Source organism: Ascaphus truei, chromosome 4 (genome assembly GCF_040206685.1).
Source record: "Ascaphus truei isolate aAscTru1 chromosome 4, aAscTru1.hap1, whole genome shotgun sequence".
Classification (NCBI taxonomy): Eukaryota; Metazoa; Chordata; class Amphibia; order Anura; family Ascaphidae; genus Ascaphus; species Ascaphus truei.
In genome coordinates, this window is record NC_134486.1 from 407,682,291 (window position 1) to 407,754,379 (window position 72,089).

The 72,089-nt window shown below is 46.5% G+C and overlaps 1 protein-coding gene across 1 annotated transcript; it reads left to right on the forward strand.

The window, feature by feature from the left end:
• Nucleotides 1-30,677: 30,677 nt before the first annotated feature.
• LOC142492465 (taste receptor type 2 member 40-like) lies at nucleotides 30,678-31,424 on the forward strand. The gene has a single exon (XM_075595102.1). It carries the CDS (start codon nucleotides 30,678-30,680, stop codon nucleotides 31,422-31,424), a length of 747 nt encoding a protein of 248 aa, XP_075451217.1.
• The last annotated feature ends 40,665 nt before the right edge of the window (nucleotides 31,425-72,089 follow it).

The following is a 72,089-nucleotide window of genomic DNA, read 5'->3' on the forward strand; positions in this document are numbered from 1 at the left end:
GTCCCTTGTGGTCTTTCCTGTTTTGTAGATGCCCGTAAGTCCGAAAACCGGAAGTGACACGGTGCATGCAGTGAGCACACCGTCCACAGTCACCCTATAAGAGATCTGTCTGTATACCTAATATGGCTGCCGACAGGAAGTGACCTTTCACCCTCACTGAAGCTACCATCGCCATCTTGCTTCCTGGCAATTCCTGCTCCTCACTTCCTGATAGGAAGTCAGCTTTTCTCTGGCCCTCATTGTCAGCAGTTGCTTCTGGCCTTTAAATAGCAGGCAGTTGCTCCGTGCAGTGCTCGTGCAAAGTTCTCTGTATCTTGTTTTGCTTGAGCCCTGTCTTTGTCTCTGTATTTATGGAAAATAGCTGAAGCGCTCAAATGCAGGTATATCTCAAAATGATAATAAGCCAGACCACTGTACCAGGGTACTAACAATTGATATAGTACCTATTGTGTCATATAATGGGTACTATCCTCCTGAAGACAGGTGGTGTGTGGTGCAACCCACTCACCATCAGTCTCATTGGCAGGTTCCCCTGAAAAATATACAAATACTCACATCCTGGTAGGGCAGGCAGGCAGGCTGTGCAGCTACTCAATGCAATACAGGGAAAAAGGAGACCAAAAAGCGCACCACCACAAATGTAGCAGGAAGAACCCAGGACAAAAAATGATTAAAAGGGCACTTTAATGTGACAAAAGACCCATCCAACGCGTTTTGAACGTCACAGCGTTCTTTTTCAAGGATAAAACACAATGTGATAACATCCATTATATACCCTCTTACCTATGGGCCGTTTCACGCCAAAAATCGGAACCTGATGACGTCATGACGCTGTGCGCGTCATCGCGCATGCGCAGAGCGACGCAGTGCCGATCTAAGGGCAAAAGGAAGTACCAAAGGCAGTGTGGCCATGGATTTTTTTTGTGATTATTGTGTTCCTATGTTTGCCCACATCCAAGATGGCCACACTGGCTTTGGTACTTCCTTTTGCCCTTAGATCGGCACTGAGTCGCTCTGCGCATGCGCTATGACGCGCGCAGCGTCATGACGTCATCAGGTTCCGATTTTTAGCGCGAAACGGCCCACAGGTAAGAGGGTATATAATGGATGTTATCACATTGTGTTTTATCCTTGAAAAAGAACGCTGTGACGTTCGAAACGCGTTGGATGGGTCTTTTGTCACATTAAAGTGCCCTTTTAATCATTTTTTGTCCTGGGTTCTTCCTGCTCCGTTTGAGCTGGTGCGCTTTTTGGTCTCCTTTTTCTCTGTATTTACCTGATCGTGCTTGACCTCTGCCTGGACCTGACAACCCCTTCCTGCAGCTTGCCTCGACACCGGAATTGGACCTGACTATCCCTGCTTCCCGTCCCAAATGGAGTGAGCATCCAGGATACATTCAGGATAGGTATAGGTCTCCCTATAGACAAGAGATGTTAAGAAAGGAGGTCCCCTGATAGATATAATAGATCTAGAAATATTGGGAATATCAGAGTTATAATAAAAGATTTCAACGAAAGGGAGGTTTTACATCTAGAGACCAAGGATATTACTTTAGAAGAGAAGATAAGGAAGAGAGGCCTAAACCTGAAGTCCCTAAAAAAGAGAAACGCCCAAAGCAGGATGAAACAAACAGGTATTGCGCTCATAAGTGATAAATAAGGAATAAGTGATATTGTGATCTGGATATATAACCTTATTGGAGGGAGGTTTTGTGCTGCTGTTCTTTGAGGATGGCTCAGCAATCCAACTAGTACAGAAAAAAGAAGAAAAAAACAGCGCAAAAAAACCTCATAGTGTAGTATTTAAAATCAATTTATAGGATAAAAGGTGATTATTGCACGTACATCAATAAAAGCATATATCAGCAAGACATGTTATGGACATGTTACCACTCGCGGGAACAGATGGGCGCGGGCTGATGGATATCTGGAACGTCCTTCGGTCTCAGGTGTGCAGCTTAGCGGGAAGTTCAAACCTCCTTGAGGAATCTCCCCGCAGCAGCCGTCTGCTTGGAAGTGATGTTCTCCGGTCTCTGGTAAACAGCTCGGCGGGAAGTTCAAACTTCCTTGAGGGATCTCCCTGCAGCAGCCGTCAGCTCCGACGTGATGATCTCCCGATCAGTTCCGGATTCGTCCGCGACAACTCTGACGTCATCAGATGGCGCCCTTCTATCGCTCGCGTCTCTCCGCATTCAATAGTATAACGAGTGGAAGTCCCAAACACCGTATAAAAGATATATGCAGTAAATATAGCCGCAATGGGATAAAAGAAAATAAAGGAACGCGCCCTCTCCTACGCGTTTCGTAAAAATACTTCTTCAGGGAAAAACAGAGGAAGTTCCGGGGGCGGTTCATATATTCTCAAAACTAATTTGATTGGCCACAATAAATGAGCATAACTTTCTCCACCTGGGAAGGCAGGGCAGCGTCTCAAATCGGAATATAGGAGATACATAAACATTTAACAAAATACAAATACATTCAATTTTAATAACCAATTTGCGGGATAATAATATTTAGATGCGGGAGGATGAGTGCATATAGCATCACTATCTGGCATTAAATGTTTAAGAATGGATAAAAAGGATATAGAAAATGATAAGGTCTAACCTTAAACACACAGACAGTTGTAATTTCGAGAAAGGGAATATGGATAATGTATATACTTAAAATATATATATTTAAAAAATCTACTGGTATTAGTAACACTAAGAATGATTTAAAAAGACAGATTAAAACAGAGACCAGATATCAATCTCTTCATTAAGACCTAGTGGAGATAGAGTTTGGAGTTTATAGATCCACAAACTCTCTTGTTTAGATAATTTTTTATCTCTATCTCCACCACGTCTCCCTGCTTGAACATAACTTTCTCCACCTGGGAAGGCAGGGCAGCGTCTCAAATCGGAATATACTGCACCGACACACTTTATTCGAGCAAATACCCAGTATGTACCTGGCAGATACCTGGAATGCGCCGCTCCTCACCTCTGACAAGCCCCGTTGCGTTTGCCTTCCCAGCCTGGGTTCATGCCTGGCTGACGGGCGGCTGATCTGTTAAATGATAATGATTAGGATTTAATAGGCTGCAATGCTTCGCGTCTCTACCAGATGGCATAAATTCATGAATTGTAATGCAGTATTGCAGCCAGCGGGAATAAAATGCTTCAATCCCTGCTTGGAAAATACCTCAATGCACTCGGGCAGAAAACAGTCACAAACCTCAATACACCCGGGTATACCCGAATTCGTGGGACTAGCCGAGCTCGAATAAAGTGTGTCGCCAGTGTAGGAGATACATAAACATTTAACAAAATACAAATACATTCAATTTTAATAACCAATTTGCGGTAGTAGGTCTTAATGAAGAGATTGATATCTGGTCTCTGTTTTAATCTGTCTTTTTAAATCATTCTTAGTGTTACTAATACCAGTAGATTTTTTAAATATATATTTTTTAAGTATATACATTATCCATATTCCCTTTCTCGAAATTACAACTGTCTGTGTGTTTAAGGTTAGACCTTATCATTTTCTATATCCTTTTTATCCATTCTTAAACATTTAATGCCAGATAGTGATGCTATATGCACTCATCCTGTTTTTAAAACATGACTAACATCTGTTTCTTTATTTTTAGAAGTCTTATTTTTAGAATTCCTACTACCGCAAATTGGTTATTAAAATTGAATGTATTTGTATTTTGTTAAATGTTTATGTATCTCCTATATTCCGATTTGAGACGCTGCCCTGCCTTCCCAGGTGGAGAAAGTTATGCTCATTTATTGTGGCCAATCAAATTAGTTTTGAGAATATATGAACCGCCCCCGGAACTTCCTCTGTTTTTCCCTGAAGAAGTATTTTTACGAAACGCGTAGGAGAGGGCGCGTTCCTTTATTTTCTTTTATCCCATTGCGGCTATATTTACTGCATATATCTTTTATACGGTGTTTGGGACTTCCACTCGTTATACTATTGAATGCGGAGAGACGCGAGCGATAGAAGGGCACCATCTGATGACGTCAGAGTTGTCGCGGACGAATCCGGAACTGATCGGGAGATCATCACGTCGGAGCTGACGGCTGCTGCAGGGAGATCCCTCAAGGAAGTTTGAACTTCCCGCCGAGCTGTTTACCAGAGACCGGAGCTGACGGCTGCTGCAGGGAGATCCCTCAAGGAGGTTTGAACTTCCCGCCGAGCTGTTTACCAGAGACCAGAGAACATCACTTCCAAGCAGACAGCTGCGCGGGGAGATTCCTCAAGGAGGTTTGAACTTCCCGCTAAGCTGCACACCTGAGACCAAAGGACGTTCCAGATATCCATCAGCCCGCGCCCAGCTGTTCCCGCGAGTGGTAACATGTCCATAACATGTCTTGCTGATATATGCTTTTATTGATGTACGTGCAATAATCACCTTTTATCCTATAAATTGATTTTAAATACTACACTATGAGGTTTTTTTTTGCGCTGTTTTTTTCTTCTTTTTTCTGCCCAAAGCAGGAAGCTGAGTCATCAACCAAAACTGGGAATGTTTTTTTTAGAGAAGGCCAAGTCTCCGAGTCAGAGGGAGACCAACAGATTCTCAGCTCTGAGAGAGGTGGAACAAATGGTAACAAACAAAAAAAGAGAGAGAAGCACAGAGGAAAACCGGGAAGAAGAGCGAGAAAACCCAGGGAAAAAGTTAGCCAGATAGAGAATAAAAGTATTTTTAATTTGAGTTAAAAAAATATTGACATCGAGTTATCTCGAGAGGTTTAGCGTTTTCTCCAACGAGTGGTCCTAACAATTTTGGGTTATTTATTGACGCAAGTTGCCACAGTACGTAAGAAAACTAACAGAGAAAATATTTTTTATTAATAAAAATGCCGAACTCAGGAATTGGGGCCCTCCCACCCCCGATCCATCTAATGTGACACAGAGTGTGGATCCATCTGCACACACAGATTTAAAGAAAAATCCACCTTTTACCCCAGAGGAAGTAAAGGTAACTTTTTAGACGTGTTTGAAAATTTGATCATAAATGATCTAGAAAAATTATCTCTAAGTAAGAATAAATATAGACATAATTTGACAGAATTAGAGCGTGAGGCAGTCAAGACACTATCAGATGATGCAACAATAGTCATAAAACAAGCGGATAAAGGGGGCAGAATTGTAATAATGAACAGGAGTGACTATGTGAAAGAAGCAGACAGACTCTTTGGTGATGGTAACACATGTTAAACTTAGGAATGATCCTATTATAGCGTATCAAAAAGAACTGTCTGCACTATTAAACAAGGGGAAAGAAATGGGGGTTTTGAATAAGAAAGAATTTGAATTCCTCATGGTTGAGAATCCAAGATTACCAATCTTTTACTTTTTACCAAAAGTGCACAAGCCCTTAACCCACCCCCCTGGCCGACCAATAAATTCGGGCTTTGGCTCTGCCATCCAAAATTTATCAGATGAAAAAGTATCTAAGGCGCTCCCCTATCACACTTGAAATCACACTGATGTTAATTAAACAGACATATGTGAGAGCCTAAAAACAAACAAAATTGTATACTGGCCCTTTAGAACTGCTGCTCAACCCTTAAGACAGGGGTGGGGAACCTTTTTTCTTCCAAGGGCCATTTTGATATTTATAAAATCATTCGAGGGCCATCCAAAATTATCAACTTAAAAATTAGCCTGCTATATTTGTCAAACATTTAATGAACTCACCACTAATGTGATGGCTGGAACTGCTTCTCTTTGGGTGACTGACTGACTCTTGGGTGGTGGGTGACTATGACTGACTGCGGGTTGGTGTCTGTGCGCTTGCAAATGTGCACACGCAAATGCACACGCACACATGCACACACACATAGAAATCGGGCAGGGGGTAGGGAAATCAGACTCTCAGACAGACTCTCTCTCTCAGGCTCTCAGACCCACTCCCTCTCTCAGGCCCACTCCCTCTCTCAGGCCCACTCCTTCTCTCAGGCCCACTCCCTCTCTCAGGCCCACTCCCTCTCTCAGGCCCACTCCCTCTCTCAGGCCCACTAACTCTCTCAGGCCCACTCCCTCTCTCAGACCCACTCCCTCTCTCAGACCCACTCTCTCTCTCAGGCTCTCAGACCCACTCCCTCTCTCTGACCCACTCCCTCTTTCAGACCCACTCCCTCTCTCAGACCCACTCCCTCTCTCAGACCCACTCTCTCTCTCAATCCCACTCTCTCTCAGACCCACTCTCTCTCTCAGGCCCACTCCCTCTCTCAGGCCCACTCCCTCTCTCAGGCCCACTCCCTCTCTCAGGCCCACTCCCTCTCTTAGGCCCACTCCCTCTCTCAGGCCCACTCCCTCTCTCAGGCCCACTCCCTCTCTCAGACCCACTCCCTCTCTCAGACACGCACACTTTCTCTCTCTCTCAGACACGCACACTTTCTCTCTCTCTCATACACGCATACTTTCTCTCTCTCTCAGACACGCACGCACTCTCTCTCTCAGACACGTATGCACACTCTCTCTCAGACATGCACACTCTGTCTCAGACACGCACACTCTCTCTCAGACACGCACGCACACTCTCTCTCAGACACGCACGCACACTCTCTCTCAGACACGCACGCACACTCTCTCTCAGACACGCACGCACACTCTCTCTCAGACACGCACGCACACTCTCTCTCAGACACGCACACACTCTCTCTCAGACACGCACACACTCTCTCTCAGACATGCACGCACACTCTCTCAGACAAGCACGCACACTCTCAGACACGCACCCACACTCTCTCTCAGACACACACGCACACTCTCTCTCAGACACGCACACTCTCTCTCAGACACGCACACTCTCTCTCAGACACGCACACACAATCTCTCAGACAAGCACACACACTCTCTCTCAGACACGCACACACACTCTCTCTCAGACACGCACACACACTCTCTCTCAGACACGCACACTCTCTCTCAGACACGCACGCACACTCTCTCTCAGACACGCACACTCTCTCTCAGACACGCACACTCTCTTTCAGACACGCACACTCTCTCTCAGACACGCACACTCTCTCAGACACGCACACACGCTCTCAGACACACGCACACACTGACACACACAAACTCTCTCTCTCTCAGACACACACAGGTGAAGGGAAATCTGATCGAGGGGGGGGGGGAAATCAGAGCAGGTGCCCTCCACAACTGCTGCCCAGTGTGAGGAGGAGGAGGGGGAGAGGCGGTAGTGCGGTGTCTCTCCCACCGCAGACTCGTTCTTCTATCCCCCAAGCCTCTTATACCCCCTCCCCCCCATCCGCCACTCCTCTTATACCCTCTCCCCCCTGGAGCGCTGCTTACCCGCGCCGCTTTGGTGATACTCAGGTCCTTAATCACCTCAAGCGGCTGCTGCCACACACAGACAGTGACACACAAACACAGTGACCGTGACACAGAGACACACACACACAGACAGTGACAGTGACACACAGTGACAGTGACACACACACACACAGCGACAGTGAGACACACAGAGAGAGACAGTGAGACACACAGAGAGAGACAGTGAGACACACAGAGAGAGACAGTGAGACACACAGAGATAGACAGTGAGACACACAGATAGAGACAGTGAGACACACACAGACAGTGAGACACACACAGACAGTGAGACACACATAGACAGTGAGACACACAGAGACAGTAAGACACACACAGACAGTGAGACACACACAGACAGTGAGACACACACAGAGACAGTGACACACACACACACACACACACACACACACAGTGACACACACACACAGTGACAGTGACACACACACAGAGTGACAGTGCCAGACACACACACACACACACACACACACACACACACACACACACACACACACACACACACACACACACACACACACACACACACAGACACACACACAGTGACACACACAATAAGCCCACCTCTGCAAACACACACAAAAATAAGGCCTCTCCCCTTTGGGGTGGGTAAGGTGCCTGGGAGGGGGTATAAGGGGCATGTGGGTTACCTGGGGCCCGTGGATGGGCTGCTGGAGCAGCATAGGTAGCCAGTGCAGCTGAGAGACTGGAAGGCCCGCGGAGCCTAAAGAGAGGGACAGAGGGGCGGAGCCTAAGGAGCCCGGCATTACTGGAGGAGAGAAGGGAGGGGGGCAGTGCTGAGGGAAGGGGAGGGCCCGGCATTACTGGAGGAGAGAAGGGAGGGGCAGTGCTGAGGGAAGGGGAGGGCCGGCATTACTGGAGGAGAGAAGGGAGGGGGGCAGTGCTGAGGGAAGGGGAGGCCCGGCATTACTGGAGGAGAGAAGAGAGGGGGGCAGTGCTGAGGGAAGGGGAGGGCCGGCATTACTGGAGGAGAGAAGGGAGGGGGGCAGTGCTGAGGGAAGGGGAGGGCCAGCCTTACTGGAGGAGAGAAGGGAGAGGGGCAGTGCTGAGGGAAGAGGAAGCCCGGCATTACTGGAGGAGAGAAGGGAGGGGGGCAGTGCTGAGGGAAGGGGAGGGCCTGGCATTACTGGAGGAGAGAAGGGGGGGGCGGTGCTGAGGGAAGGGGAGGCCCGGCATTACTGGAGGAGAGAAGGGAGGGGGGCATTGCTGAGGGAAGGGGAGGGCCTGGCATTAATGGAGGAGAGAAGGGAGGGGGGCAGTGCTGAAGGAAGGGGAGGGCCCGGCATTACTGGAGGAGAGAAGGGAGGGGGCAGTGCTGAGGGAAGGCGAGGGCCCGGCATTACTGGGGGACAGAAGGGGGGGGGCAGTGATGAGGGAAGGGGAGGGCCGGCATTACTGGAGGAGAGAAGGGAGGGGGCAGTGCTGAGGGAAGGAAAGGGCCCGGCATTACTGGAGGAGAGAAGGGAGGGGGCAGTACTGAGGGAAGGGGAGGCCCGGCATTAACGGAGGAGAGAAGGGAGGGGGGCAGTGCTGAGGGAAGGGGAGGGCCGGCATTACTGGAGGAGAGAAGGGGGGGCAGTGCTGAGGGAAGAGGCGGGCCCGGCATTACTGGAGGAGAGAAGGGAGGGGGGCAGTGCTGAGGGAAGGGGAGGGCCCAGCATTACTGGAGGAGAGAAGGGAGGGGGGCAGTGCTGAGGGAAGGGGAGGCCCGGCATTACTGGGGGAGAGAAGGGAGGGGGCAGTGCTGAGGGAAGAGGAGGCCCAGCATTACTGGAGGAGAGAAGGGAGGGGGGCGGTGCTGAGGGAAGGGGAGGCCCGGCATTACTGGAGGAGAGAAGGAAGGGGGCGGTGCTAAGGGAAGGGGAGGCCCAGCATTTCTGGAGGAGAGAAGGGAGGGGGGCAGTGCTGAGGGAAGGGGAGGCCCGGCATTACTGGAGGAGAGAAGGGAGGGGGGCAGTGCTGAGGGAAGGGGAGGCCTGGCATTACTGGAGGAGAGAAGGGAGGGGGGCAGTGCTGAGGGAAGGGGAGGCCCGGCATTACTGGAGGAGAGAAGGGAGGGGGGCAGTGCTGAGGAAGGGGAGGCCCGGCATTACTGGAGGAGAGAAGGGAGGGGGGCAGTGCTGAGGGAAGGGGAGGCCTGGCATTACTTGAGGAGAGAAGGGAGGGGGGCAGTGCTGAGGGAAGGGGAGGCCCGGCATTACTGGAGGAGAGAAGGGATGGGGGCAGTGCTGAGGAAGGGGAGGCCCAGCATTACTGGAGGAGAGAAGGGAGGGGGGCAGTGCTGAGGGAAGGGGAGGCCCGGCATTACTGGAGGAGAGAAGGGAGGGGGGCAGTGCTGAGGGAAGGGGAGTGTCAGGGTCTCCTAGACCTCCTGCCTTGCCATAGTTCTTCTTTGTCCACTGGTGTGCTACTGTCTTCTGTTTCCTCTGGGTTCCTCTGTCTGCCTGTCTGTCTTCTTGTTGATCCTGTCTCTGTCCTTTATAGCTTCTGCTTCCTGGTTGGTTCAATTGCCTTTGCTTCAAGTCAGACTCCTATGCACATGCCTCTGTCTTTGATTCCTGATCTGTTCCTTTACCTGTACCTGTATTTGAGTCTGTAAAGGCCCTTGCTGGTAATCTGGCTTGTCCCTGTTTGGTCCCTGCTCCCCGGTCTCAGTCCCTGCTCCTGGACCTGTCCTGCCCCGCCTGTCCTGTTCCAGTCTCCTCGTTGCCGACCTCTGCTTGTTACCTGACTTCGATACCTGCCGCCTGCCTCGGACCCTTGCTTGTTACCTGACTTCACTACCTGCCGCCTGCCTCGGACCCCTGCTTGTGACCCCTACTTTGCTTCCTGCTGTTCCGTCCACCGAGATCCTACCCGCCACAGGAGTCTCCCGTGACAGGGAGGCCGGCATTACTGGAGGAGAGAAGGGAGGGGGGCAGTGCTGAGGGAAGGGGAGGCCCGGCATTACTGGAGGAGAGAAGGGAGGGGGGCAGTGCTGAGGGAAGGGGAGGCCGGCATTACTGGAGGAGAGAAGGGAGGGGGGGCAGTGCTGAGGGAAGGGGAGGGCCCGGCATTACTGGAGGAGAGAAGGGAGGGGGGGCAGTGCTGAGGGAAGGGGAGGGCCCGGCATTACTGGAGGAGAGAAGGGAGGGGGGCAGTGCTGAGGGAAGGGGAGGGCCCGGCATTACTGGAGGAGAGAAGGGAGGGGGGGGCAGTGCTGAGGGAAGGGGAGGACCCGGCATTACTGGAGGAGAGAAGGGAGGGGGCAGTGCTGAGGGAAGCAGAAGCTATAAAGGACAGAGACAGGCATTACTGGAGGAGAGAAGGGAGTGGGGGCAGTGCTGAGGGAAGGGGAGGGCCCGGCATTACTGGAGGAGAGAAGGGAGGGGGGCTGTGCTGAGGGAAGGGGAGGGCCCGGCATTACTGGAGGAGAGAAGGGAGGGGGGCAGTGCTGAGGGAAGAGGCGGGCAAAAAAATAAAAAATCTTGGCAGAGTGACAGCACAGGCAGCCAATCAGGAAAGGGGGAGGTTTTTTTTTTTTTTTTTTTTTTTTTTAAACCATTCTTGCAGGCTTGCTTCTCGGGGGCCGGACCAAATGACTTCGCGGGCCTTACATGGCTAGCGGGCCTTAAATGGCCCACGGGCCGGACGTTCCCCACCCCTGCATTAAGAGATCCTTCCTTGATCCCCACATATACAGATTTCTTGACGAGTTGGTGAGCGCATAGAAAAGAAGAAAAGATATAATAAATGCTTTGTATTAACACTGAGTGGAACAAGTAGGGAAAGGGATAAGTGGATCAAAAGTTGGCTAAGCCAAATTCTTACTCACACGGACAAGTGTAAGTCAATCCTGTCAGGGTATCTTTTATGGGGTTCCACTTCAGGGGATACTGCCCGAGACTGATGCATGGATTCTTGATAAAGCAGTTCCTTCCCTCTTGTACATGTACAATACAGCACTTCCGGCATCCGTCTCCGTTGTATCAGCTCATGCGGGGACTCCCTTGCTGCCGCGTCCGGTCACAGGGGCTGCAAATGAGTTCTTCCTCGGGAGATATGGTGGCCTTCAGTGGTCACGAACAAATCACAATGCCGACACAGGACATTACAGAGTTGCACAGACTCAGTGGAGAGTAGCGGCAGCCATTACACATCATGCACACGGCCCCAATGTTAAAGAGGGCCATGGAGTACTACAGCACCCAGAATGCTGAGAGGCAGACAGGCCACCTGATGCCAGGGAGCCAATAGGGCTGCATGATTTCTGGAAGGGGAGGATATGTTAACAGGTTTATAGGAAGGAACTCACTCAGGGATGGGAGGCAGACAGGGGAGGTAGGTGTGCAGGGGTCAGTGACCAATGCACTAGGCCAGAGTACCTCCCCAGATAGTCCTGAGTCACCAGAGAGTTGATGCAGCTAAGGACAGACCCCAGATAGGGATGCTGCCACCTTAGCTGAGCAGGATAGCTAGTTGCAACAGTGTTGTTTTGCAGTGCAGCCAGAGTAGTTACCTTTGGCTGCTTCAAGAGAGGCCCCTTCAAGGCAAAGAGGGGGTTGCTTACTATAGTACACCCAGTGTTATGTGATATCAACGGTGCCAGTTGCACGCGGTGATCGCGGCCTGCGTCTGGGCTCATACAGGCTCTACAGCAAGAGGCATTCTGTGGGTGAGACGCTCCACGAGGGAGACACCGCGAGGCAGACACCGCGGAGGCAGATTCCTATTCCTGCGTCCGACCCTTTTCGAAGATCTTTACACCCGGGCGCGGACGTATGCCCGGGCAAGTATCTATAAGTGCACCAACCATACACATGTGAGCAGCGCTGCCACACATTTGGGGTGGGGAACGGTCCAGGACACTGAGACACTGGTGCCGAGCACCAAGTTATTGTGGGCACTGTGTGGTTAGGTTACTTTGGGGGTGGAAAGGCCAAGGGCCTGTATAAGGTATGTGTTATGTTATTTGCCCATATAGTAAACCTGTTTTATATATACCCTGATGTATTGGTTCTTATATGTGGGTCCTGTGAAAGGGGTCATTCTACACCTAGAATCCTACATAGGTGGGTGGAGGCGCTGTAAGTAAGATCGTTCCAGAGGATTCACCCCAGGCTCTCACTGGCGGAGGCTCAGGCCTCCTGTGAGCCTGACAGGTCTATTGCACCACACCTGGTAACATACAGTATAGGTTCCCCCTCACATGCACTCTATCTGCGATTGGGACGGGGGAATACCCGTTACATATACTTGCTGCCGCAACCACATTAAAGCATATAAACAATGAAATTGGTGTTACAGTACATGTCATTAAATATTTAATTTGATGAGTTATTTTTGGATAATGACATTTCCCTTTCTTCATCGGTGCTGCAAATCGACACATATTACAGTTGTCGCAGGATTTGAAGCCCTTCAGAATGGAGCGAGATTTCACCTGTTTGTCTGAATGAAACAGACTGGGTGATAAATAATGTCCCAGAGTTTTGGCCTTGCGAAATACCAACTTGGGTTTGTTAATCATATAAAGGTCAAAAGGATACCCATGGGTTTTAGGATTAAAAAACCCTCCATCTTTTGGGTTCCAGTCAAAGGAGTTTTAAGATAACTGGACAAAAATCCTAGACGATTGCTGCACCAAGCTCATTGAGCTGATTATACAGTCTAAAATAAAAGAGAAAAACACTCCAGAAGAGAACATTAAAACTCTACAATCCAATCTAGACAGGTTCCAAAAGGCAGAACATTTTGACACATTTGATAAAAATGTATCCAAACACATTCATGCAATGGAAAAAGAAGTTACTGTATGCAAAAGAAGCAGAACAAATTTGAAAGAGACCACCTAGATTATGAACGTAATCAAATCTATGTGTGGCAGAAACCTGCCAATACAAAGAGTACCAGTTGCCATGAAAATTTAGTGAGGAGAGGACCATCCAGAGGAACAGATCAAGCTAAGAGATTTACACCACGCAAATCCATATTAAAGGCCAAGTATTCAGATGTCTTTCTCGAGGAGTGATGATTTTCTCATTGATACGAGTCCATTTAAGATGATCAAAGAAGATCTGATTCTACGAGATAATCTAAGCAACCCCCTGCTCTTTAATCACCAAAAAACGTAGGACAACGTCTAAACGTTCAAACAAGAGGGGGCATGGCAACAAAAAGGAAAAAGAATTTCTGATCATTGAGAATAATCGGGCGTTCTTCTGACCGATAATTTTTAACTCTTTGACACAATCATAGATCTTCAAAAATGTGTCAGAAATATATCTTTAAAAAAAAAACATTCACATAAAACTAGTGCAAATGTATCTGATCTTCCTCCTGATACCCCAGGCTCTTCCTTGTCCAATTTGGTAGTGTCTGAGGAAAATACAGAATAAAATCTTTTAACATTTGGGAACATGCTACCCTTCAGGACATTAATGATTTGCTGACTGAGCATAGTGATTTGTATGGAGATGGCATCAGTCCCTCTGACCACTCTGCTTTTCTCACAGGCATCAAATATTCATCTTTTAATTAAAAAAAAAGGAAATTTTCTGTCCAACATATACTAAGGGTCCACATCTTTGGACAATTGAAAAACTTGTAGAGAGGGACCTCAAACTACTGGCACAGGGGTTCACTTGTTCATCTTTTAGACAAGCCAACTTATCTAGTGATGAAAAACTTAAACAAATTGCGCTTAAAAAAAACCAAAAATATTATCTTTAAACAAAAAAAAGATAAGGGAGGCGCAATTGTCATATTACATCCCACTAAATCGTATCTCTTAGAACTTATTGATCTTGGGAAGGAGTCGCGGGTTCTTAATGATCATGAGTCCTCATTTCCTTACACATCACACCACATCGTACCTATATTTCACCATCTCCCAAAGACCCATAAGTCTATAGTCTGCCCACCTGGCAGACCTATTATATCGAGCATTGGATCTTTGGGAGATGGTCTATCTAGGTACGTGGATTCATATTTATAACCACTAATACAGTAATTACCGTCTTACTTAAGAGACTCTTCAGATTTGCTCACAGCAGTACAACCATTCACTTGGTCTAATAAATTATTATGCGTTACACTCAATGTCAAGTTCCTTTACACCATTATTGACCACAAATTAGGTGTTCAGGCTGTTCATAGGCTATGTGGTAAATTGGTGCATCACCACAGTAAGCTCACAACAAGCATAAGTCCTTTCAAAAGGAATCCAATATCCAGGAACAATTGTATTATAACAGGAGTGATCTTCCCAGGGTAGAATGGGGACCTAGTGGTGCCCACACAGCTACCACAACGAATGGTCCCTAGTATGAAATCACTGACCCATGGGCTATAATATATGAACAATCCAGCACTAGAAAAGTAATAACAGAGGGGCTACTGCTCTTTACCTGACTGTATGTTCCAGATGAGTTGAATTCTTCAAAGTGAGAGTCCAGGTAAGTAGACGAGAGAAGGAGCACAGCTATCTCCTTCCAGGATGCAAAAAGTGAATAAGGGCAACTCCAAACGAAAATAAAAATATTTTCCTTTATTTGATCAGCTTTGCAATGGAATAGGACAATGCACCAACGCGTTTCATCCCGCAGGACTTTCTCAAGGTGTAGGGAAACATGTAACAGCATACATTTTAACATAAAAAAATTCGCGCCAAAATCGGCCCATAGTGACGTCATCACTGCGCGACCCGGGACTGAGTCGCTTTGTTAATGCGCGTGCCCAACCTGAGTCGCATCAGTGAGAAACAGAACACATAGGGCAGTATGATTGGCTACAATACAATAACATTGAATACAAAAACTTTAATCAAATAGACATGAACAAAATGATAAAAACCATGTAAGATGGACAGTTAAAACACTAAATATGAACAAAACGGATATATACTACCACTATAAACCTAGGGCACCTATAAAACAATAATAAAGATGAAACAATATAGAAATATACATAACATGCATCAGATGTCACAGACCCCTAAATAAGGATACAAAAATGAGGAATAAAATTAGTCCTCTCAGTTATATTAGGTGTGTGTAAGCTCCGATGCATAGAATATACATTTATATATATATATAAGTCCACTTAAGGTATAGTAACCCTCTATCCTACATAAACATGGGAAATAAATGTGTGTCTATAATCTGTACACCTGGATCAGATTTTAAAGATCATAAATTATCCAGTGAAATATATAACAGTATTCAGACACACATAAAATAACCCATACAGAAACTGCACAAAAAGTTCATAATAAGGTAAATCAAAAGATTTATTTAAAAAGGATTTTTTGAATAGAGATAAATCACAACAGACTCATGAACCAAATCATTGGTCTTAGTAGGGAATATCCCATTCAAAATATACAATACTCTAAAAAGGTCTTTAGATATAAAGAAATAAATCATATATCCTGTGGAATGCATGAAGGGCCTGTGAGAATTAATCTACATGATCATATTAAATCAATCATGACGGATCTAACTATATATGATATTTATAAAAATACATAAATCTATAGTCCAACAATCAACAAAAGATCATAGTCTATCACAAAAAATGGGTGAGATCCCAATCGATTTTCATCCCGTGAGACACCCTGGTCCTCAAAGTGAAGATCCAGAATGCATCACGTCGATCCAACTGAAGGGTCCTATTGCCACCTCTTGCTAGGGGTGCAATAATTTCAATGCCCTGAAAAGAAAAATTATTAGGACCTCCATTCACACAGTTGGAAAAATGTTTCGAAACAGGATGATTGAGATCTCCACTTGATATAAGTCTAAAGTGTTCCATCATTCTTATTTTCAAACATCTGGTAGTCCGACCAACGTATTGACATCCACATCCACATGTAATCAGGTAAATAACGAATGAAGAATTACAATTAATAAACGTCAGGATTCTATGTATTGTCCTGTTTACAGTGGAGGTGAATGTGCTATGTTGATCCATTTTATGGCAAATTTTACATTTGTTACATTTAAATGAACCTTTGGGGAAATTCGATTTATCATTAGTGGGTGTTCTGAATAAACTAGGTGAGAGTGTACTCGTGACTGTCCTAGCTTTCCTGAACCCTACTCTAGGACCCACAGAGACTATAGATTTAAGAACAGGATCCAGGGATTGAATGGACCAATGTTTTCTTAGTATCTGTTTGATCTGTTCTCCTTGATTACTGTAGGATGTAATGAATAAAGGGCAATCATCCAGTGAGGGTTTTTTGAGGGACCGTTTAAGAAGCTCCCTTCAATCCATGGTAGAGACCTCCTGAATAGATCTAATGAGGTTATCATGATCATAACCTCGCTCACTGAATTGATCATAAAGGTCTTTGACTTGAGTATTGTATATCTCTTCTGTGGAGCAATTGCGCCTCAGGCGTATCAATTGCCCCTTTGGTATACCTTTAATTAGGGGTTTAGGGTGGCAGCTGTTCGCACGTAATAAAGCATTCTGTGAATTTGGCTTATGAAAGACATCAGTATGAATATTAAGTAAATTATCAATATATAAGTGTAGCCAGGTCCCCCTCGCGCACTCGCCCCCTCCCTTGTCCCCCTCGCGCACTCACCCCTTCTTCCCCGTTGCGCGCGTGGTTGCGGCCGGTTGTCGGGGACGCGAGCGGCGAGCAGGCCGGTTGCCGGGGACGCGATCGGGCCGTCGCTAAGGCCGCGATCGCGTTGCCACCGGCCCGGCGGCTAGCAGAGCAGGGCGCCGCCATGACAGTGAGCTCGCGCATGCGCAGGAGGCCGCTAGCGCGGGAGGCCCCAGATAGCTCGCGCATGCGCGAGAATAGGCTGCCAGCCCCCAGGGTGCTTAGGGGCAGAGACACCTGACGCCAGGGAGCCAATCAGAAGGCCAGATTCCCCTGCTAGAAGGGGATACATTTTCGCGGGGTTTTGCAGCTAGGCAGGACTCATGATCCGGACCAGCTAGGGGTAAGAGGTGGGTGCAGGGGTCAGTGACCCTCTGCATAGGCCAGCAGCCCCCAAGGTCCCAGTTAGGTCCTGAGCCACCTAATAGCTTGTGGAGCTTAGGGACAGGCCCTAGATAGGGACACTGCCCCATTATTTGATCAAGTAGTCAGGGACACAGAGCGGAAGCCGTGCGGCCCTGCGAGGTGGGTTCTGGGCTCAGGACACCACCAAAGACTCTAACACAAGGAGAGACATTGTTCGCGCTGGACTTTCAACCCACGCGGTGTGGAGCACGGCGTCGGATCGTGCGGATTGATATCGCGGTACCCGTGGCTGGAGCCCGGGCAGGTAACCGGCAACTCACGTGCACCAACCAGGCCTATCACCAAACATAGTGGCTGCGCAGTCACACACACACATGTACAGTGGTATTTGACTCTGGGAGCACGAGATATTTGGGTGGGGGTTACTGGACACAGGGTGGGGTCACATTGTGGGTGGTAGCGTCCGCCGTGATGCCTAGAGGTGGTAGCGTCCGCCGTGACGCCTAGAGGTGGTAGCGTCCGCCGTGACGCCTAGAGGTGGTAGCGTCCGCCGTGACGCCTAGAGGTGGTAGCGTCCGCCGTGACGCCTGGTGTGGTTAGTGTCCGCCGTGACACCCAGTGTGGTTAGCGTCCGCCGTGGCGCATGTTGATTTGTGTTGATATATGTTGCTATGCAGTAAAGTCAGTCCTGTGTTACATTCATTCGCTTTGTGTGGTTGTTTCCTGTGAGGGCCTCCTCCCACTCCGTTGGGATCCCTCCCAGGTGGAGGCGTTGCACCTAGAGATGTATGAGATGTATGTACCCCAGGTTCCCCAAGGCGGAAGCTCAGCCCTCCTGTGAGCCAACAGGTAATGCACCACACCTGAGTAACTTTGCATGTTCCTACACTTCCACAGTATTATCTGCGAGTGGGTGGGGGAACACCCGTTACATTTGGAGGCGCTGCTGAGATCGAGTCCTGGGGTGCCCTGTTCCAATTTTTTTTCTAAATTGCCCGATTCATATTTTTATCATGTCCGTGCCGTCACCGCAGGATGTCCATGTCTGGGCCTTAGCGCACCAAGTATCCCCAAGACGTGCGGTTGCAGTGACCGGGGTAGCAATGGATACAGAATTATCTACAGTGCGCACACAAGTAAGAAGTTGCCCGGGGTTGGCCACCGCCCGGGTGATAGACTATAAACTGGATATTGCTGCCCAAGGGATCACCTGTCTCCTGTACACCATGAGTGACATATGCTTAGAAACGGCCCCCCAGGTATTAAACCTACCCGAGCCCTCCGCAGAGGACTGCCGCATGACCTACGCTGACTCTCAATCTCCTGAAGAAGCGTCCACTAGTACTGGATTACACCCGAGCCAACGAGTGACCAGTACGCCTCACCGAGTGGACCCCCCTAGGGTCTCTTTCACCCCAAGCGGATTAGGAGGTACCGCCAGCTGGGCACGGAGCCCGCTCATCCCACCCAACCCTGATCAACGGTCTGGCGGGACCCCAACCATGCCTAGCATAGGAACGGGGAGCTGTAGTCAGGCCCTTAGTGGGAATCTTGACGTGAACACGATAGTCTCCCAACTAGCCGAAGCTGTAACCATTTCGACGCAAGCACAGAACTACCGGAAACTCAAGGCCTTCTCTGGGATTCTGCCGACGCCCACCGGAGAAGAGGGGATCGAGGCATGGAGGGACCATACGCTTCAAATCATAGAGGAGTGGTCGTGTTCTGAAGCCAGCAAGAGACAAAGACTGGTCGAGTGCCTCCGAGGCCCCGCCGCTCGGTTAGTGCGAGCGCACCGGAGCGTGGAAGGAGAAGTTACTGCCCAGGAACTAGTGGAAATGCTAATTAAATCCTTTGCCAGAAAAGACGACGAAGATGAGCTACTGGCTCAATTCAAAGCCCTCCGACAATGTGAAGGACAAGATTTATCTGCCTTCGTTTGTGACCTACAGCTGTCCCTGGGCACCCTCCTGGACAAGCATATCATTTCCGCGGCCGAAGCAGACCGATACCGGTTCAGACAGCTACTCAAGGGGTCGTTGCCTGATCACAACATAGCTATAATGATGCGGGCCGCCCCGATCGCAGCAGTATCCCCTAAGTACGGGGAACTAATGGACTACATAAGAGACCATGAAGTGCAGCGCCATTTCCATGAATCAAAGAAATCCAAAACTACCCCCAAGAATGACCCTGTGGCCCCCTCGGCCCCAAAGAGTAAGAAACCTTCCACACCAGAGGAGGAAACGACCCCCAAGTCGTCTGTTCGGGAAAGTCGTAGTTCTGAGCGGTCCTCATCCACGTATAAGAGTCGTCCGGACCGCCGTGAGGTATCTTGCTACAACTGCGGGAAGAAGGGCCACATCTCGTACTATTGTCCGGAGAAGGAGGACCAACCGGAAGAAAAACCTCCCGACCGAAGAAGCACAGCCCGATCGATGGTATGCCGAGCCCAGACCGTCGGGCCTGAGGTGAACAACCCCCAGGGAACCACGGATTCTCCGGCTGGCGCTGGCCCCAGTGAGGACGCCTCCCCCGGTGAAGCTTGCAGTCAAGTGGGCCCCGCGGCCATCGTGCCCGTGGTAATAGAAGGGATATACGCCTCGGCCCTATTGGACACCGGGTCACAAGTGACCATAATATATCGCAAGTTCTATGACCAGCACCTTCAACACTGCCCGCTGAGGCCGGCCGAACATATGAAGGTTAGGGGCTTGAGTAATGAAGACTACCCCATCGATGGGATTGCAAGGGTCCAGCTGGACATACTCCAACTGAACACCGGCAAGAAGCACCCTATGCAGGTAGCGGCCATGGTATGCCCGGAGCCCCACGACCATTGTAAATACCCCATCATCTTGGGAACCAATGCGGACATAGTGCAAGCTATAATTCGAGCTTACTTGAAAGAGACCAACGAGCTGCCGCTGGCCGATTCGCTCCTAGACCCCGTCTTACGAGAGGAGTGCCATCGGGTGTATGCCTTGGAGCGTCATGGGGACCTCTACAATCGTCAACGAGGACTGACGACCATATTACCAGGGGGAGTGCAAAAGATGGCCGTCTGGTGTTGTTATCCTGACCGAGACCAGAACGACCAACTGTTCTCGCTGGAGAGTGAGCCTGAAGAAGAAGAGGTTCAGCGAGGTTATAGAGTACTACCCGAGGTAAGGGAATGGACAGCTAAGATCCCTATTCGAAGCCACGTGTATGTGCAGAATCTCTCCCCTTTTCCGATGGAGTTTGATGTCGACCAGAAGTTGGGATGCATATATCCGGTCAGCCGGGTGGGAGCCACGCCTCAGGTGAAGGCGGCGACCGCGCAGGAGCGGATACTCGATCTGGACTTCAATTTCGGTGAGTCGACGCTGTCCACAGAGTGGAAGGAGCGGTTGACCACCCAGTTGCTGCAACGACGACATGTGTTCTCCACGAGCGAGATGGATGTGGGGTGCAGCCGCAGTGCCCAACATACCATTCGGATGAGTGATGCCACTCCATTCCGGGAACGTTCTCGTCGCCTTGCCCCTCGGGATGTGGACGATGTGAGGAACGCCATACAAGACATGGAAACCGCTGGGATTGTGACGGAATCACGAGGACCTTACGCGTCGCCCATAGTGGTGGTGCGGAAAAAGAACGGGTCCGTACGACTGTGTATCGACTACCGAACCCTGAACAATCGCACGATTCCGGATCAGTACAACCTTCCGCGCATTGAAGAGATCCTGAATGCGCTGAATGGGAGTCACTGGTTTAGCGTTCTTGATCTCCGATCAGGATACTATCAGGTGCCCATGACACCGGAAGACCAGGAAAAAACAGCTTTCGTCTGCCCCCTGGGATTCTATCAATTCACCCGTATGCCCCAAGGTATATGTGGGGCGCCTGCTACGTTCCAAAGACTGATGGAAAAGACTATCGGAGACATGATTCCCCGGGAGTGTCTGGTTTACCTGGATGACATTATTGTATTCGGGAGGACCTTAGAAGAACACGAGGAGAGGCTGCTGAAGGTGATAGATCGTCTTGGTCAAGAAGGGTTGAAGCTATCACTCGATAAGTGTAGGTTTTGTCACACCTCGGTGACCTACGTGGGACACATCGTGTCTGCCCAGGGGATTGCTACTGATCCAGCCAAGGTAGAAGCTGTGGTGAACTGGCCACGTCCCGATAATGTCACGGAACTGCGGTCCTTCCTCGGTTTCTGCGGGTACTACCGTCGGTTCGTGGAGGGGTACTCTAGTCGAGCTAAACCCCTGAACAATTTGCTAAAGATATACCCTGAAGATACTGGGAGAAAGGCCACGTCGGCCCGGCAACCGTTTGGCGATAAGTGGACGCCTGAGTGTGAACGGGCCTTCCTGAACTTGAAGAAAAGTCTGACGGAAGCACCAGTGCTGGCCTATGCTGATCCAGAACAACCGTATGTCCTGCATGTGGATGCCAGCCTCAATGGGCTGGGTGCTGTCCTGCATCAGAAACACCCCGAAGGTCTTCGGCCTGTAGCCTACGTCAGCCGCAGTCTGACACCCAGTGAGCAGAGATACCCCGTCCACAAGTTGGAGTTTCTGGCTCTCAAGTGGGCGATCACCGAGAAGCTCCACGACTACTTGTACGGTGTCACCTTCGAGGTAAGGACGGATAACAATCCCCTCACGTACATCAATACGTCGGCCAAATTAGATGCAGCCGGCCACAGATGGCAGGCCGCCCTCAGTAACTACCGCTTCTCCTTGAAGTATAAGCCGGGGCCATTGAATATTGGGGCGGACGCCCTCTCCCGAAGGCCAGGACTACTCTCTACCCCCGATGACGAGGAATGGGAAGAACTTCCCGGCCCCGGAGTGCGGGCTATGTGTAAAACTGCAGCCATAGTTAATGACCAAGTGGCCTTCTCCGAGTTACGAGTGGCCGACTCCTTGGGATGCCAGTCGCAGGCTGTCCCCGCCGCCTACTGCGACCCAAAAGGGATGCACCTCACGCATGACAAGGTGTTCCGGTGGAAAGATCTGGTAGACTATCAAATTCGAGATCCGGTTGCTAGCATCATCAGGCACGCCGTTGAAAAGAGGAACTCAGCCCTTCTGAAACGTGCGCCCAATGACTTGGTGGCCTTGCTCATGCGAGAATGGGACAAATTTGAAATCGACAATGACTTGCTCTATCGGGTGGTGCAATACCACAACCACCCGGATAGGAGACAACTAGTCCTACCTAAGAACTTACAATACCTGGTGTTGAAGTCCCTACACGATGAACACGGGCATCTCGGTGTAGAGAAGACTTTTGGGCTAGTCCGAGACCGGTTCTTCTGGCCCAAGATGCGGGAAGCGGTGGAACAACACTGCCGCCGTTGTGTCCGGTGTGTTCAACGCAAGACGTTGCCTACCAGAGCAGCTCCTATGGCCCATCTGAAGAGTTCTGGTCCAATGGACTTGGTGTGTATGGACTTTTTATGTATCGAACCTGATAGCCGAGGTATCGGTAACGTGCTGGTCATCACGGACCATTACACCCGATATGCCCAGGCCTTCCCCACAAAAGACCAGAAGGCTATCACGGTCGCGAAAGTGCTATGGGAAAAGTTCTTCGTCCATTACGGTCTTCCAAACCGACTCCACTCTGACCAAGGGCGAGATTTTGAGAGTACTCTAATCCGAGAATTACTTAAAATGCTGAATGTCGCCAAATCCCGGACGACGCCGTACCACCCCGAAGGAGATGCCTTGCCCGAACGATTCAACAGAACCCTGCTGGACATGCTTGGAACTCTGAAGGGAACGCAGAAAACAGAATGGAGTCGTCACGTAGAAACGTTGGTACACGCGTACAACTGTACTCGCCATGAGTCCACTGGGTTCTCCCCGTACTTCCTCATGTTTGGGCGGGAGGCAAGACTTCCCGTGGATGTGCGTCTTCGAGTCTCAACGGATGGGATACACAATGCTACCCATTTCAAGTATGTGCAAAGGCTAAAGGACAGTTTGCAGCGAGCTTACCAACAGGCTGAGAAGTCTACAGCTAAACTGAATGCTGGCAATAAGAGACGATACGACAACAAAGTCAAGTATCGAGAGTTACGTCCTGGGGACGCTGTGTTACTTCGTAATTTGGGAGTCCCCGGAAAACATAAACTGGCAGACCGATGGAGAGATGGCGTATATGAGGTAGAGTCACAGATGCCCGGCCTCCCGGTCTATCGCATTAAAGACACAGACGGCCGGGTAAAGGTTTGGCATCGTAATCACCTCCTCCCTATCCCCCAAGTGGGAGACGAAGAAGAAGAAATACTGGCCACACCGCTCAACGGTGAGTCCGATCTATCAGAGGTGGGTCAAGAGACTGTAAATAACGAGACCCACTCTGAAACTCCTGAAGACCCTATGGAGGGACCCTCTCAAAGGGACTATTCCACAGAAGGGGCATCTCCCGGAGGAGCTACGGGTAAGGGGCCCCGTAGGCCAATGCCTACTAAGGTGGCACCAACAGGCCAGCCTTTGGATCCACAGAGCCCGTGCTTTGTGCCTAACAGAGACTGTTCAGAGACATTTCTCCCCTCAAGGGAAGAGGCTGAGCCTCAGGACTGTACTTATTACTCACCAGAGGGAGTTGCTGAAGAACAACTCCGTAGGAGCCAAAGGGCCAGGTACCCTCCAACTCGGGTAACCTATGATCAAATAGGGGCACCCCATTATGAGGCTCAGCAGTGGTCTCGGAGCAAAATCCAATCCGTGATTGTGATGCTCACAGAATTGTGTAACCTTGTTTAAAATTAATGCAATGTGCTAAGTTGTATTCGTACCAGATGCATTTTTATTATATAACGTTGTGTATAGTAGTAAGTTATGTGGTCCAAGCGGGGACGTTGGAGTTTCACCAGGGGGAGGATGTAGCCAGGTCCCCCTCGCGCACTCGCCCCCTCCCTTGTCCCCCTCGCGCACTCACCCCTTCTTCCCCGTTGCGCGCGTGGTTGCGGCCGGTTGTCGGGGACGCGAGCGGCGAGCAGGCCGGTTGCCGGGGACGCGATCGGGCCGTCGCTAAGGCCGCGATCGCGTTGCCACCGGCCCGGCGGCTAGCAGAGCAGGGCGCCGCCATGACAGTGAGCTCGCGCATGCGCAGGAGGCCGCTAGCGCGGGAGGCCCCAGATAGCTCGCGCATGCGCGAGAATAGGCTGCCAGCCCCCAGGGTGCTTAGGGGCAGAGACACCTGACGCCAGGGAGCCAATCAGAAGGCCAGATTCCCCTGCTAGAAGGGGATACATTTTCGCGGGGTTTTGCAGCTAGGCAGGACTCATGATCCGGACCAGCTAGGGGTAAGAGGTGGGTGCAGGGGTCAGTGACCCTCTGCATAGGCCAGCAGCCCCCAAGGTCCCAGTTAGGTCCTGAGCCACCTAATAGCTTGTGGAGCTTAGGGACAGGCCCTAGATAGGGACACTGCCCCATTATTTGATCAAGTAGTCAGGGACACAGAGCGGAAGCCGTGCGGCCCTGCGAGGTGGGTTCTGGGCTCAGGACACCACCAAAGACTCTAACACAAGGAGAGACATTGTTCGCGCTGGACTTTCAACCCACGCGGTGTGGAGCACGGCGTCGGATCGTGCGGATTGATATCGCGGTACCCGTGGCTGGAGCCCGGGCAGGTAACCGGCAACTCACGTGCACCAACCAGGCCTATCACCAAACATAGTGGCTGCGCAGTCACACACACACATGTACAGTGGTATTTGACTCTGGGAGCACGAGACATTTGGGTGGGGGTTACTGGACACAGGGTGGGGTCACATTGTGGGTGGTAGCGTCCGCCGTGACGCCTAGAGGTGGTAGCGTCCGCCGTGACGCCTAGAGGTGGTAGCGTCCGCCGTGACGCCTAGAGGTGGTAGCGTCCGCCGTGACGCCTAGAGGTGGTAGCGTCCGCCGTGACGCCTGGTGTGGTTAGTGTCCGCCGTGACACCCAGTGTGGTTAGCGTCCGCCGTGGCGCATGTTGATTTGTGTTGATATATGTTGCTATGCAGTAAAGTCAGTCCTGTGTTACATTCATTCGCTTTGTGTGGTTGTTTCCTGTGAGGGCCTCCTCCCACTCCGTTGGGATCCCTCCCAGGTGGAGGCGTTGCACCTAGAGATGTATGAGATGTATGTACCCCAGGTTCCCCAAGGCGGAAGCTCAGCCCTCCTGTGAGCCAACAGGTAATGCACCACACCTGAGTAACTTTGCATGTTCCTACACTTCCACAGTATTATCTGCGAGTGGGTGGGGGAACACCCGTTACATAAGTATAAGTCCAAATAGTGTATATGGTGATAATTGAAAGTATAAGTGAAGTGAAGATTAAAGTCATTAGTATGAGTGTGTTTATAAAAGATAATAATGTGGAAACATCACCCTCCCAAATAAATGGCAAGTCATCAATAAAACGTCTATAAAATAAAATGTGCTCCCTATAAATGATCATATCTCCAAACATGTGGAAATACTCCCACCACCCCATAATGTTCAGCATTTTTTATATAATTCCAATATTTTGGATATAAATTAGCAGTGGATGTAAAAGTACAAAGAACATGTTTGTAGGGATATAATATAACCACCAAATATCTGTGACATAGAGGAAGCCAAAATAATTTTGCAAATGAAGAAGGCATGAAAACTAGGTCATGTTTGCAATTCTGATGATTTTAATTATCCAGACATACACTGGGTCAATGAGATTAGCATTGCAACTAAAGGAAACAGGTTTTTGCGAGTACTTAAAGATAATTACATGACCCAAATAATTGAGGAACCTACTATGAGAGGGGTCAAACTTTGGTAATTTCAAACAATCTTGAAGTGATAACAAATATTAATGCCCGGACCCATTTAGGAAACAGTAATCATAACATGGTTTTATTTGAAATAAATTAACAAAACCATATTACTTGGGTTCAACAAAGACTTTAAACATTGGAGAGGCAGATAAACTGAAGACTAATCTACAAGGAATAAATTGGGATGATGTTTTTGCAGGGAAAAATATGGAATATAAATACAAAGTCTTTAAAACATTGTTAGAAAAGCACACTTATCAGTATATACTCGAGTAATAAATATAAAAGAAACAGGTCTAAACCAATGTGGCTAAATAAACAGGTAGGGGAGGAAATTATAAAGAAGAGGCAGACATTTAGATTTTTAAAGTCAGAAGGGACGGAGGCATCAGAACAAAATTATAATGTAACAAAAGTTGTACAAGGGCAATCAAATTAGCAAAACTGGTTAATGAAAAGGATTGCAATAAATAGTAAGATCAACCCTAAAAAGTACCTTACAACTTTAAAAAGGTAGCTAGATCACAACCAGGGAATTACAGACCTGTAAGCCTGAAATAAATAGTGGGGAAGCTACTAAGGGTTTAGTATGGAATAATATTCATGAATGCCTAATGGAAAACAAAATTATTAATAATAGTCAGCATGAATTTACTGTATGAAGGATCGGTTGTGCCAAACTAACCTTGTTAGTTTCTTTGAGGCGGTACAGAATGTAGGAATTTAGACCAGGGTAATGCAGTTGATGAGGTCTATTTAGATTTTACAAAGGCTTTTGATACGGTTCCACTCAAGATTAGTGTACAAAATAAAGCAAATTGGATTCAGTAAAAATATTTCAAATTATTAAATCAAAACTAGATAAAGGATACAAAACAGAGAGTTATCATAAATTGAACTTTTTTAGGTTGGGGTAAAGTTGTGAGTGGAGTACCTCAAGGAGCAGTACTGGGACCCCTGCTTTTTAACTTATTTTATAATGACTTGAGGTTGGCATAGAGAGAAAAGTCTCCATCTTTGCAGATGACACTAAATTGTGTAAGGTTGTAGAATCAGAGCAGAATGTAATTTCTCTCCAGAAAATGTTGGATAGACTGGAAACTTGGGCAGGTAAATTGAAGATGAGGTTTAATACAAAAGTTTATACATTTGGGCAACAAGAATAAGCAGGCAGCTTACAAATTAAATGGGGAAAAATTAAGAGAATCCTTGAGGGAGAAGGACTTAGGAGTACTTGTAGACAGCAGGTGTAGCAATAGTGCCCAAAGTCATGCCGTAGCTACAAAGGCAAACAAGATCTTGCATTAAATGGACAATGGATGGAAGGGGAGTAAACATAATTATGCCCCTTTATAAAGCATTAGTAAGACCACACCTTGAATATGGAGTACAATTTTGGGCACCACTCCATAGAAAATACATTAAGGAACAAGAGAAAGTGCAGAGAAAAGTCAACAAATTAATAAAGTGGATGGATAATCTGATTTATGATGAGAGAATAGCTAGATTAGATTTGTTTACATTAGAAAAGAGGCATCTAAAAGGGAATTTGATAACAATATACAAATATATTCAGGGACAATACAGAGCTATCAAAAGAACTATTGTCATCATAACTCTGTGCACAGGACATACTGTACTTGAAAACGAGGGGTAACTGTCAATGTATTACTTCCTGGAAAAACATTTTATAAATAATTATAGGCTAAAGCAGTAAAATTACGAGCATTATTGAAAACCCTGCTCCCAAATTGGATAATGCCCGGAATTTTAACCAATCAGTAATGCCCGGAATTTAAGCAGCTTGCAATGTGTAGTTTTCAATGTGTTTTTTTCCAGCCAATCAGCTTTCAGAACAGCTGAGCCAGGGCAGGGGATTTGTCTGAATGAAGTAACCGCTCTGAGACAGGGTAGGGGATTGTTCAGGGCGTATCAGCCACGGGTTGACTCCTCCCCCTCCCAAGCTGACAGATTTTCTGAGCAGATTCAGTTAAATTGGGGGGGAGAGAGTCTGCAAAGTTTAGTAAGTGGCTGCATTTTTGATTGTGTGTGTGTGTGTGTGTGTGTGTGTGTGTGTGTGTGTGTGTGTGTCAGTAGCAGTGTTTATGGCTATAGCAGCAGTGTGTGTTGTGTTGTGCTGTTGTGTTGTATGTGTGTGTAGAGATGCTGTGTTGTGTGTGTAGAGCTGGTGTGTGTGTGTGTGTGTGTGTGTGTGTGTGTGTGTGTGTGTGTGTGTGTGTGTGTGTGTGTGTGTGTGTGTGTGTGTATATATATATATATAGAGAGAGCTTTTGTGTATGTGTATAGAGCTCCAGTGTGTGTGTGTTAGTGTCAGCAGCTGTGTTTATGGGTGTAGCATGTGTGTGTAGCATGTGTGTGTAGCAGCAGAGTTTGTGTGTGTAGAGCTGCTGTGTTGTGTGTGTTTGTGTAGAACTGCTGTGTTGTGTGTGTGTGTGTGTGTGTGTGTGTGTGTGTGTGTATATATATAGAGCTTTTGTGTGTGTGTATAGAGCTCCAGTGTGTGTGTGTCAGTGTCAGCAGCTGTGTTTATGGGTGTAGCATGTGTGTGTAGCAGCAGAGTTTGTGTGTGTAGAGCTGCTGTGTTGTGTGTGTAGAGCTGCTGTGTTGTGTGTGTTTATGTAGAACTGCTGTGGTGTGTGTGTGTGTGTGTGTGTGTGTGTGTGTGTGTGTGTGTGTGTGTGTGTGTGTGTGTGTGTGTGTGTGTGTGTGTGTGTGTGTGTGTGTGTGTGTGTGTGTGTGTGTGTGTGTGTGTGTGTGTGTGTAGAGCTGCTGTGGTGTGTGTGTGTGTGTGTGTGTGTGTGTGTGTGTGTGTGTGTGTGTGTGTGTGTGTGTGTGTGTGTGTGTGTGTGTGTGTGTGTGTGTGTGTGTGTGTGTGTGTGTAGAACTGCTGTGGTGTGTGTGTGTGTGTGTGTGTGTGTGTGTGTGTGTGTGTGTGTGTGTGTGTGTGTGTGTGTGTGTGTGTGTGTGTGTGTGTGTGTGTGTGTGTGTGTGTGTGTGTGTGTGTGTGTGTAGAGCTGCTGTGTTGTGTGTGTGCGTGTGTGCTTGTGCGTGTGCGTGTATGTGTGTGTGTGTGTGTGTGTAGAAGTGCTGTGTTGTGTGTGTGGTGTGCTTTTGTGTGTAGCAGCAGTTTGTGTGTGTAGAGGTGCTGTGTTGTGTGTGTGTGTGTGTGTGGTGTACTTTTGTGTGTAGCAGCAGTTTGTGTGTGTAGAGCTGCTGTGTTGTGTGTGGTATGCTGTTTGTGTGTGTGTAGTAGCAGTTTGTGTGTAGATCTGCTGTGTTGTGTGTTGAGCTGCTGTGTGTGGATATAGATATCTGCAGTGTAAGAGTATATAGAGGTGGTTTCATGTATTTACCATTTTATTTTAATTAAAAAAATTAGATAACTATACAAAAGTGGCTATTATTTATGAAAAAAGTCTACATTTAGCTTCGCCTTGGGCCTTCAACTCTTCCAGCCAGGGCATTATTGGCCAGTAATGTCCTGTTCTGAGGGGATTATTACTTAAATAATTCATCCCAATGCCAGTACCAACGACACAGGTTCATCCCTTAAGGTGGGAGGAAATTACTTTTCACCAGCAACAAAGCAAAGGGTTTGTTACGATAAGGGCAGTTAAAATGTGGAATTCATTACCCATGGAGACTGTGATGGCAAATACACTAGATATCTTCAAAAAAAGGTTGGACATCTTTTTGAAAGGAAAGGTATATAGGGACATAACAAAAAAGTTTTTCAAACACATCTACTATAACTATGTAATATAATGATTGAGCAATTGCTCAGTGGAGCTTAACATTTAAACAGAGAAGGTGTGCGTTGACAGAGGAGTGATGGAGGTTATTGGGTGGAGAATCAAGAGATGGCCTAACTTTTTGACATGAACCAAGGATGTATCTTTTGTATTTCTCTGAATGAAAAAAATATGCGGAGCCAGTGAAGATATTTACTTGAAAGCAAACGAATACAGAATGATGACTGTGGTTGTAATAAATCTTTAAAAATACCTTATGCAAACTCAAGTGTAACATACACCTCATGCAAAACCTCCAATGCACAATTGATTGAATCGTAGATTTGCATCATAATCAAACTAACTCCCAGAATGTGCGTGGGTAATGTAAATAGCAAAGCTTGGTAGCTCTATATAACCGTGAGGGCAGTTTAAGTGGGAACCAAAGTCTGTCTGTCTCAGCCACTGACGGTATCTCGTGTCAGAGTATCAGAATTAGTGATTTGTGAAGAACAATCAAGGTCAAAGGCAAGACAATGGATTTCCCTCTGCGTATGTGCTTCTTTGTCCTGCTGTGGATTGAGTTAATCTTGGGGATTACACTAAATTCATTTATCGTGGCAACAACTTGCATGGAATGGATGACATTTAAGCGCCTGCGTACCAGTGACAAAATCTTGGTGTCTCTGGGGTTGTCCAGATTTCTTTACCAATGGGGTATTATGTTGCATAGTATATTTAATTTATATTTACCAGAGTTATATTCGCAGATGTACTTTTATGCCATTTTTGTGGTTGTAAGGATGTTTCTGGACTTCTCCAGTCTCTGGTTTGCCACTGTGCTCTGTGTATACTACTGCGTTAAAATCACAAACTACAACCATTCCTTATTCATCTATGTGAAAGTCCGGATCAACAAAATAGTCCCATGGTTACTTCTGGCATCTCTGCTAACTTCTCTGGCTTCCAGTCTTCCATTCGGCTGGTATGCTTTTACCTTGAACGGCAATAATTCAACAAACAACCTCTTGAAAAACAGCACTGTGCAAGATATTATTGTGGTGCAAAATAATACCAACCAGCACATTATGTACGGCTTAGGAGCTTCACTGCCATTCATCATATTTTGTGTTGCTACTTTCCTTTTAATTAAATCGCTTTGGATGCACACCAGACAGATGAGAAAAAGCGGCATCAGCATTAGAAACCCCAGCTTGGAAACTCACTTCAGAGTAGTAAAAAGTATGGTCTTCTTCCTTTTCCTAAATATAATTTTTTTCACCAGCATGAATGTGATATTTTCCCGGGTGCTGACAGTAGGAAACCTTTGGCAGGTGTTCCACTATATTTTGACTTCTGCCTATCCGTTTCTGCACTCTGCGGTTCTGATCTTCTACAATAAGAAGCTGAAACAGGCACTTCTAGATATATGCCACAGAGCTGTGAAGTTTACTCAAAAACAGAGAATTTCTGCCAAATCCAGCACAGATTTCACAACTGGAACGTACACATGGTAAATATCTAGATTGTTAAACAATATGGCAATTTTACTGACCAAAACAAGGATGACAGTCTAATCAGATGAAAGAAATAATGGGTATTTTCCAGATAACATTCAATTCAAATGGACACAAAGAAACTAGAAATAGATTTTCTATTTTTCACACACTGGGTGTTAAATCTTTCTTACATTGATATGTTGTTTTAAAAAAAAAAAAAACTATGTTCTTAGCACTGCTTAGGGGCGATGAAAAACAAGAAAGAAAGAAGAGAGGCACAGTTACAATGGCAAAGCAGACACAAACATACTGTACATTTAAAGAAGGTGAATATATAATCCCCAACCCCTTTACTGCCAGATGGGTCATCAATTGATTGGGGTTATTTCAATAAGGGCAAAATAATGGCACTATCACATGGAAGTTTCTGTACTATACTGCCCTGATCAGCACTATTGCAGTTTAATGAATAGGCCCCATTGTCTTTTTCATAGAGATCACTCACTTAATAATATACTATTAAGCTTTTTCTTCTGATTTTATAAATTCTGAGTATTAATATGCAATATGTTCTGCCCTTACACATAGAAAATATATTGCAGAGGTGAACAATGTTATTGTTTTGCATTGCAGATATGTGTTGCTAATTGGATTTTCAATGGTAAAATACCAAACTAGCCCGTACCACACGGCAGAATAAATACTCCCTCATTATTTGGTCACTTTTTGATTTACAAACACAATAAATAAGTGGTAAGGTCATACAATGCATTCAAAGGGTCACTCTATCCTGGGAATAACAGTGCTTATGGGCTTAATTGATTAAATGGAGGTGATTTGACATCTTTAAAAAAAAGAAAACAGGCAACTGTGTGTATTGTTAAAAAAATACTTAAGCATCCAGTGTAGCCACAGTAAACAAATGCGTTGGAGGGCTTTAATCATCTTTATCTCCTTTAGGTAGGAAAAAATACCCCATTCATGAGATATTCAACATAATAATAATATTTGCACATAAATACATGGTTTAAACACAGTAAGAAAAAATGTTGAATGGAATAAGAATGGATAACAATAAGCTGTATTGCACATACATATTTATGAAACCATGTGAATGGTAGACGTGGATAAGGGAACCAATTGGACCCTTAAATAGTATGTGAGTAACTACCACAATAAGGTTGTAACTGCATACACATTAAATAACCTCAATGAGATTATTGACTCCTAACGCAGCACTTAATTTCTATCACATATACTGTATAAAAATGTATTCTTGAAAAATCACAGCCCATATAAAACGTGCATCGGGTCGTTGTGTGAATGGAGTCAGATTAAGAACTTGCTTTTGGAAGACATTTATGAAACATACTGATGGGATAGAACACAGAGTTAAAAGGACTATTACAACCATGATAGTTGGGACAGTCCTATCCAATCATTTGTGTTTATATCTTTCTCTGTACTATTATATGTGTCTTGTATACATAGAATTTTATACAGTGTATGGGATGGGAATTAAGCGCTGTATTAGGGGTCAATATATCAGTGTGGTATTTATCAAGTAAAAATAAAAATCCTATAAAGTATACACACAAAGTGAGTCTTGTTCAGTTGAGTGTAAATTCATGAATTGTAATGCAGTATATATATATATATATATATATATATATATATATATATATATATATATATATATATATATATATATATATATATATACTGTATAACAACAACCCCTATAACCCCTAACATACACATACAGTACTGTATATGCACATCAATGATACTATAGGCCATCCCCTGGCGAGATGTGTTTGCAGCAGAGAGAGATCCGCTGCTCTCTCTGCGCAAACATCAGCACATTAAAAATTATTTTAAATACATTTTTATTCATAGTGTAGATGTGCAGAGATACAGCCCCCTTTATGAGGTGCCGGTATAACTCTGCATTTAAAGGTCCCGATCACGTGACCGCGGAATGTAAACAAAGCAGAGGGATACCGGCACCCCATAAAGGGGCCTGTATCTCAGGAAGCAGGGGGTCCCCGGACCTAAAACCAAAGCGGGTCAGCTCCGGAGACCCTCTGCACATCTACAGTATGAATAAAACACTTATATAAATAAACACTCATTCCTTACCTTTGCGGCTATGTGCTATGGTAACGAAGCAGCATGAATGTATTTTTAATAATATTGTACAGTGAGCAGGGGGTTCCCTGAGCCACAAATCCAAACACAGGGGACCCCCTGCTCCTGCACAATATTATTAAAATACAGAAATGCTGCTTCATTACCATAGCTGATAGCCGCTAGGGCAATGAAGGGGTTAACCCACTGTGCCCGCTTTATTGTGGGTAGCGGGGGTGGGTGAAGGGGGTATTTGGCCCTTGGTGTGAGTTTAGGACTTGCGGGGGGGTTGCGGGTGCACTTAACCCCTTCACGACCATAGCAGTTAATACCGCTACGGTCATGAAGGGGTTAACCCCTCCCGCTACCCCCCGCAAGCCCTAAACAACCACCGTTGGGGCTAATACCCCCTTCACCCACCCCGCTACCCACAATAAAAAAAGCTGTGTGTGCTGTGCACGCACATAGTAAGTGAAACTTCTTTGATTTTTGTCACAGAAATTGACTTATAACGCGCATGCTCGGCACACGTGTCAGTCAGTGTATGTGTCAGTCAGTGAGTATGTATGTGTGTCAGTCAAAGAGTATGTATGTGTGTTTGTTTGTGTGTGTGTCAGTCAGTGTATGTATCTGTGCCGGTCAGTGTGTGTATGTGTGTCAGTCAGTGTGTGCATGTGTGTCAGTGTGTGCATGTGTGTCAGTCAATGTGTATGTGTGTGTGTGTGTGTGTGTGTGTGTGTGTGTGTGTGTGTGTGTGTGTGTGTGTGTGTGTGTGTGTGTGTGTGTGTGTGTGTGTGTGTGTGTGTGTGTTTCTCTGTCTTATATACTGTTACAGGATTCAGTACCAACTTTAGCAGAGTATTAGGAATCTTCAAATAATTGGGGGGGGCGGGGGGTGTCAGTCAGTGTGCGTGCGTATGTGTGTCAGTCAGTGTGCATGCGTATGTGTGACAGTCAGTGTTCGTGCGCGTACGTCAAAGTGCGCGTGCGTCAAAGTGTGCATGCGTCAGTGTGTGTGTGTGTGTGTGTGTATGTGTTTATTGGCAGCAGTACCAGCATCATGAATGTTGAGCGGGTGGGGGAGCTCACAGGGGGGGGAAGGAATAGGCACATCATTCAGGGGCGGTGTTCGGTACATCACTGGGGTGTGCGTGCGTGCGTCAGTGTGTGTCAGAGTGTGTGCATGTCAAAGTGTGGGCGTGCGTGCGTCAGAGTGTGTGTGCATGCGTCAGAGTGTGTGTGCGTGCCTCAGAGTGTGTGCGTGCGTCAGAGTGTGTGTGCGTGCGTCAGAGTGTGCGTGCGTCAGAGTGTGTGCGTGCGTCAGTGTGTGTGTGCGTGCGTCAGAGTGTGTGCGTGCATCAGTGTGTGTGCTTGCGTGCATCAGAGTGTGTGTGCGTGCATCACTGTGTGCGTGCGTCAGAGTAAGTGTGTGTGTGTGTGTGTGTGTGTGTGTGTGTGTGTCAGTCAGTGTGTGTGTGTGCGTCAGAGTAAGTGTGTGTGTGTCAGTCAGTGTGTGTGTGTGTCAATAAGTGTGTGTATGTGTCAGTCAAAGTGTGTATGTGTCAGTCAATGTGTGTATGTCAGTGTGTGCATGTCTGTCAGTGTGTGTGTGTCTGTCAGTGTATGTGTATCTCTCTGTGTGCACACACCGTATGTCTCTCTGTCTGTGTCCTGCCCCCTCTCTCCTGACTCCCCCCACCGCCGGCGGAGCTGCGGACCCGGGGGGCTCAGTCTGAGTCTTCTGAGCAGATACCCCCCCACCCCCCGCCGGCACGATCAAGCACCCCCCTTCCCCACCCCCCGGCGGCGCGCTCAAGCTCCCCCCTTCCCCACAACCCGGCGGCGCGCTCAAGCTCCCCCCTTCCCCACAACCCGGCGGCGCACTCAAGCTCCCCCCTTCCCCACCCCCCGGCGGCGCGCTCAAGCTCCCCCCTTCCCCACAACCCGGCGGCGTGCTCAAACCCCCCCATTCCCAGGCTGTTAGGAGCAGCGCCGGCGCCAGCCTCCCTCCTCCTGTCCATCGGCATGGCAGCGGACGGGGAACAGTAAAGCGCTGCATTATAGTTATGGACATCGGGATCCCCCTCCCCCTCCCCACATTTACATACACTGCACTCACAGGAACACAGGCCGGGAGATTTAACAGACACATTAGGGGGAGGGGGCTTTTACACAGATTACAGTCAAGGCAGGGAAGTTTAACAGACACAATAGGGGGAGGGGGCTTTACACAGATTACAGTCAAGGCAGGGAAGCTTAACAGACACATTAAAAATATGTATTTAATGTATTTATTGTTGTTTATGTATTTTAAATACACAGGGGGTGTACTGTATGTTGTTTATTGCAATGTTTATTGGGGGCAAATGTCCCCAATAAACATGCTATTCTGCCTTAACCCTTCATTGCCTTAGCGGCTATCAGCTATGGTAATGAAGCAGCATTTCTGTATTTTAATAATATTGTGCAGGAGCAGGGGGTCCCTTGAGCTTTGATATGTGGCTCAGGGAACCCCCTGATCACTGTACAATATTATTAAAAATACATTCATGCCTATAGTATCATTGTTGTGCATATACAGTAAGTGTATTATGTTAGGGGTTACAGGGGTTGTTGTTATATATATATATATATATATATATATATATATATACAGGTAAACCCCGTTATAGAGCGGTCCATGGGGTCCACCCCGAGACCACCGCGTTAGTAACGGGGTCGCGCTAATTTAAAAAAATGGCCGCCGCGCGCCTGTTCGGGAGGGAGAGAGGAGAGAAGGAAGAGGTGTCCGGAAGCCCTACACCAGGCCTGCACAACATGCGGGCCACATGCCTCCTCCCTCCCTCTCCCTCCCGGCCCCCTCCCTCTCCCTCCCAGTCCCCTCCCTCTTCCTCCCAGCCCCCTTCCTCTCCCTCCCAGGGCAAAGGGCCGTGCCCGTTAATTTAATATATGTAAAAAAAAAAAAACTGCACCGGCACTGGTCTCCCTATCGACAGTGACGGAAGTCAAGTGGCTTAAGCTCCGGCGCGAGAGGGAGGCCCGGCGCGCGCGCGGGAGCAGAATTGTGGAACAGGTGCCTGCTGTGATCAGCCGCCTGGATCCCCGCAGCACCAACCCTCCCTACCCCAGCACCGTCACCTCCCCTCACCCCAGCACCCCCCTCGCAGGACCGGGCCCCCACACAGCAAAGGATCTCTCCGGAAGACCGCTCACCCCCCCGCCGCAGCACAGGGACCTCGCGCCGCAGTACAGGGCCCCCTCGCCCCGCCATAGCGCAGGGTCATCCTGCCACTCCGCCGCACCGCAAGGCCACCTCAACCCCCCACAGCACAATGATGTCACACCCCCCGGACCGGGCCGTACCACCAACCTACCCCCACCTACCTGCCCCCCCGCACTGCACCGGGCCATCCCACCAGCCCCCGCAGCATCGGGGGCCCCCGCAGCCATCACCCCCCTCCACCGCAGCACCACCCCCACCGGCACGCAGCGCTCCCCCCCCCCTGCAGCCACAGGCCTCACCAATCATCCCCAAGGTACCAAGGTAAGGCTGATTTATGTATATGTGTTTTGGGGTGTGTGTGTGTGTGTGCAGTGTGAGCAATGAGCAGTGTGTGTGCAGAGTACAGTGTGTGCAGTGTGTGCAGTGTGTCAGTGTATGCAGTGTGAGCAATGAGCAGTGTGTGTGCAGTGTGCAGTGTGTGCAGTGTGAGCAATGAGCAGTGTGTGTGCAGTGTGAGCAGTGTGTGCAGTGTGCAGTGTGTGCAGTGTGAGCAATGAGCAGTGTGTGTGCAGTGTGTCAGTGTGAGCAGTGTGTGTGCAATGTGCAGTGTGTGTCAGTGTGAGCAGTGTGTGTGGTGTGTGCAGTGAGCAGTGTGTGTGCAGTGTGTGCAGTGTGCAAAAAAAAAAAACCGCGAGGCGCGTTATAACGGGGTTTACCTGTATGTATGTATATATATATATATATATATATATATATATATATATATATATATATATGTAGCCCTTTTTGTGAACAGGCCTGACCCACCCAATCTCACATTGGCCCCTTGTGGTCTAACCGGTTCCTTCGTGGGTGACTGCGCAGTCACTAAATTAGTTAAGGGCCCGGTGGTGCACTTATGATACAGAGTTACCTGCCGAGCACTCCGGTGCTCGGGCCTGCAACAATCTTCACAAAGGGTCAGACGTGTGATGCATCCGTCTGATCCTATCCAGGTACTTCTCCAGGACCCCAACGAGGGTCCCACCGCTTCACGGGAACACAACCGTCTCTCGGTAACACACTGTCTCACGGGAACAGCAACCGCCGCTATCCCTATCCATCCCTAACGTGACAGGAACCCTAACCTAGGGCCTGTCCCTGATGAACCGCAACCTGGGGTGGCTTGGGGAAATCTCCTAGGGCCTGCGGAGTAATAACCTGCCCCACTCCCCTAGCTACCCAAGTCCCAAATCCTCACTAACAACTAGCTACTCGCTAACAGCCTGCAGCAGACACACAGCTAACACAGTCAGCCTGCAGACATACACACATGCTGCACACCCTGCGCCCAGTACATGCAGCTTGCACACACAGCAAACAGTCCTACACAACACAATACACTGGAACCCGCAGCAAATCCACTGCACACACTCTGTGACTATTTGCCAGTGCGCACAGCACTACCCGCTGTGGCACTGCCAAACCTGCACCTACACACCTAAGGGTGACCTCCCTATCTAGGGCCGTCCCTCTTCAGTTACCCCCTGCCCTTACCGGGAATTGGGGCCTGCCTGGGGACCTAAGGAGAACCCTTACCTGGTGCAGGAGCCACTCGCTCCTGGCACCCTTCCTTCTCCTTCCTTCTCCTCAGCCTGACTGACGCGTGCAAAGCACGGGAAATGTATCTCTTTACCCGGGCTGAGCTTCCTCCAGCCCTATTGGCCACTATCAGGCACCTGGTGCCTGTCTCCCTATGCCTCCTGGGAATTGTAGTTCCCAGGGGGCTGCTACAGTACTGGAGCTTCTCCCGCGCATGCGCGAACGCCTAATGGCCGCCGCAACCTCTCTCTTCCCTGTCCTGCCCTCGCGCGATCTCTCCCTAACCGCCGAGTCCCTACTGCGCATGTGCGACCTGTCTGGGGCCTTCCCTGCGCTTGCCGGTCCCTGCGCATGCGCGAACCTACGCGCAATGGCGGCGCCCTCTCCTCCAGCCGCCGGGCCGGTGGCAACGTGATCGCGGCCTTAGCGACGGCCCGATCGCGTCCCCGGCAACCGGCCTGCGCCTCAGAGCACCGCTCTGCTCCCTGCACTGGCCCCCACCCTCGCGAAGTGCCGGCGGGTCCGTCGCTGCCTCCGGCGGCACCCGCTACCGCACGGCACTCGTGGAGGGGGGCCAGAAAGTGCAAATTTTACTCAGGGCTACATTCTCCCCCTCGCAGAATCCCAACGACCTCGCTTGGGTAGCAACCATGCAACAGAGGATTATATAATGGAAAATGCATTGTAACCGATACATCACACACAAGCAATTCCCCATTTGTACCCAACATCATCCCCTGGATACCCAAGGCCAGCTGAGTCTCAGAGTGGAGTGCCCCTAACTGATTGGGTGAGGGTATCCCACCTTGACTCCTGTGAGTCTTTTGGAGCTCAAGACCTGTCCCTTGCACCAACCCACCTTCTCCCCCTCGCGGAAAAATTAGTACGGGGTCCTGGGTATTGACCCTTGTCGGATCCTCCGGTCTCGTCTCACGGGAGACAGGGAGGCTCAGTCTCTTGCCTCGGTCCACCACATGGTGAACATAGCGCTCCATCGTGCACCTGGGAGAGGCCACAACTACCAGAGCGGTCTCAACACAGTCTTTGTCCGCTCCAGCAATCCCTTTAACGGTGACACCTTCTTTGGACGGTACAACTTCTTCGGGTAGGCCCGGGTCTTGAGAAGGCCAAGCTTGGAGACTCCTCGTGCAGGAGTATGTGTCGCTCCGGTCCGCTACACCGGATACCCGGATGAGGTCAAATTCGTTCCATGATCTGCAGAGATCTTCTGGGGGAGACACCTCCACCAGGACGCGATGACGGGGTGTGCCCATCGCCCGGGTGACCCTACCTTTGGAGTCACCAGGCTCCACGATCACCGGGGAGCTCACACCCGACACCCCTGGGGCAGTCAACTTACCCCTATCGTTGTCAGCAGGTACTGATCCCAAGCCTGGGACCGCTGGTACCTCGGTGGTAGGCCGGACTGGCCGTTGCAGGGCACACGGGCCCACATCATGGTTTGCATCAGTTGAGGTGGTTGGCTCGGCGACCTCACTGGAGTGGTCCGCCGGCAGGCGCATCACCACGCTCGGTTGGTCGCTAGAATCACCACACATGGGCGGGGGTATAAACATCTTACCCTGGCCTTCCGGGATCTGTGGTTCTGGTCTCGGTGGTTCCTGCTCGGGAACCGGGTCTGGAACCGACATCTGTGGTTCCGACATCTGGAGCTCCGCCTTCAGCGGCTCCGGCTCAGCATCTAGAAAGTCCATTTGGGCACACGGCCCCTCCACCACCTCCATCGCTGAAGTAGAAGCATTAGTAGCGGCTTCACCCACCTTGGTAGCATCATCAGGCACCTCTTTCTCCGTAGGTTCCGCCATCAGAGGTTCCTGCTCTACCATTTGAATGTCCCCTTTGAGAGGGTCTGCAACAGTGGTCTGGACACACGGGTCCCCGGCGGCCTCTGGAATTAGGACAAACTGATGACACGCATAACTTACTTCAGGAAAGAGGTCCGGCTCCTCCTCTTCTTAATCTGCTGGTTCCGCTGCCTGGGGCAGGATAGGCTTTAGGAACCAGGCCCCGCAACACTCACATTGAGGCTCCCACGCCAGTGCCTCCCTCCGGGAACAGCCACATTTGAGGCCAAAACACTGGGTAAACGTTTCTCCATCCACCTCAGTTGACCTGAAACCTAGCTGTAACTGGGACGGTTCGACTCCCTCTTTAAGGGCTTCACTCAGGCAGGGGCACATTAGCACCGTGACCTCTATTCCTGGCAATTTCCAGGGCTCATACACATCAGGGTGTAACCCCTGGCAGTCTCTCTCATCCTCGGGGAGGGAACACTCCATTTCTGCAACAGTGTCCTCTGCCGCTGGCGGTTTGGGTTGCAGGAACTGCACCGCACAGTCAGGACACTTAGGCCCTTGGGTCAGCTCCCCAACGGCACACTCACATTCATTCAGACGGCCGTGCAGGCATTCTTCCCCGTCTACCACGGTCATCGTGAGGGCAACTGGTGACTCAGATGCTCCGTCCATCCAGCCACCCATCACCTTCCAGTCTTTTAACGCACACGGGCACACCACCATTGGCAAGACTAAATGGGGGGCCCGTATGATCCTATAAAGCCAAGGGTGTTTTTCTCGGCATCCCTTGCTTTCCTTAGGGGGAACAGAAATGGCTGATTTCTGCTCACGACACTCCCTCCCCCTGGTGGACTCTAGAGGAGGGGCAGCACAGTCTTTTGGGGAATGTTGCGAGCTCGGTACCGAGTCACTCACAGTGTGGGGGCGGGGCTCGGGTTTTCCCGCCAGTCCTGGATAACTGTTGGCAACATTTTCCCGCGCGGCCGGGAACTTAGCACGTGGCTTCCTCCGGCTTGAGGGCTTCCCCATGGCGAAACAAAAATAGGACACAATTTAGAAAAAAAATATACAGGGCACCCCAGGTCTGATATCTCAGCAGCGCCTCCAAATGTAGCCCTTTTTGTGAACCGGCCTGACCCACCCAATCTCACATTGGCCCCTTGTGGTCTAACCGGTTCCTTTCCTTGCGGCACACCTGCTCTAAGGGACTACTGGTAACTGTATCACACCTGTGGCTCCAGGAGATCTGAGCCTCCGCTAGCTGGGAGCCTGGGGAAACCCTTACCATTTACCTGGTGCAGCGCCTCCACTTACCCAGGATCCCCGTTATGAAAGATAGCCCTGGGTAAGAAATACAACAACAACACATATATGATACTAACACTTTACTTGATAACATATAACACATTACATAACATCATGCTCTATCCGCATCACCTTAACCATATCACCTCAGCCCAATGTCTGGTGTTCCCACCCAGTGTACTGTGAACCCCCACACCCAATGTCCCGTACTCCTACGGAGGTCGTGGGTGACTGCGCAGTCACTAAATTAGTTAAGGGCCCGGTGGTGCATTTATGATACAGAGTTACCTGCCGAGCACTCCGGTGCTCGGGCCTGCAACAATCTTCGGGCCTGCAACGAGGGTCCCACCGCTTCACGGGAACACAACCGTCTCTCGGTAACACACCGTCTCACGGGAACAGCAACCGCCGCTATCCCTATCTATCCCTAACGTGACAGGAACCCTAACCTAGGGCCTGTCCCTGATGAACCGCAACCTGGGGTGGCTTGGGGAAATCTCCTAGGGCCTGCGGAGTAATAACCTGCCCCACTCCCCTAGCTACCCAAGTCCCAAATCCTCACTAACAACTAGCTACTCGCTAACAGCCTGCAGCAGACACACAGCTAACACAGTCAGCCTGCAGACATACACACACGCTGCACACCCTGCGCCCAGTACATGCAGCGTGCACACACAGCAAACAGTCCTACACAACACAATACACTGGAACCCGCAGCAAATCCACTGCACACACTCTGTGCCTATTTGCCAGTGCGCACAGCACTACCCGCTGTGGCACTGCCAAACCTGCACCTACACACCTAAGGGTGACCTCCCTATCTAGGGCCGTCCCTCTTCAGTTACCCCCTGCCCTTACCGGGAATTGGGGCCTGCCTGGGGACCTAAGGAGAACCCTTACCTGGTGCAGGAGCCACTCGCTCCCGGCACCCTTCCTTCTCCTTCCTTCTCCTCAGCCTGACTGACGCGTGCAAAGCCCGGGAAATGTATCTCTTTTCCCGGGCTGAGCTTCCTCCAGCCCTATTGGCCACTATCAGGCACCTGGTGCCTGTCTCCCTATGCCTCCTGGGAATTGTAGTTCCCAGGGGGCTGCTACAGTACTGGGGCCGCGTGCGCGCTTCTCCCGCGCATGCACGAACGCCTAATGGCCGCCGCAACCTCTCTCTTCCCTGTCCTGCCCTCGCGCGATCTCTCCCTAACCGCCGAGTCCCTCCTGCGCATGCGCGACCTGTCTGGGGCCTTCCCTGCGCTTGCCGGTCCCTGCGCATGCGCGAACCTACGCGCAATGGCAGCGCCCTCTCCTCCAGCCGCCGGGCCGGTGGCAACGTGATCGCGGCCTTAGCGACGGCCCGATCGCGTCCCCGGCAACCGGCCTGCGCCTCAGAGCACCGCTCTGCTCCCTGCACTGGCCCCCACCCTCGCGAAGTGCCGGCGGGTCCGTCGCTGCCTCCGGCGGCACCCGCTACCGCACGGCACTCGTGGAGGGGGGCCAGAAAGTGCAAATTTTCCTCGGGGCTACATATATATATATGTCCTTGCTTAAAAGCTGTGTTTAAAGCAGCATGCATTGACTAAGGGTTGCTCATGTAATGTGAGCATGAGATAAAAAGTGGCACTGTGTGCTCATTTGCATGTCATTTCCCAGAATCCCTTGCTGCAGTGGAAGTGCTGTTTCCTGGGTGATAATGGTGAAAGACAGGGTTGCAGACCTGTCTAAAACACATGCAAATGAATATACAGGAATATTTACAGTTGCTATATATATCAACTGTATCGGTGACGCGCGGCACGCCGAGGGAATTCTCCATCAAAGCCGGGAAACCTCACAGCTTGCGGCCTAGCCGTATTAGAATAAACTTGGTCGGTACTGTATGTGTATGTTAGGGGTTATAGGGGTTGTTGTTATACAGAATATATGTATGTATGTATGTATGTATGTATATATATATATATATATATATATATATATATATATATATATATATATATATATATATATGGAAAGAAGAAAGAAAAAAAAAAAAAAAAACAGGCGCACACCTAGTGCATTAAAGTATAACAATAGATTTATGGAACATTAAAAACAGACAAATGCCCACTCACAAGAAAAACGATAATATAGTGCAGTTATGAGATTGGCTCTCATATGCCAGTAGAAGCGTCTGGATCAGCAGTAGTTTCTTTTCCTAACACATGGCGCCGGCACTGCGTGGTCTCCTTCACCGGAAGTGACGTCCACCCGATCTAGTGCCCCGCACAAGGAAATCCCACCGGGAAACAAGGTCCTCGTCCGCCTGCCTTTGATCACCGCAACACCAGGGGAAACAAGGATGTATTCGCTCCTCTGTTTGGCTTAGCCGCTCCCAACTTGCATCAGTCTTTCTTGGTTGGAAAGTGTCTGCTCTGCATTAGCCACGCCCTACGCGTTTCATCATGTGAAGTCATATCACAGGTATATAAAAGGGAGTACACGATGGGTGTGGTACAACTGCTTTTATGAAATCCTTTCCCAGTTTTAAAGACTTCGTAATCCTCAGCAAAGGATCACTATACTCATCATACAACATACATATATTCTAACATTTAATAATAACATTGTGCAGGTGTGTGTCAGTGTCAGGTAAGAGTGGACCCCCAATCATGGGTATATGGACCTATATAATGGTGCCAGCACACCGTGGGAGCGCTTAATGCACTAAAGTGTTGCAGGTATGTACTTCACAAAGATGCTTCAGTACCACTTTAACTGCTGCCATTGAAGGTCCCCTCCGATGATCGACACTCCGTGCACTTACCAGCGCACATCTGCTGGGCCTTGCTGCACCAGGTACTGCTCTCCCTCCAGTGGATCTCCTGCTCTCCCTCCAGTGGATCTCCTGGAGGATTCCCTTTCAGTGAATCTCAGCGGGATTCATACTGGCCCCGGATCACACTTGATCGAACCTGAAGGCATTAAGGCTCATGCAGATCTGACTCACGTGTCTAAGGCTTGTCTCCCCCTTAGTCCCACCTCTTCCACAGTTTTTGTCATTGGCTGCTATTATGTCTATCACCAGTCACATGTCCATAGCACACTGGTGTTGAACTTGCCAGGGGGTAATATGAGTGTGCTGCTTGCATCACACAGGGGGCTGGGAAAAAAAAGTATAAACATCCATACATTGTGTTTATATAAAGTTGCATTTCAGTGTACAGTACAAAACTGATATACCATAAACATACACTATGTAACAATGTAACAACAAAATATTAAAGCAGTTACATGGTAACAAAAAATGTAATTTAATGACTTAAAGAAGTCACGGCAGCGTCCAACATTTTGGTGCAGACCTAAAGAAGCCACTGGCAGGTCTTTCCATGCTGATAATACTGTGGGACCATCCTGACAGCCTTAACCATCTCTTACGGCCTCTACCCAGAATATGCAGAAACATAGACAAACAGCCCCAATGCCGGTGTAACAGGATATCTTGAAGGGATATGTAGATTTATCAATATGAATAGTCTTGGTGAGTCAAGAGAAGATGTTGCTTGTTGGAAATTTTATAACTTCTTAAATCCAGTGATCTGGTATACTCATGTAGCCAGAACTCTTTCCCTCCCTTACATCTTATGCAGGAAGCTACGGCTGCATGTGGTCAGGGAGAGTGCTCCGGTGTTATGGAGCTCCGCGGTGGATGTCTAGGCAGGGCGTCGCCATTGTAGATAGCCGTGCGAGTAGCAGAAGCAACTCGTGCATGCACAGAAGTGTCGTGAGGTGCGGTGGCCATTTGAGAGCGGTGCACATACGCAGGGTGAGTGTAGTAGCGGCAGCCATCTTTTACATGCTCTGCAGGGGAACTACATATCTCAGGATCCCCTTGGGCGGCCCGATCATGCGGCGCAGCACAGCCAATAGGGCTGATGGATTCATAGTGAGGAAAGAGTGGAGTTTGGGCGAAGGAGCACTGGCAGTTGGATCCAGGAGGCAGAAGGGGAAGGTAGGGTCTGGGTGTCAGTAACTTCTAGACTACGCCTAGATTACCCCTCAGGCCACAGTCAGGCTCCAACCACATACAGTTTGTGGCTGCTATAGAGAAACATAGGGACATTCCCCAGTAGCCTTAGAGTGATAGGCATCAGTGACAGGACGCCACACGGTGACTAGCAGCCTGTGGTCTGGGACCAGACCACCCACGATAATAGACTCTTAAAGGTGAAACCCTCGCAGAGGCGGATGCCTTCGTATACAGACCTACATCGTTGGATCAGCGGATCCCTGGTTTTTATTCGGCAGTACCCGGGTACTGGAGTGCCCTGGCAGATACCACACCTAGGTGCACCAATGGCCCACGGGGTAGTGCTACTCCCTACACTGTGGGTGGGACTGACTTTGGGAGAGAAGAACACCAGGGATATTGGTGCCAAGCACCCTAGGTACTTTGGGGACCCTCAACCATTATATTGTGTTGTGTGTGATATATACTGTGTGGTAAAGGTTGCCGTATTTTATGTTAGTAAACCAGTTGATATATACCCTGTGTGTGGTTACTGTTGGTATCAGTTCCTGTGATGAGCTTATCCTGCTAGACTGGGATCCCTCACAGGTGGAGGCGCTTGACCGAAGCAAACAAGAAATCACCCCAGGCTCCCAGTGGCGGAGGCTCAGGCCTTCTGGTAGCCAAAAATGTAACGGCAGTACCGGCAGTTCCATTATTGATGGGAAAAAGTGGCTACACTAATATATGCATTGATACTCATGATAAGTGGAAAACAAACCTACTATGGGTGGTACCAGGGATAATATGGACAGAGTAAGCTAATAAAGCCAGTATCCAGTTATCCTAGCCAACAGTAAGTTGTACTTCTAGAGTATAAAGAATAAGTGTCCACGATCAGGAATACTGAATTAAAAGGCCCCAAACAAGGGTAAGTACTCACTTCATGATGCGCTGACGTATACAGCCTTTTGACTCAATTGCGTGCTCCCATCCGGTAGATAGAAAATGTAGAAATCCTAATGAGGGATGATAGTGCAAAGCAAAACAAAAGCATGGAACTCAGCTCAAAAGATAAATTAAAAACAATTTAATGGATGGGTGACAGATCAAAAAATGTGGGTAAGGGAATCATTCTAATGCGTTTTGCGCATATCTGGCGGTTAATCAAAGAGTCTAATGTCCCTTGTGGTCTTTCCTGTTTTGTAGATGCCCGTAAGACTGAAAACCGGAAGTGACACGGTGCATGCAGTGAGCACACCGTCCACAGTCACCCTATAAGAGATCTGTCTGGATAACTAATATGGCTGCCGACAGGAAGTGACCTTTCGCCCTCACTGAAGCTACCATCGCGATCTTGCTTCCTGGCAATTCCTGCTCCTCACTTCCTGATAGGAAGTCAGCTTCTCTCTGGCCCTCATTGTCAGCCGTTGCTTCTGGCCTTTAAATAGCAGGCAGTTGCTCCGTTCAGTGCTCGTGCAAAGTACTCTGTATCTTGTTTTGCTTGAGCCCTGTCTTTGTCTCTGTATTTACCTGATCGTGCTTGACCTCTGCCTGGACCTGACAACCCCTTCCTGCAGCCTGCCTCGACACCGGAATTGGACCTGACTATCCCTGCTTCCCGTCCCAAATGGAGTGAACATCCAGGATACATTCAGGATAGGTATAGGTCTCCCTATAGACAAGATATGTTAAGAGACGAGGTCCCCTGATAGATATAATAGATCTAGAAATATTGGGAATATCAGAGTTATAATAAAAGATTTCAATGAAAGGGAGGTTTTACATCTAGAGACCAAGGATATTACTTTAAAAGAGAAGATAAGGAAGAGAGGCCTAAACCTGAAGTCCCTAAAAAGAGAAACGCCCAAAGAAGGAAGCTGAGTCATCAACCAAAACTGGGAATGTTTTTTTTTTTAGAGAAGGCCAAGTCTCCGAGTCAGAGGGAGACCAACAGATTCTCAGCTCTGAGAGAGGTGGAACAAATGGTAACAAACAAAAAAAGAGAGAGAAGCACAGAGGAAAGCCGTGAAGAAGAGCGAGAAAACCCAGAGAAAAAGTTAGCCAGATAGAGAATAAAAGTATTTTTAATTTGAGTTAAAAAATATTGACATCTGAACAAGAACGAGTTATCTCGAGAGGTTTAGCGTTTGCTCCAACGAGTGGTCCTAACAATTTTGGGCTATTTATTGACGCAATTTGCTACAGTATGTAAGAAAACTAACAGAGAAAATATTTTTTATTAATAAAAATGCCGAACTCAGGAATTGGGGCCCTCCCACCCCCGATCCGTCTAATATGACACAGAGTGTGGATCCCTATTTTGCACACACAGATTTAAAGAAAAAATCCACCTTTTACCCCAGAGGAAGTAAAGGTAACTTTTTAGACGTGTTTGAAAAATTGATCATACAGTAAATGATCTAGAAAAATTATCTCTAAGTAAGAATAAATATAGACATAATTTGACAAAATTAGAGCGTGAGGCAGTCAAGACACTATCAGATGATGCAACAATAGCCATAAAACAAGTGGATAAAGGGGGCAGAGTTATAATAATGAACAGGAGTGACTATGTGAAAGAAGCAGACAGACTCTTGGGTGATGGTAACACATGTTAAACTTAGGAATGATCCTATTATAGCGTATCATAAAGAACAGTCTGCACGATTAAACAACGGGAAAGAAATGAGGATTTTGAATAAGAAAGAATTTGAATTCCTCATGGTTGAGAATCCAAGATTACCAATCTTTTACTTTTTACCAAAGGTGCACAAGTCCTTAACCCACCCCCCTGGCCGACCAATAAATTCGGACATTGGTTCTGCCATCCAAAAATTTTCGGAATACCTAGACCATTTTTTACAAAAATACGTTAAAAGCCTTAGATCCTATCTGAAGGATACGACAGATGTTCTAAATGTTATAGAGAATTTCGAATGGGCTAATGGACTTATTTTAGCGACTTGCGACGTAACATCCCTGTACATGTTGATAGGACATGTCTGGGGTGCTCTGCGATTAAAAAGGCCTAGGATCAAGATCCAGATATGTTGGCAGATCAATCTAATTTTATTTTAGAGGGGATAGATTTCATTTTAAATCACAATTACTTTAGTTTTAACGGTCAGTTCTTTCTTAAGAAGTGTGGTACCGCCATGGGTCCCAAATTCGCGCCGATCTATGCCAACCTCTTTATGGGGAACTGGGAGGACGATAACATCTGGTCTTACCAGGGGCTCGGCACAAGCTTGGTTCTATGGCGGCGCCACATCGACGACATTTTAATTATTTGGAAGGGAAGTGAAGATAAGCTTAATAATTTTATGATCTATATTAATAGCATATTGGGAATATCAAAAGAAAGTTATCTGCACATAGTGTGTCAAAACATTTTGAGCTTTGCCATCAGGGTGATGTGACTGGCATAAAATATATAAGGACAGAGCAGGTGAGGCAGCATTGGAGAGGAGGCAAGCGGTATGTGGATCCTGCCAAAAAAGAAACATTCTGGATACAGAACTGAAAAACATTAATTCCATAAGGGCTAAATGCAGATATCAATCTAGGTGTTTTTTTTGTCTGATTTGAGTATGCGTGTAAAGTGAGGTGTTGGGTACTTTATGATACTGCTGCGGCACACTTTATTCTAACAAATCACCGGTTTCTCACCGGCTTGTTCCTGGAATGCGACGCTGTTCACCCGGAGCAGGCCGCATTCGTTTTGCCTTCCCAGCGACGGGTCATGCCCGGCTGACGCGCGGTTGATGTGTTAATTGATAATGGTTCAGGATTTAATAGGCTGCAATGCTTTGCGTGTCCGCCAGATGGCAGAAATTCATGAATTGTAATGCAGTATATATATATATATACTGTATAACAACAAGCCCTATAACCCCTAACATACACATACAGTACTGTATATGCACATCAATGATACTATAGGCCGTCCCCTGGCGAGATGTGTTTGCAGCAGAGAGAGATCCGCTGCTCTCTCTGCGCAAACATCAGCACATTAAAAATTATTTAAAATACATTTTTATTCATAGTGTAGATGTGCAGGGGGTCTCCGGAGCTGAACCGCGTTGGTTTCAGGTCCGGGGACCCCCTGCTTCCCGAGATACAGGCCCCTTTATGAGGTGCCGGTATCCCTCTGCATTTGAAGGTCCCGATCACGTGACCGCGGAATGTAAACAAAGCAGAGGGATACCGGCACCCCATAAAGGGGCCCTTATCTCAAGAAGCAGGGGGTCCCCAGGCCTAAAACCAAAGCGGTTAAGCTCCGGAGACCCCCTGCACATCTACACTATGAATAAAAATGTATTTTAAATGTATTTATTTATATTCATGTATTTATTTATTTATTTAGATTTATTTATTAATTGTGCTGCTGCTGTGTGTGAATTTTTTTTATTGTGGGTAGCGGGGGTGGGTGAAGGGGGTATTAGTCCCAACGGTGGTTGTTTAGGGCTTGCGGGGGGTAGCAGGTGCACTTAACCCCTTCACGACCGTAGCGGTATCTCACGGGTACCAGGATGGTGGTTCCACGGGTGACACATGCGGGGATGAAGCGGTGGCCTCACATCTGTGGGGGCACTGCGGACCCGTAGTCTGCAGGTATGAAGCTGTGTGGTCCCACTTCTGTGGGGGCACCGCTGACCCGTAGATGCGGGGATGAAGATGTGTGGTCCCACTTCTGTGGGGGCACCGCGGACCCGTAGTGAGTACCCGTGAGTTCCCCAGACCCCCGTGGGAACCACCCGAGGCCCCGCAGACACCTGTGGGTCTGACCTGGGGCTCCCAGACATCCGCAGGCCTACCGTGGGGACCCAATTGTGGCCCACGGTGACCCAAGGAAACCACCTGGGTGCCATGGTGCTGGCGGGACCCACCAGCAGGCCTCCAGAACCTGTTTGAAAAGGGCTGCTGGTACCCTGTAGGTCTGTCAGGAGCCCCGCCAGCCCACCGGGGACTCGCGTGGGGCTGCGTTATGAGCCCTGTTTGTAAAAGGATAAATCTTGTATTTATGGGGGGGCACAGGGGGTGGGTAATGTATTTAATAAATATAATGATGTTTATTGTGGGTCACTATTGTTTTTATTGTGGGTTCTGGGGGTGGGGGGGGGGGGTTCCCCAACGGTATGTGGGTAGGCCTCCCTTGTGGGTAGTGGGTGAGGGGGGTTAGGCCTCATGGGGTGAGGGGTTAGTGTGGGAGGGTATGTAGGCGTCCCGAGTGGTGAGTGAGGGTGGGTTAACCCCATAATGACTGTAGCGGTTAATAACCGCTATGGTGATTAAGGGGTTAGGGGACATTACTTTGGATGTTTCAATTTTTGTGTCTGTTTTGCAGATGCGGAGGGGGCATTGCCAGGATGGGGGGGGGGTAACGGTATGTGGGTAGTGGGTGAGGGTGGTTAGACCTCACAGTATGCACATTTGGTCCCCCCCCCTCCCCACATTTACATAATCTGCACTCACAGCAACACAGGCAGGGAGATTTAACAGACACTTTAGGGGGAGGGGGCTTTACACAGATCACAGTCAAGGAGGTGGGGTTATAACCCACTCCCCCTCCCCACATTTACATAAACTGCACTCACAGCAACACAGGTAGGGAGATTTAACAGACACAATAGGGGGAGGGGGCTTTATACAGATTACACTCAAGGCAGGGAGATTTAACAGAAACATTAGGGGGGAGGGGGCTTTAAACAGATTACACTCAAGGCAGGGAGATTTAACAGAAACATTAGGGGGCAGGGAGCTTTACACAGATTACACTCAAGGCAGGGAGATACAGGGGATGTACTGTACTGTATGTTGTTTATTGCAATGCTTCAATGTGTGTACAGTATAATGTTTTTTTACAATTAGATAGATGTAATCCTTGGTATTGTTAGGGTTAGCCTTGGTTTTAAATTTTGTTTTCTGGTTGGTACTTATATATTGATTTTTGTTTACTTGATTGGTTAAAATAGTTGACTTGTTTGGAGTACAGTATTTGTATTTAGCTTGCAATGATATTGTTCATATTCATTTGCAGAATGTATATGGTGCATAGATTTTATGCATCATAAATACAATGTAAATGCAATGTATTGATTGGAATGTGAGGTTTTTCATTGGCATTTGATGATTTAGATTGTAAGATCAGTTAGGTTTATTAAAGGAAATTCATTGTAATGTAGTGTGTCTGTATGGAGAAGTGTTATTTGTAGTACAGTATGGTTTTGATAAACCTTCTACATTTATTTGTATATTGGTTCATCATGTGTGTGTATATACTGTATATATATATATATATATATATATATATATATATATATATATGTATATATATAAATATATATATATATACAGTATATACATATATATATGTATAGGGATTGTTAAATACAGTATATACTGTATATATATATATAAATATATTTATTTATATTCATGTATTTATTTATTTATTTATTTAGATTTATTTATTAATTGTGGGGCTGCTGTGCGGGATTTTTTTTTATTGTGGGTAGCGGGGGTGGGTGAAGGGGGTATTTGGCACTTGGTATGAGTTTAGGACTTGCGGGGGGTTGCGGGTGCACTTAACCCCTTCACGACCGTAGCAGTTGATACAGTGTTCGACAAACCTATACATTTGCTCGCCCCGGGCGAGTGGATTTAACCCCCGGGCGAGTAAATATTGGCCCAAGCAGCACACGTTTGGTACTAGGTGGCGAGTAGATTTTTTTGTGTGGCGAGTAGATTTTTTGGTGATTTGTCAACCACTGTGTATATATATACAATAACTGTGTATATATGTACAATAAAAAAAATTCATGCACAGCAGCCCCACAATTAATAAATAAATCTAAATAAATAAATACATGAATATAAATAAATATATATGTATATGTATATATATTCATGTATTTATTTATTTATTTAGATTTATTTATTAATTGTGGGGCTGCTGTGCATGAATTTTTTTTATTGTGGGTAGCAGAGGGATACCGGCACCCCATAAAGGGGCCTGTATCTCGGGAAGCAGGGGGTCCCCGGGCCTAAAACCAAAGCGGTTCAGCTCCGGAGACCCCCTGCACATCTACACTATGAATAAAAATTTATTTTAAATGTATTTATTTATATTCATGTATTTATTTATTTATTTAGATTTATTTATTAATTGTGGGGCTGCTGTGCGTGAATTTTTTTTATTGTGGGTAGCGGGGGTGGGTGAAGGGGGTATTTGGCCCTTGGTGTGAGTTTAGGACTTGCGGGGGGGTTGCGGGTGCACTTAACCCCTTAACGACCATAGCAGTTAATACCGCTACGGTCGTGAAGGGGTTAAGTGCACCCGCTACCCCCCCGCAAGCCCTAAACAACCACCATTGGGGCTAATACCCCCTTCACTCACCCCCGCTACCCACAATAAAAAAATTCACACACAGCAGCAGCACAATTAATAAATAATCTAAATAAATAAATAAATACATGAATAGAAATAAGTACATTTAAAATACATTTTTATTCATAGTGTAGATGTGAAGGGGGTCTCCGGAGCTGAACCGCTTTGGTTTTAGGTCCGGGGACCCCCTGCTCCCTGAGATACAGGCCCCTTTAGGGTTGGGTGAAGGGGGTATTTGGCTGTTGGTGTGAGTTTAGGACTTGCAGGGGGGGTTGCGGGTGCACTTAACCCCTTCACGACCGTAGCAGTTAATACCGCTACGGTTGTGAAGGGGTTAAGTGCACCCGCTACCCCCCGCAAGCCCTAAACAACCACCGTTGGGGCTAATACCCCCTTCACCCACCCCCGCTACCCACAATAAAAAAAATTCACACACAGCAGCAGCACAATTAATAAATAATCTAAATAAATAAATACATGAATAGAAATAAATACATTTAAAATACATTTTTATTCATAGTGTAGATGTGAAGGGGGTCTCCGGAGCTGAACCACTTTGGTTTTAGGTCCGGGGACCCCCTGCTCCCTGAGATACAGGCCCCTTTAGGGGTGGGTGAAGGGGGTATTTGGCCCTTGGTGAGAGTTTAGGACTTGCAGGGGGGGTTGCGGGTGCACTTAACCCCTTCACGACCGTAGCAGTTAATACCACTACGGTTGTGAAGGGGTTAAGTGCACCCGCTACCCCCCCGCAAGCCCTAAACAACCACCGTTGGGGCTAATACCCCCTTCAACCACCCGCGATACCAACAATAAAAAAAATTCACACATAGCAGCAGCACAATTAATAAATAAATCTAAATAAATAAATAAATACATGAATATAAATAAATAAATTTAAAATACATTTTTATTCATAGTGTAGATGTGCAGGGGTGCCGGTATCCCTCTGCTTTGTTTACATTCCACGGTCACGTGATCGGGACCTTTAAATGCAGAGGGATACCGGCACCTCATTTAAATAATTTTTAATTTGCCGATGTTTGCGCAGAGAGAGCAGCGGATCTCTCTCTGCTGCAAACACATCTCGCCAGGGGACGGCCTATAGTATTATTGATGTGCATATACAGCAGCGGCAGCTCTTATTCGAGCAAAAGCCGCTGGCTGCATGCGTCTGGGAAGCGGGTAGCCACGGCGTGTGGCGGCACACTGTGACGTCACAGTCACATGCGCGCCCGGCTTCCCCGTCTTCCCTGGCTTCCCCAGGCTTCCCCGACACCCCTGGAGATCAAATTAAGGTAAGCGGGGGTGCGGGGAAGCAGAGGGGCAGAGCAGTAGCCGGGTTCGGGGTCCGGAAGGGGGGGTAATTGCGCGCGAAGTGGAGGGGGGGTGCGTGGGGGAAACGCGGCGGCGCGTGTTTTTTACTGGCGGCAGCTGGGGTAGATCCCGGCATGCCGCCGGCATTTGCTTCAATAAAAGATGTCGCTACTGTACAGTACTGTATGTGTATGTTAGGGGTTATAGGGGTTGTTGTTGTTATACAGTATATACTGCATTACAATTCATGAATTTCTCGGCTTCAAAGACAACAGCTCGCAAACGCCCCCATGAGTTTTTACACGGCATTGCAGTATTGCAGCCAGCGGGAATAAAATGCTTAAATCACAGCCGCGAAAATAACGCAATACACCCCGGGAGAAAACGACACAAAACCGCAGATAACCGGGATAATCTGAAATTCGAGGAGCTAGCCGAGTTAGAATAAAGTTGGTCACCTCTGTACATACAGTATGTTGGTGCACACTCCACATTGTAACTCTCCTGTTCGTATAGTGTTCTAGTGAAGTATTACATCCATTTTTCAGCTTTTAATAAAGTATTTTTATTATTGTACAATTTTTATTATTGCATTTCTTTTTTTTTAAACTTCAGCTGGTAATATTTTCTATGCAATTTGGTGTTACAGTAGGTGTGGAGTGGAACAATGATGGAGTTTGGAAGCCAAACACTGAGATGTCACACTGAGAGTTATTACAGCCATTTCTGCATAAAACGTGTTCTGGAATTTTTATTAACATTATGTTTTTGTTTTATATTTTTCATGCTGTTCACCTGGCCTCACCTGCTGGACTATTGACGATTAATGCTTTAAGCACAAACTATTTAGATTAGTTAGATTTTAGTGATGTAGGATGTTTGATGATTGTATTTTATATATTATTATTTTATTTATTTTATTTATTATTATATTTAGCTGCGGCAGGATGCTGCCATGTTTAATGTGCTCGCATTTGCGGAGGCTTGCGCGTAAGCAGAGCAATCGCGGCGGCCATGTTGAGGTTGGCGTGGGAGTTCGCGCCTGTGCCGTGCAATACACAGAGGTTGGCAAGCATAGAGGTGGCCATTACATGTGTGCAAGAGCTCTTGGAAGTTGCGCATGCTCAGTTAAGAGTAGCGGCGGCCATTACAGCTTCAGACATGCGCAGTAAAGATCGCGCACGTGGTCCCCAAAGGAAAGAGCTGTACCAAGAACTACAATTCCCAGCAGCCTCTGGGGACTGCACTTTCACCCTGGTCACAGGCAGCATACAAGCCAATAGAGCTGGCAGCTTCTCATGCTGCAAAGTTGCAACAATGTTGTGTGTAGACAGGGTTTTGTCAGTTGGATCCAGGAAGAGATTGGGGAAGGTAGTGTAAACAGAGCAGGGCTCTGCTGTACTAGGCCAGAGAAACCCCAGGCCCAGGTACTGTAGGCCCCACTCCCCACTAGGTTAGTGGGTTAGTTCATAGGGAAGTCCCCTTAGGTAGGGACCCTGCCCTAATCTGAGTCTGAGTCTTGTCACTGACACAGCTGCAGTGCTGTGTGCTCTGACAAGAAGAGACAGTGTGGCTTGCAGTGCAGCCACAGCAATTAGTTGGCAGTTTCAGGAAAGGCCCCTTTCAGTGCAAGGGGGGTTTGCTTTCTATAGTACCCAGTTCTATGTGACATCACCGGTGCCAGTTGCACGCAGTGATCGCGGCCTGCGTCTGGACTCAGACAGGCTCTACTACAAGAGACATTCTGTGAGTGCCAGGAGCAGCCAGGGGAAGGAGGTAGGGTGCAGGAGTCAGTGACTCCCTGCACTAGGCCAGCAGCCCCCTAGGCCCCAGATAGCCCTGAGTCACCAGTAGTTTGAGTGTTGTAGGGACAGGCCCCAAGTTAGGGACCCTGCCCCTTACTATTAGTGTTAGTTAGGGACTCAACAGACGCTGCGCGTCCGTCCAGAGGGTTGGGCGCAGATCTTCGTTGTTGCTGCAGAGGCCATCCGGGTGGGATCGCCCCGGACGGTAGTTCCTGTGTTCATCCGTCATCGGATCCTTTGCGAAGCTCCGTTGCAGGCCCAAGCACTGGAGTGCTCGGCAGGTAACCCTCATCAAGTGCACCAACGATACTATTAGATTCACACGGGACCAGTGACTGCGCAGTCACACATATCATCTCACTAGGAAGGGTGGGAAACGTACTGTGTGTGTGGTTACTGGAAACGGGGTGGGTCACCTGGTGAAGGGGTTAGCGTCCCGCGAGATGCATTAGTTAGTGTCTCCTCTAGAGAGGGACACCTGTTGATCTGTTGATTGTTATGCATGAGTATGGTTACACTAGTAAAGGTATTGGTTGTTATACATACTGTGTGCTGAGTGATATATATTGTCCTGCGAGGAACCACTCCCCCTCTGGTGGGAGCCATCGCAGGTGGAGGCGCTGCACCGAGTACAGGGTTACTCATAATATACTTGCCTAAGGTTCCCCGTGGCGGAAGCTCAGCTCTCCTGGGAGCCTAACAGGTAAAGCACCACACCTGGTAACAGTAGGTTCTCCGCACTCACACTATATCTACGATTGGGTGGGGGAATACCCGTTACATATGGTATAAGGTATTAGCCTGTTTGTCCAGGATTCATCATTGGTTTTCCGGACCAGGAACTTCTCTGATTGGCTACACGCCGTGCTTGCCGGCATTTTCATTGGTACACTTATGGCATCCGTGATTTTTGCCTCCTGTGAGACTGGGGGACGGAACAAATGAGGAATCAGTTCTGTCTTTATGAGGGCAGTCAGATTTTAGTGATGTAGGATGTTTGATGACTGTATTTTATATATTTTGTGTGTTTATATCTTTAGCCAGGTACCCTCCGGTTCCCACGCACTCCCGTTTCCCCCCTCCTTACCCCCAGTGTGTGTAGGCAGGGCGACCGAGTCGACGGTGGCGCCATCTTGGGTATGCGCGCGCATGCGAGAGAGTCGCGCATGCGCGGAAGCAGCGAGCAGCCGGCAGAGTTCAGGAAAGTTTGCGCATGCGCAGGGTAACCCCACGGCGGCCATTTCAGGGGTCGCACAAGTGCAAGGTGCAGAGCGCCGGCCATTAGAGGGAGAGCAGGAGGCTCCTAATGTTAAGTGTGCAGCAGAGACTACATCTTCCATAATGCTTAGGGAGAAAGCTTCCTGGTGACACACGAGAGCCAATGGGATGGCTGGATTGCTTCTGAAGGAAGGAAAGACTACTGCCTGCTGGGACAGGAAGTGAGGAGTCAAGACCTGGACACTCAAGGTGCAAGTAGTGTCCACGGAGCTAGAGGTATAACCCCAGGGCCCAGTTAGTCTCCTGAGACACTGTAGAGAATTAACTGTATGGTATAGGGAACTGCCTTAAGACAGGGACTCCTTCACTATACTCATAGAGAGAGAGATAAAAAATAAAGATAAACCGGCGCCCAAGTCCAAATCGTGTATATGGTGATAATTGAAAGTATAAGTGAAGTGAAGATTAAAGTCATTAGTATAAGTGTGTTAATAAAAGATAATAATGTGGAAACATCACCCTCCCAAATGAATAGCAAGTCATCAATAAAACGTCTATAAAATAAAATGTGCTCCCTATAAATGTTCCTATCTCCAAACACGTGGAAATACTCCCACCACCCCATAATGTTCAGCCTTTTTTTACATAATTCCAATATTTTGGATATAAATTAGCAGTGGATGTAAAAGTACAAAGAACATGTTTGTAGGGATATATAACCACCAAATATCTGTGACATAGAGGAAGCCAAAATAATTTTGCAAATGAAGAAGGCATGAAAACTAGGTCATGTTTGCAATTCTGATGATTTTAATTATCCAGACATAGACTGGGTCAATGAGATTAGCATTGCAACGAAAGGAAACAGTTTTTGGGGGTACTTAAAGATAATTACATGACCCAAATAATTGAGGAACCTACTAGGAGAGGGGTCATACTTTGGTAATTTCAAACAATCTTGAAGTAATAACAAATATTAATGTCCGGAAACATTTAGGAAACAGTAATCATAACATGGTTTAATTTTAAATAAATTAACAAAACCATATTACTTGGGTTCAACAAAGACTTTAAACATTGGAGAGGCAGATTTTAATAAACTGAAGACTAATCTACAAGGAATAAATTGGGATGATGTTTTTGCAGGGAAAAATATGGAATATAAATACAAAGTCTTTAAAACATTGTTAGAAAAGCACACTTACCAGTATATACTCGAGTAATAAATATAAAAGAAACAGGTCTAAACCAATGTGGCTAAATAAACAGTTAGGGGAGGAAATTATAAAGAAGAGGCAGACATTTAGATTTTTAATGTCAGAAGGGACGGAGGCATCAGAACAAAATTATAATGTAACAAAAGTTGTACAACGGCAATCAAATTAGCAAAACTGGTTAATGAAAAGGATTGCAATAAATAGTAAGATCAACCCTAAAAAGTACCTTACAACTTTAAAAAGGTAGCTAGATCACAATCAGGGAATTACAGACCTGTAAGCCTGAAATAAATAATGGGGAAGCTACTGTCACGCTGCGCTCACCACAAACAGGACGGAAGACCGCGGGGCTGAGGTGGGGATAGACAGACACCGACCCACAACCACGCAGTCCTGTCCGGAATGCGTAGTCCAAGACGTACCGCGTCGTAGGGTTGGAGAGGTCAGGGTAGTCAGGGTACTTGCCGTATTCCAGGGTTGGAGAGTCCGGGTTGGTAGAGTTCCGTAGCCAAGGTCCAGGGTAATAGAAGGTAGAATAGTCGAGGAACGAAGCCGGGGTCAAAGCGCTGGAGAGTGTAGAAATCCAAGGAACAGGCAGGGTCAAGACAGGACAGGCAAAGTTCAAGACAAGCTAAACAGCAGCGGTGAGCACAATGCATAAACAGGAGTTTATGCTCAGCAAGGAATGACAGACAGGAGCAGGTATATATGTGTGAAGGATCCAATTACCTTGCAGGGGTGTGCTCTGGTCCTCCAATGGTGTCAGTGAGACACTAATCCGAAACAGCCTGTAAGTCAGGTTTTCCTAATGATTGGCCTGGTTGCCGAGCAACCCGCACGCGTGCGCGATGCGCGTCGCGGCGTGATGACGTCACGCGGCCGTGTGTCTAAGTCTCCGCCTGTGGGAGGCACCAGCAGCTCCTTCAGGCTTTCCTGTTGCCTGGTTGCCGCGCAACCCGCGCGCGTGCGCGATGTGCGTCGCGGAGCGTCGACGTAACGCAGCCGTGCATGCACTGCCCTGGCAGTGCGTGGCCGCATGGCTCTGCCCCGTGATGCGTCCTCGGATCGGTCTCTGCGCGGAGTAGCGGTAGGTGTGACAGCTACTAAGGGTTTAGTATGGAATAATATTCATGAATGCCTAATGGAAAACAAAATTATTAGTAATAGTCAGCATGAATTTACTGTATGAAGGATCGGTTGTGCCAAACTAACCTTGTTAGTTTCTTTGAGGTGGTATAGTATGTAGGAATTTAGACCAGGGTAATGCAGTTGATGTGGTCTATTTAGATTTTACAAAGGCTTTTGATACGGTTCCACTCAAGATTAGTGTACAAAATAAAGCCAACTGTACTCAGTAAAAATATTTCAAATTATTAAATCAAAACTAGATGAAGGCTACACAACAGAGAGTTGTCATAAATTGAACTTTTTTAGGTTGGGGTAACGTTGTGAGTGGAGTACCTCAAGGAGCGGTACTGGGATCCCTGCTTTTTAACTTATTTTATAATGACCTTGAGGGTGGCATAGAGACAAAAGTCTCCATCTTTGCAGATGACACTAAATTGTGTATGATTATAGAATCAGAGCAGGATGTAATTTCTCCCCAGAAAATTTTGGATAGACTGGAAACTTGGGCAGGTAAATTGAAGATGAGGTTTAATACAAAAGTTTATACATTTGGGCAACAAGAATAAGCAGGCAGCTTACAAATTAAATGGGGAAAAATTAGGAGAATCCTTGAGGAAGAAGGATTTAAGAGTACTTGTAGACAGCAGGCGTAGCATTAGTGCCCAAAGTCATGCAGTAGCTACAATGGCAAACAAGATCTTGCATTAAATGGACAATGGATGGAAGGGGAGTAAACATAATTATGCCCCTTTATAAAGCATTAGTAAGATCACACCTTGAATATGGAGTACAATTTTGGGCACCACTCCATAGAAAATACATTATGGAACTAGAGAAAATGCAGAGAAGAGCCAACAAATTAATAAAGTGGATGGATAATCTGATTTATGATGAGAGAATAGCTAGATTAGATTTGTTTACATTAGAAAAGAGGCATCGAAGAGGGAATTTGATAACAATATACAAATATATTCAGGGACAATACAAAGAGCTATCAAAATAACTATTGTCATCATAACTCTGTGCATAGGACATACTTGAAAACGAGGGGTAACTGTCAATGTATTACTTCCTTGAAAAACATTTTATAAATAATTATAGGCTAAAATTCCGGGCATTATTGAAAACCCTGCTCTCTGATTGGTTAAAATTCCGGGCATTATCCAATCAGTAATGCCCGGAATTTAAGCAGCTTGCAATGTGTAGTTTTCAATGTGTTTATTTCCAGCCAATCAGCTTTCAGAACAACTGAGACAGGGCAGGGGATTCGTCTGAATGAAGTAACAGCTCTGAGACAGGGCAGGGGATTGGTCAAGATGAATCAGCCACGGGTTGACTCCTCCCCCTCCCGAGCTGACAGATTTTCTGAGCAGATTCTGTTGAATTGGGGGGAGAGAGTCTGCAAAGTTTAGTAAGTGGCTGCATTTTTGATTGTGTGTGTGTGTGTGTGTGTGTGTGTGTGTGTGTGTGTGTGTGTGTGTGTGTGTGTGTGTGTGTGTGTGTGTGTGTGTGTGTGTGTGTGTGTGTGTGTGTGTGTGTGTGTGTGTCAGTAGCAGTGTTAATGGGTATAGCAGCAGCAGTGTGTGTTGTGTTGTGCTGTTGTGTTGTATGTGTGTGTAGAGCTGCTGCTGTGTGTGTGTGTCAGTGTCAGTAGCAGTGTTTATGGGTATAGCAGCAGCAGTGTGTGTTGTGTTGTGCTGTTGTGTTGTATGTGTGTGTAGAACTTGTGTGTGTATGTGCGAGTGTGTATATAGAGCTTTTGTGTGTGTGTATAGAGCTCCAGTGTGTGTGTGTGTGTGTGTGTGTGTGTCAGCAGCTGTGTTTATGGGTGTAGCATGTGTGTGTAGCAGCAGAGTTTGTGTGTGTAGAGCTGTTGTGTTGTGTGTGTAGAGCTGGTGTGTGTGTGTGTGTAGAGCTGGTGTGTTTGTGTGTGTAGAGCTGGTGTGTGTGTGTGTGTGTGTGTGTGTGTGTGTGCGTGCGTGCGTGCGTGTGTGTGTGTGTGTGTGTAGAGGTGCTGTGTTGTGTGTGTGTTTGTGTGGTGTGCTTTTGTGTGTAGCAGCAGTTTGTGTCTGTAGAGCTGCTGTTTGTGTGTGTAGTAGCAGTTTGTGTGTAGATCTGCTGTGTTGTGTGTTGAGCTGCTGTGTGTGTGTGTACACAGAGGGGGCGGCAGTTTGTGGATATAGATATCTGCAGTGTAAGCGTATATAGAGGTGGTTTCATGTATTTACCTTCAACTCTTCCAGCCAGGGCATTATTGGCCAGTAATACCCTGTTCTGAGGGGATTATTACTTAAATAATTCATCCCAATGGCAGTACCAACGACACAGGTTCATCCCTTAAGGTGGGAGGAAATTCGTTTTCACCAGCAACAAAGCAAAGGATTTGTTACGGTAAGGGCAGTTAAAATGTGGAATTCATTACCCATGGAGAGTGTGATGGCAAATACACTAGATATCTTCAAAAAAAAGTTTGGACATCTTTTTAGAAAGGAAAGGTATACAGGGATATATCAAAAAGGTTTTTCAAACTCATCAACTATAACTATGTAATATAATGATTGAGCAATAGCTTAACATTTAAACAGAGGAGTGAGTTGACGGAGGAGTGATGGAGGTTATTGGGTAGAGAATCAAGAGATGCCCTAACTTTTTGACATGAGCCAATAATGCACCTTTTAATTTCCTGAATGAAAAAAATATGAGGAGACAGTGAAGATATTTACTTGAAAGCAAACAAATAAAGAGTGATGACTGTGGTTGTAATAAATCTTTAAAAATATCTAATGCAAACTCAAGTGTAACATATGCCTCATGCAAAACCTCCAATGCACAATTGATGGAATCGTAGATTTGCATCATAATCAAACTAACTCCCAGAATGTGGGTAGGTAATGTAAATACCAAAGCTTGGTAGCTCTATATAACAGTGAGGGCAGCTTAAGTGGGAACCAAAGTCTGTCTGTCTCAGCCACTGACGGTATCTCGTGTCAGAGTATCAGAATTAGTGATTTGTGAAAAACAATCAAGGTCAAAGGCAAGACAATGGATTTCCCTCTGCGTATGTGTTTTTTAGTCCTGCTGTGGATTGAGTTAATCTTGGGAATTACACTAAATGCATTTATCGTGGCAACAAGTTGCATGGAATGGATGACCTTTAAGCGCCTGCGAACCAGTGACAAAATCTTGGTGTCTCTAGGGTTTTCCAGATTGTGTTACCAATGGGGTATTTTGTTGCATAGTATATTTTATATATATTTACCAGAGTTATATTTGCAGATGTACTTTTATGCCATTAATTTGGCTGTAAGGATGTTTCTGGACTTCTCCAGTCTCTGGTTTGCCACTGTGCTCTGTGTATACTACTGCGTTAAAATCACAAACTACAACCATTCCTTATTCATATATGTGAAAGTCCGGATCAACAAAATAGTCCCATGGTTACTTCTGGCATCTCTGCTAACTTCTCTGGCTTCCAGTCTCCCCTTCGGCTTGTGTATTTTGAACGGCAATAATTCAACTAACAACCTCTTGAAAAACAGCACTGTGCTAGATATTATTGTGGTGCAAAATAATACCAACCAGTACATTATGTACGGCTTAGGATCTTCGCTGCCATTCACCATATTTTGTGTTGCAACTTTCCTTTTAATTAAATCGCTTTGGATGCACATCAGGCAGATGAGAAGCAGCGGCATGAACATTAGAAGTCCCAGCTTGGACACTCACTTCAGAGTAGTTAAAAATATGGTCTTCTTCCTTCTCCTAAATATCATTTTTTTCAGTAGCATGAATGTGATATTTTCCTGGGTGCTGCCAATAGGAAACCCTTGGTTGGTGTTCCACTATTTTTTGACTTCTGCCTATCCGTTTCTGCACTCTGCGGTTCTAATCTTCTACAATAAGAGGCTCAAACAGACACTTCTAGATATATGCCACAGAGCTGTGAAGTTTACTCAAAAACAGAGAATTTCTGCCAAATCCAGCACAGATTTCACAACTGGACGTCCACATGGTAAATATCTAGATTGTTAAACAATATGTCAATTTTACTGACCAAAAAAATGATGGCAGTCTAATCAGATGAAAGAAATAATGGGTATTTGCCAGATAACATTCAATTCAAATGGACACAAAGAAACTAGAAATAGATTTTCTATTTTTCACACACTGGGTGTTAAATCTTTCTTACATTGATATGTTGTTTTAAAAAAACTATGTTCTTAGCACTGCTCAGGGGGCAATGAAAACAAGAAAGAAGTTAGAGAGGCACAGTTAGAATGGCAATGCAAACACAAATATACATTTAAAGAAGGTGAATAAATAATCCCCAACCCATTTACTGCCAGATGGGTCATCAATTGATTTGGGGTTATTTCAAAAAGGGCAAAATAATGCAGATCAATGCGCTATCACATGGAAGTTTCTGTGCTGTACTGCCCCGATCGGCACTATTGCAGTTTAATGAATAGTCTCCAGTGTCTTTTTCATAGAGATCCCATACTTAATAATATACTATTTAGCTTTTACTTCTGATTTTAGACATTCTGAGTAGTAATCTGCCCTATAAATAGAAAATATATTGCATAGGTGCAATGTTATTGTTTTGCATTGCAGATATGTGTTGCTAATTGGATTTTCAATGGTAAAATACCAAACTAGCCCGTACCACACGGCAGAATAAATACTCCCTCATTATTTGGTCACTTTTTGATTTACAAACACAATAAATAAGTGGTAAGGTCATACGATGCATTAAAGGGTCACTCTATCCTGGGAATAACAGTGCTTATGGGCTTAATTGATTCAATGGAAGTGATTGACACCCTTACAAAATAATACATTCAACTATGCGTATTGTTAAAAAAAACTTAAGCATCCAGTGTAACCACAGTAATCAAATGCTTTGGAGGGCTTTAATATCTTTATCTCTTTTAGGTAGGAAAAAATACCTCATTCATGCGATCTTCATCATAATATAATAATATTTGCACATAAATATATGGTTTAAACACAGTAAGAAAAAATGTTGAATGGAAAAAGAATGGATAACAATAAGCTATATTGCACATACAGATTTATGAAACCATGTGAATGGCAGACGTGAATTAGGGAACCAGTTGGACCCTTAAGTAGTTAAGTGAGTAACTATCACAATAAGGTTGAAACTGCCTACACAATCAATAACCGCAATGAGATCATTGACTCATATTGCAGCACTTAATTTCTATCACATATACTGTATTAAAATGTATTCTGGAAAAATCACAGGCCGTGTGAAACGTCCATTGGGTTGGTGTGTGAATTAAGAACTTGCTTTTGAAAGAAATTTATGAAACATTCTGATGTGATAGAACACAGAGGATAAAGGACTATTACAACCATGATAGTTGGGACAGTCCTATCCAATCATTTGTGTGTATATCTTTCTCTGTGCTATTACTACGTGTCTTGTATACATATAGTTTTATACAGTGTATGGGATGGGAATTAAGCGCTGCATTAGGCGTCAATATATCAATGTGGTATTTATCGTGTAAAAGTAAAACTCCTATAAAGTATACACACAAAGTGAGTCTTGTTCAGTGGAGTGTATAGCTACCAGTGATTTGCTGGCCTAGTTTTAGCCCTTTGTGGCTACAATACAAAGTTTCATTTTTAAAGCAACATGCATGTTTCTTAGAAAACATTATCGATTACAATGCTGTTATACAGATACAGATAACTTCTGGGTATAGCAGTACACACTGTATACATGTACTGTATAATCCTTCTTTTACAGAAGCAGCTGGTATGCAGTGTACAGCCTGCAGAGCAGCACCTTGCAGTTGAGTGACCGAAAGCTGATTAGATAGAAGAAGTTCCTCCCCAGCGGATTCTTCCATTCTCCATCTCATTGTGCTCTTTCTTACAGACTCCTTTTCTCTGTCAGTCTAATTCTAGTAGCCCCATTATTTGTTCTCTTGCTTTCAGGACGTCTGTGAGAGGCGCACACTGTATAATCACTGGATTGTATATCACCAATTTTCAATAATGTTTGATGTTTTATTTTATTTATGCAATAAAAATTAGTTACCCATAGGGTGGCTGTATGATTTATAGGAAGTTGATTATTATTAGTGTTTGTGAAAACTTTTAAACTGTGTGGAAAGCAAAGAACGTGATTTAACATTTCACCACACCGGCTTTCATGACCTTTAATGAGAACAGTAAATACCCATTTGGGGCTAATTCATTGTAATAATAATAATAATAGTTACCCAATAATTGTACTCAGAAGAGGCAGATCACAGTTGAGTTGAATAGAGGTTCTCTGCAATAAGCCGCTTTTCATTATATTGAAAGATCTCCTTTGTTTTATAATTTAATGACCTAGGTTTAATGTGTAATAAAGCTAAATACAACCATATTTGTTTCCAACGTTATTGGCTGCAGCTTGAAACTGAAATGCTGTATTTTTAATCATACAGTATCCCGGTTATGATGACTAGAACAAATGAGTATTACTTATCAAGTAAATACTGTTTATGTGTGTGTGTGTGTGTGTGTGTGTGTGTGTGTGTGTGTGTGTGTGTGTGTGTGTGTGTGTGTGTGTGTGTGTGTGTGTGTGTGTGTGTGTGTGTGTGTGTGTGTGTGTGTGTGTGTGTGTGTGTGTTTTAGTGTATGTGTGTGTATGTACTGTATGTTTCTCTGTCTTATATACTGTTACAGGATTGAGTACCAACTTTAGCAGAGTATTAGGAATCGCCAAATAATTGACCCTAATTGTGCCAGCACACAGTGGGAGCTCAAAATGCATTAAAGTGTAAAAGCTACATACTTCACAAAGTATCTTTGGTACCACTTTGACAGCTGCCATTGAAGGCCCCCTCTGATGGCTATTGACACTCTGTGCACTTTCCAGCGTGTATCATACTGGCCCCAGATTACACTTGATCGAACCTGAAGGCATTCAAGCTCATACAGATCTGACTCCACATGTCATGGTGTGGGGGTGAAGGGTTAACCAGGCTAATAATAAAGGTATTATGCCCGGCTGGTTAACCCTAAATTTGTTGGGACTGAAGGGGTTAAATTGTATGGTCACCATAATACCATGTTTTCCCCTACACTATCTTTATTGTCCCTGTTTTGCAGCCCAGAAGTTAGCTGCAGTATTATAAATGAATGGGAAATATGCAAACTGTATTCACGACACAAGGGGGGAGCTTCTAGCGCTGGGCCAAGCGCTAATTGCATGTGTGCCTGCGAGTAAGTGGCTGTATTGAAGATGGGTATCATTTCCTAGACCACAGACGTTGAAACCGCAAAGTCAATTGAATAAGTGGTCTGCAGTCTAGCTGAAGTACCTGAGTGCTACAATGCATCCAGCCGTCTTGTTATCCATTGATGTGAAATTGGTGAAGTGCGTCTGCAGTTACCGATCAGGGCCAGCATGGATACATTGAATGCCGGCTTGTAACCCAGACCAATTATAGGTCAAACCGCGAACTACATCACAGAGCCCATTCAATTAAGTGGATAACTTGCGCTAGGAAAGAGCTAGCACTCTAATTTTTGGAGTGCAGTTAGTTACCCTTTACCATGAACATACATATGAATTGTATATTTGTTACACATGAAGAACATACATTTATAAACATACTGTATTTCAATGGTGTTTTAAATGCAAAGGCAGGAAACCCTTTCTGCCGGTCTGGCAATGAATCCATTACATGCCAATATGTTATGGATGAATGAGCTGAGGGATTTTTCATCTCTGGACTTCAAAGGGCATCCTGCTAAGGTGGTTCCCCAGTGTCTAAGAGAAGTCCGGAGTTGAAAATACTCAGAGACCCTAGGTGTTAAGGTGGCCGGGATATTGTTAAGTACCAGATACCGGTGTGAAATATGGGCACTTCACACTTGGTAGCCAAACTCAAGACTTACTGTCACCAGGTAAGAGGTTGGGCCCGGTATGCTAAGTAGCTCAGGTGTGAGGTTAGCACATGCTCTGTGAAAACCGGGAAGCAACTTCTGCCCTCTTTGTAAGGTACTGGCAAGTCTGGGATAGGTGGGGAAAATTATTCCCACGAGAGGATTGGGTGTATATGTTAGGTATAGGACTCTTAATCCTATAAAAATGCCTGCAGCCCAGTCCCGGCAGATTAATCTCAGCTTTACCAAGATACGTCCAAGCTACAGCATCAGTGGTTCCGGAGTGCTAGGGCTTAACTACATCGTAAGGAAGATTTTCTCCCCTCTTCCAGAATTCATTTGAGCTAAGGATTCCCGAACAAATCCTGTAAGGACAATACGAAAGAATTCCTTTTGGCGGAGATATAGGGCTGGCAAGTTGCGCCCCTAGCCAAGGACTGCCGCACGACTCAAATCCCGCACTCACTTGCATGCGTGCAGGGGTGCCCAGAGACTTTGTTTTGTTCTGTGGACATTTGATTTCATTTCCCCATCCCAGTAAGTGTTTTATTGACTGTAATTGTGAATATTGTGTGTTTGTCTTAAAAGGAAATAAATTACAATTTATTTTGCCCATCTTGTGTGCTCAATCCAGAATCCCGGTATTAATTTGTTTGTAAGACCCGGTCTAACGTGACAGTAGGGTAGTGGGTACGAAAGATGGACCTTTGGACAAGATGTTGATCTACGCATCTGTAAGTAGATAATCAGACATATTAATTACAAGGGTCTGTACATGCTCTATTGTCCAAAGGTCCATCTTCGTACCCACTACCCTACCCAATCGATTTGACAATGAGGTTGAACTATTTAAATTGGAGAGAAAGCTTAACCTCAAATCCTTTTCTCCAGCAGGTTACCAAACACAGCAGATAATCCGCAGCAGCAGTATAAACCGGAGGTATGTAAACTTAAATCCAAGTTTATTGCACCACATAGAAATCACTCGGTAAATGTTTTTATGAGACTGGTCAAAAGGGATCTAGGGATGTATCATGCTAGGAAACATCATGTTGCTTATGTAGCCTAGCCTCCGGCCGCTACTTCTCTTCCTGGACCTTTCCAGTGTAAGTCCTGTTAGGTGCAGGCAGTAGAGGGGTTAATGCCTTCTTTTAGGCCCTATGTGTTTTGCAGACTTGGATACATTAGCAGTATCCAAGGATGGGCCTTAGCAACAACCAGAAAGTGTCAGCCTGAGGGAAGGATACTAATTGGTTCATCTATAGTGTGTGATAACCAATCAGTATTCAACCTGCTCTGTTAAGTAATCCACCTCAGGTTATAAATACTAACACTTTCCTAAATTCTGGGTCCCTGTCTCTCTGAGAGTTCCTGTCTCTCTCCTCCCTCTTTGGAGAGAACACCATCAGCCCTCCATCTCATTAGGAGGTGGAGAAGGGGTCCAACCAGCCAAAGAAGGGCAGGGTCATTATGGAGGAATGTGGTTTGTGTGTTTGGAATGGTGCTCCAAAAGTGCTGGGACTGTATTTAAAGGAAGGGAGCATGAACTGGTTAAATCACAAATAAATGATTAGTAGTACTGAGCCTTAGGAGGGCATAAGGTACCCTGAAGGTTGGGGTGGGTTGCCCAAAGACAGCCCCCCCTTCCTCATTGGGTTAGCCCCAGGTATTGTACTCACTGTAGTTTTCTTCTTCCTTCCCCAGTCTCCGTTCCAGAGCGTGCAGCTGTAGTAGAATATGTATCCAAAAGCCAGGGTGTGCAGCGCACAGCAGTAATGAAAAGAGCAGGTCTTGCAAAAAATAAGTCCTTTATTGATAATTCATAGTGATGTGGGACAGCAGCAAACCTTCTACGCGTTTCGTTCAAAAGAACTTTATCAAGAAGTGCTGTGTGTACTAAAACTGACAATTTAAATACAGCTGATTTGCCTGATTTCGCGCCAAAGGTGACGTCACTGGACGTCTCTACCAATGAAATTCATGATCTCCGCGCATGCGCGCGGCGCCAGAGTGCTAGGAATTCCCTGCTCATACCAGCCGTGCTCAATCACTGGATGTACGCCCCTCCGGGCAGTTCCACCGATGAGAGCACGTCTCTGACAATCACAGGGGAACACCCACTCCTCTCCGCTCAGCGCATGCGCTGATAGATCACCCTTCCCCTATTTCTTCACAACACAACATAACGACCAGAAGGGAGGTTACAAAAAGGTATTAGAGATCGGTGTAATATCAGAATGCATATAGAAGAATGAATAAGCTAGGGGATATAAGGCAATCAGCTGTAATATATAAAAATAACACAGTTAAGTATAGGCAAAATATGAATATACACACATACAAGAAAACATATATACATATATATAATAACAAAAGAATTATATAATTATTAGTTAGAAAAATACATATAACAAGACAATTTATTGATTAAAAATTATATTAAACAAAACAATTTATTAATTAAAAAATGCTAAGAAAGCAATAAAAACATGTTAAAAAAATGCAAATGTGTCTTGTGCCTGTAAATAAGCAACAGGAAATTGCATGCCCCAATGGATGAAAATAGAGGTCATGTTGTTTAAACATACAATAATGTACATTTCTATCTAATGTGAAGTGCCGTATAGAAGATATATACATATATACAAATAGACTATCATTAATCTGTCTATAACGTGGTTTGGATGAATACATAGTAGACAATACTGTGGCAGCATTAGTGATATTCAAAATACCTCAAGTACATTTTATTTAGACATATTGGAAACACTTTAACTAAAATGGAAAAGACAGAGAAAGCTCTTATGTGATGTAGATCTTATGTCACGGAGATGTGTATTAATTCACTTAAGGCAATGTTTATGCTTTGTAAAAATACGAATAAATCCCAATAGAGTGTTACTAATAATATTTTTGGATTTTTTTTATATAAAAATACAATGAGCAAGAATATATTGTTTTTAGAAAACAAATAGTTCTTATTTAAGAAAGTGGTTAATGTTCCATTCTACATTCATTCCATCAGGGAACCTTGTTTTTAATGTAAATATCCAGTAGGACTCTTTACAATCTAATATTTTTACAGTGTTACCCCCTCTTTCTTTTTTGGTTATCTTCTCAATGCCCACAAATGAAAAACTGTTAATGCCCCCCTGCCCACATTCCGAAAAATGCTTGGACACAGGATGCTCCATATCTTTTTTACGTATCAATCTACAATGTTCCTGCATCCTTATTTTTAATGCCCTTGTGGTCCTGCCGACATATCTCTTCCCACAGCCACAAGTGATGAGATAAACTACAAAGGTAGTATTACAATTGATGAAATTGTGTATAGTGTAACGTTTGTGTGGACTGTGGGAAAAGACATGCCGAGCGGGTTTCATGAATTGACACATGTTGCAATGATTGCATCTGAAGGATCCTTTGGTCAAAAAACGGTCTGAGTCTTTAACTGGCGTTGATACCACACTAGGGGATAGGAATGTAGCCAATGTCTTGGCTCTTCTGTATACAAATTTCGGACCCTTATCTGTATATTCCCGAAGAATTGGATCCATCCTTAATAATTCCCAATGTTTATTCACAATTCTATTTACTTGATTGCTAGATTTACTATATTGTGAAATAAACAAAGGACAGGTCCCATCATCCTTGGTGTCTCTTTTTGTACCCTTCAGAGATTCAGTGTGTATGCCCCGCCTCACTCTGGACACAGACGGCAATACAGTTGCTCGCTCAATTTCTTTGACTTCCTGTAGTGTAGTCTGGAGGGTCTCCCGATCATATCCTCTCTCAACAAATTTGTTTGTCAGCTCCTCAGACTGGGTCAGGATATCGCCAAGGGTTGAGCAATTTCGCCTCAGCCTGAGGTACTGACCCTTGGGTATTCCCTTAATCACAGATCTGGGATGACAGCTGTCCGCTCTCAAAAATGAATTCCTAGAATTTGGTTTCTTGTAAATATCAGATTGTATTTTTTGATTGATGTCTATGTAAAATAGAATGTCCAGGTAGCTAATGTGATGAGAATGATAATTAATGGTGAGGTGAATATCCAAAGTGTTATTATTTAAATATTCTATGAATTCTAATAAAGTGTCAGTGTTCCCGTGCCAAATGAAAATAAGATCATCAATGAAGCGTTTGTAAAAAATAATATTGTGCCTATAAGAGTTGGTGCTACTAAAGATGAAATTATTCTCCCACCACCCCATAAAAAGATTGGCATAGGAGGGGGCAAAACTTGTCCCCATTGCCGTCCCCCGAAGTTGCAAATAAAATTTGTGATCAAAAAGAAAATAATTGTGAGTGAGTAAAAAAAGTATTGATTCCATAATGAATGTGGTTGTAAGTATTGAGCTTCCTGGACATTCTATAAAATGGCGGACAGCCGTCATGCCCAGATCATGTTGAATGATCGAGTATAGGGAGAACACATCCATAGTTACCAACAGGTAATCCTGATTCCAACTGGTCTTTTGTAATTTTGTGAGCAAGTCCCCTGAATCCAGAATGAAGGAAGGCAAGGTCCTAACAAAAGGTTGTAAGTATGCATTCACATATTGAGACAGACCATCTCCCAAAGATCCAATACTAGAGACTATTGGCCGACCAGGAGGATCGACCAAAGTCTTATGGATCTTTGGGAGATGGTGGTAT

Coding starts and splice junctions, on each gene's coding strand:
- LOC142492465 (XM_075595102.1), top strand. CDS start 30,678: ATGTACTTTTATGCCATTTTTGTGGTTGTAAGGATGTTTCTGGACTTC.